Below are 72,089 nucleotides of genomic sequence, written 5' to 3'. Positions count from 1 at the left end.
AGAATCTGCCTGCCAATGCAGGAGATGCATATTTGGTCTCTGGGTCAGGAAGATCCCCAGGAGTAGGAAATGGCAACCCACTGCAGTATTCTTGCTTAGGAAATCCCATGGACAGAGGAGCCTGGTGGGCTACAGTCCAAGGTGTTGCAAAAGAGCCAGACAGGACTTAGAGACTAAATAACAACAAAACCTTATAGCTAATAGTGAGTCACCACGATTTAAGTGACTTTATCCAGAAGCAAGTTACACTTTTTATATAATGGATTCCATTGAGTGAAAATTGAATTCATCTTGCCATCTTGAAGAAAATTGAGAACTTCAGCACAGTGTAAGGCAAGCAGCAAAATGAGGCCAGCCATAGGCCTCAGTAAAGAAAGAGACCAAGGGAGTCTTAGACTTATGTGGTATGCCCCAGACAGTCTTGGTCAAATGATGGGGGCTTTGAAATTCATGTTCTGCCAGTTTGACTTTAAACTGTATAAACACTCCCTGAAGCATATGTTTGGGGCCTCATGTGATCTTCAGGAGATGTATGAGTATTGTAGGTACATTAGAAAACAGAGGAAGCTGAATCAAGATTCAACTAACAGTTGAAAAATCTTTCCAGATATCAACATTTTAGACAAAGATTACTGGGTTCTGTTTTGATGATTTTTTTTCCATCTAAGCCTGTAAAGAAGTACATTATATGTATCTGTACTTCAAAGTACTAGTGTGTTTGTTCTAAATCTAAAGTGTTAGTGCCAAGTGCATGGAGGCTAAAGTACCACATTAGCTCCCACAAGTTATTTTCTATATTTGAAGCTAGAAAGAAAATTGCTGTAGTGGTAAACTTGAATTTGTGTGGTTGATCCATAGAGTGAATTGCCACTTTCTTGCCAAATGATCTTGATATGATTCTATTTGTTAACTTCTCAAATCTTAATTATTATTTTAGATAGCAGAACCCCAAGTTGTGACTTGTACCACCTACAGAATAGTGTTAAAGTTTATTAGAAAACCAATAAAGAGATTATTAAGAGAATATGTCATCTTCAGTTCAATTCATTTCAGTCACTCAGTCGTGTCCGACTCTTTGCGACCCCATGATTCGCAGCACGCCAGGCATCCCTATCCATCAACAACTCCCGGAGTTTACTCAAACTCATGCCCATCGAGTGGGTGATGCCATTCAGCCATCTCATCATCTGTCGTCCCCTTCTCCTCCTGCTCCCAATCCCTCCCAGCATCAGGGTATTTTCCAAAGAGTCAACTCTTTGCATGAGGTGGGCAGAGTATTGGAGTTTCAGCTTCAGCATCAGTCCTTCCAATGAACACTGATCTCCGTCAGGATGGACTGGTTGGATCTCCTTGCAGTCCAAGGGACTCTCAAGAGTGTTCTCCAACACCACAGTCCAAAAGCATCAATTTTTTGGCACTCAGCTTTCTTCATAGTCCAACTCTCACATCCATACATGATCACTGGAAAAACCATAGCCTTGACTAGATGGACCTTTGTTGGCAAAGTAATGTCTCTGCTTTTTAGTATGCTATCTAGGTTGGTCATAACTTTCCTTCAAAGGAGTAAGCATCTTTTAATTTCATGGCTGCAATCACCATCTGCAGTGATTTTGGAGCCCCCCAAAATAAAGTCTGACACTGTTTCCACTGTTTCCCCATCTATTTCCCATGAAGTGATGGGACCAGATGCCATGACCTATTTTCTGAATGTTGAGCTTTAAGCCAACTTTTTCACTCTCCTCTTTCACTTTCATCAAGAGACTTTTTAGTTCCTCTTCACTTTCTCTTCACTTTTCTGCATATCTGAGGTTATTGATATTTCTCCTGGCAATCTTGATTCCAGCTTGTGCTTCTTCCAGCCCAGCATTTTTCATAATGTACTCTGCATATGAGTTAAATTATCAGGGTGACAATATACAACCTTGACACACTCCTTTTCATATTTGGAACCAGTCTGTTCCATGTCCATTTCTAACTGTTGCTTCCTGACCTGCATATAGGTTTCTCAAGAGGCAGGTTAGGTGGTCTGGTATTCCCATCTCTTTCAGAATTTTCCACAGTTTATTGTGAGTTTGAAGTAAAGAGATAAGTTAATGAAGTGATCAAAAGCTCAAATGTAAAAGAGCAATTTAAAAACTCTACTCCTGGATTTTTGTCTATAAGAGTCAGAGGTGTTTAAGAAATCAAGAAGGATCTATAGTGATTTGAAAAGTATGTTTTAATGTTAATATCAGAATAAGATCAGTAAAGGAATGAAAGTGAAAGATTTACTTGGCTGACAAGTAAAGCTGTTAGGCATAAAAGACCCTATTTATGTGAAAAGAAAAATGAAGTATCAAAGGCCAGGATAGAATGATATAAAAGGCAAATGATTTTTCCATACCTAACTTCTATGAAAGGATATTATTAAATTAGGAAACATCCACATTTTAAATAGGGCAGAAAGAATGAATAGAGCCCAATGAAATGTAACAGAGGAAGAGATGAAAGCTCTCAGACAACAACCAGATCTCATTCCCCAGTAGGGTCCAAGATCCAGGGGATTATTGGGCAATTGCGGAAAAAGAATTCAGGGGAAAAAAGAACAATTGGGGAACACAAGTTATAATTAAGTACAGCTATGCTAAATGATTACAGAAAATCTAAATAGATTTTTATGGAATAAAATAGAAAGAAGAGTGTAAAATAGTATAAAGGAATTATTGAATTTGAAGGCTGCACATTTATTTCAGGTGGGAATTTAGTCATAACCTGTGCCCTAAGGGAACAAGTTTGAGAAATTTAATGAATTAGGACTTAAAAAATGTACATCAAAAATGAGACATTAAAGGGGAGTGAGACAGGACAATGATAGATCAGGTTCAGAGTTCGGTTAGTCATTGTTATAATGGAAGACTATCTCTTAAGTACTATCATCCAACTCTAGAAGGTGAAGGTGAAAATGATTTGTTAGAAGAGAGGATAGTTTTAATAAGCCTAACTTTTATTGATTTCGTATCTCTCACTCTATGAAACCCAACAAGATGAAATCTAGAAGAATATGTTAGCAAAACAAATATCTGAGTCAGAAATCTGAAGGAAGACAACAAGAAAACATCCCAATCCAGTAAAGTGCCATCCTCACATATGTCAGAGATGAAAAGTTGCCAACTAAAGAAGTAGGTTAAACTGAGTCTTCTTGAAAGACATAAGGAAACAACAGAAAGGAATAAAATAACCCTTGAAAGTAAAAAATAAATAAAAAATAAAAGAAAGAGATATAAAAGTGACTTGTACCTTGGGAGTTTCAAAGGCATAGGAAAGGCATTGGCTTAAGGAGTGTATGAGACTGTTATCATTCAATTCTAGGTCTCTTAAGGGATAAACTTCAGGAGTGTCAAAATCAGTACCAGTTTAGAAACCTGTAGATGGTGATACTTCAACAGCAATAAATGTTGGGATAAGCATGAACCTTTCTTTAAGATAAATATTTCACAAGCCTAGGTACTTCCTTAAGATGATACAGTGGGACAAACTATTGTGGTGTAGAATTGAAAATGCTGGTTTTGAAGAGATAGTGAAGGCTCTGTCACTAGGCTAAGACCACCCTCAGTGGAACACTGGAGCATCAGAGACCTGGAATCAAAGCAAAAATGAAAATTAAGAAGCCTGAAATCTATAAAAGGGAATATTGAGTTAAAATAAGACTAGGTAACTGGAGCTGTCACCATTTCAAATATATGAACTTTGCCAGAGGTCAAAAATACCTTGAATAACACTCCAAGAGTAAACAATATACTGAGATTAATATTCTCCTACTGATAAAGTCAATGCATTGTTCCAAACTTGCTTCTGTGTGAAATTTCTCCTCACTGTTTTGAGTTCCACTGGTCATAGATTCTGATAAACTAGAATCCTGGCATTCTGACTAGATGGCATCCTGGAAAAGTTTAAACCAAAATTATTTTTCTTGGTCATTGTTCTGTTCCCTCAGATACCACAGAACCTCAGCTATGGTGAATCTGTATTCTTAATAAAAGGCAGTACATTATGAAGTTGGCAATATCAACTCTGAGTCTTGAGGGACCTACATTCATCCCATTTAGAGAATTCCAGAACCCCATACTGTGTTTACTTCCTGTGAACCAAATGTGTTCTCAAAGAGCAAGCTATCTGCTATACTACCCTATGCCCTAAATGTAAAAAGGCTTATTCCTGCAGGAAAAGGAAGTTTATATGTCATAGTCTGAACTATCAGCTTAATCGGTAACAGGGACTATATTTTGATTTCTCTCTTTTTTCACTCCTTAGTTATCTCTTAATTGAGTTTATAGTTTTGCAGGGAGATGACTGCTATATTTAGAACTCTCTTAAACCACAGCAATAGGTAAATTTTCATGGCATTTGGTAGCAAAAATATAGTTAACAATTCAGAGGATAATTTTTTTCTTAATTTCTTTAGTTCGAAAAGAATATACAAATACTTCTTTTAAATATTATATTCAAAGTGTTTCTGTAGAGTTTTGAGGTTGTAGGTAATATTAAAAGATGCTTATTTGAAATCATACTGAATTAGAAGTCAGAAAGCCTGGCTTTCATTTCCATAGCTGTTACTGACTTTCATAAATCAGCTAACATCTATAGGCTTGAATTTCTACAACTTTAAAATGAGAGTTTTAGATTAAATGATTCCCATGATTTATCTGTAGCAGATAACTCATAATAGCCTAAAATTGGAAGGTATACAAATGTCTATTAAGAGTAGAATGGATAAATAGATATTGGTACATGACTTCTGGTGAAAGTAAGGATGCATTTCTGTTGGTTATATATCTTAGAGTGAAATTGATGAGTCACAATGTATGAATATATTCATCTTAGTAGATATTGTCAAAAAAAATTTTAACTACTTGACTATACCAATATATTCTCTTACCAGTACTAATATGTCAGGATAACAGTTATTAATATCTTGGCAACATTTGGTGTTTTCTTTTTATTTTAACCATTGAGGTGACATGTAATGCTATTTCAATGTGATATTTATTTGCATTTCCCTGTTTATTGATAAAGTTGAACACTTTAAAAATATATCTATCGGCCATAAAACCTTTCTTTTTAAAACCTCATTGCTTGGCTTAAGAATCTAGAAAAGGCACAAAGACAGAAATATAGATCAATGGAACAAAATAGAAAGCCCAGAGATAAATCCACGCACTTATGGACACCTTATATTCAACAAAGGAGTCAATAATATACAATGGATAGACGCCTTCATTATACAGAGTGAAATAAGCCAGAAGGATAAAGACCAATACAGTATACTAATGCATATATATGGAATTTAAAAAGATGGTAATGATAACCCTATACGCAAAACAGAAAAAGAGACACAGATGTACAGAAAAGACTTTTGGACTATGTGGGAGAAGGCGAAGGTGGGATGTTTTGAGACAACAGCATCAAAATATGTATATTATCAAGGGTGAAACAGATCACCAGCCCAGGCTGGATGCATGAGACAAGTGCTCAGGGCTGGTGCACTGGGAAGACCCAGAGGGATCAGGTGGAGAGGGAGGTGGGAGGGGGGATCGGGATGGGGAATACATGTAAATCCATGGCTGATTCATGTCAATATATGGCAAAACCCACTACAATATTGTAAAGTAATTAGCCTCAAACAAATAAAAATAAATAAAAAAAAAAAGAATATACAATGGAAAAAAGACAACCTCTCTAACAAGCAGTGCTGGGAAAACTGATCAACCACTTGTAAAAGAATGAAACTAGAACACTTTCTAACACCATACACAAAAATAAACTCAAAATGGATTAAAGATCTAAATGTAAGACCAGAAACTATAAAACTCCTAGAGGAGAGCATAGGCAAAACACTCTCCGACATAAATCACAGCGGGATCCTCTATGACCCACGTCCAAAATTATTGGAAATTAAAGCAAAAATCAACAAATGGGACCTAATTAAACTTAAAAGCTTTTGCACAACAAAGGAAACTATAAGCAAGGTGAAAAGACAGCCTTCAGAATGGGAGAAAAGAAGAGCAAATGAAAAAACAGACAAAGAATTAATCTCAAAAGTATACAAGCAACTTCTGCAGCTCAATTCCAGAAAAATAAATGACCCAATAAAAAAATGGATCAAGGATCTAAACAGATATTTCTCCAAAGAAGACATACAGATGGCTAACAAACACATGAAAAGATGCTCGACATCACTCATTATCAGAGAAATGCAAATCAAAACCACAATGAGGTACCATTATACGCCATTCAGAATGGCTGCTCTCCAAAAGTCTACAAGCAATAAATTCTGGAGAGGGTGTGGAGAAAAAGGAACCCTCTTACACTGTTGGTGGGAATGCAAACTAGTACAGCCACTATGGAGAACAGTATGGAGATTCCTTAAAAAACTGGACATAGAACTGCCATATGACTCAGCAATCCCACTTCTGGGCATACACACTGAATAATCCAGTTCTGAAAGAGACACGTGTACCCCGATGTTCATCGCAGCACTGTTTATAATTGCCAGGACATGGAAGCAATCTAGATGCCCATCAGCAGACGAATGGATAAGAAAGTTGTGGTACATATATACAATGGAATATTACTCAACCACAAAAAGAATTCATTTGACTCAGTTCTAATGAGGTGGATGAAACTGGAGCCCATTATACAGAGTGAAGTAAGCCAGAAAGAAAAACAGCAATACAGTATACTAACACATATATAAGGAATTTTGAAAGATAGTAATGATAACCCTATATGCAAGACAGAAAAAGAGACACAGATGTATAGAACAGACTTTTGTACTCTATGGGAGAAGGCAAGGGTGGGGTGATCTGAGAGAACAGCATCAAAACATGTATATTATCAAGTGTGAAACAGATCGCCAGTCCAGGTTTGATGCATGAGACAAGTGTTCAGGGCTGGTGCACTGGGATGACCCAGAGGGATGGGATGGGATCGGGAGGGAGGTGGGAGGGGGGTTCAGGATGGGGAAAACATGTAAATCCATGGCTTATTTATGTCAATGTATGGCAAAAACCAAAAAAAAAAAAATAATAGTAAGAATAAATTCCAAAAAAAAAAAAAAAAGAATCTAGAATAGTAGACTCAGCTACTTGGAAACTTTATCAGGTAAAAATACATAGGCAGTCTCAAAAAGAGCAAAGGAATAATAATGTACCTACTGAAATATGTAGCTGAAGGCAAAAGGAGTTAAGAAACATCATCAAGTGTTATAAGGAAAGAGAAAAAAATTAAAATCAGAATGGTAATCTCATGAAGTTGCTATAGTAATGTATATATAGTAATGGGTATACACATTGATCTAAGTAATAGAATTCAGAGCCTGAAATATTAGGGTCTTAGGTTTTATATTGTGTATGGACAAAAAAATAACTCTTAACTCTCTGTAAGCTGAGAGGCTGGATCTGATACCACAGCACAAAACTGAAAATCTTGAAGTATTGCACTCTCAGTGAAATCGGACTTAGAAAATTCTTCCCACTGATGAAGGAGAATGCAAAAATACTTGCTTTACCTAATATTTTGGGTGGGAAGATGCACTCTCCCCTGAGAAATTAAAACCACAAAATGAAGTAAACACAGGATTAGACACTAAATTTGCACTTTTAACAAGGTTCAATTCAGTTCAGTTGCTCAGTCGTGTCCAACTCTTTGTGACCCCATGAATCGCAGCACGCCAGGCCTCCCTGTCCATCACCAACTCCTGGAGTTTACCCAAACTCATGTCCATTGAGTTGGTGATGCCATCCAACCATCTCATCCTCTGTTGTCTCCTTCTCCTCCCCCATCACGGTCTTTTCAAGTGAATCAGCTCTTCGCATCAGGTGGCCAAACTATTGGAGTTTCAGCTTCAAAATCAGTCCTTTCAATGATCATTTTAGGACTGATGTCCTTTAGGATGGACTGGTTGGATCTCCTTGCAGTCCAAGGGACTCTCAAGAGTCTTCTCCAACACCACAGTTCAAAAGCATCAATTCTTCTGCACTCAGCTTTCTTTATAGTCCAACTCTCACATCCATACATGACTACTGGAAAAACCATAGCCTTTACTAGACGGACCTTTGTTGGTAAAGTAATGTTTCTGCTTTTAATATGCTGTCTAGGTTGGTCACAACTTTCCTTCAAAGGAGTAAGCATCTTTTTATTTCATGGCTGCAGTCACCATCTGCAGTGATTTTGGAGCCCCCCAAAATAAAGTCTGACACTGTTTCCACTGTTTCCCCATCTATTTCCCATGAAGTGATGGGACCAGATGCCATGATCTTAGTTTTCTGAATGTTAAGCTTTAAGCCAACTTTTTCACTCTCCTCTTTCACTTTCATCAAGAGGCTCTTAAGTTCTTCAATTCCTACCATAAAATTGGTGTCATCTGCATATTTGAGGTTATTGGTATTTCTCCTGAAAATCTTGATTCCAGCTTATGCTTCCTCCAGCTTAGCATTTCTCATGATATACTCTGCATATAAGTTGAATAAGCACGGTGACAACATACAGCCTTGACATACTCCTTTTCCAATTTGGAACCAGTCTGTTCCATGTCCAGTTCTAACTGTTGCTTCCTGACCTGAATACAGATTTCTCAAGAGGCAGGTTAGGTGTTCTGGTATTCCCATCTCTTTCAGAATTTTCCACAGTTTTTTGTGATCCACATGGTCAAAGGCTTTGGCATAGTCAATAAAGCAGAAGTAGATGCTTTTCTGGAACTCTCTTGCTTTTTCGACGATCCAGCAGATGTTGGCAATTTGATCTGATTCCTCTGCCTTTTCTACAACCATCATGAACATCTGGAAGTTCATGATTCACATATTGTTGAAGCATGGCTTGGAAAATTTTGAGCATTACTTTACTACCATGCGAAATGAGTGCTATTGTGCAGTAGTTTGAATATTCTTTGGCATTTAGCAAGGTTAGGGAATCATAAAAATTAAAAAAAAAAAGTAGATATAACTCCCAGACCAAATTTACCCCTAGTTTGTGCAGAAGAAGCAATACTCAATCCAATTAGATTTCTACAAGAATAATATCCCTGGTAAAAGAGCTCAAAACAACAGAAATTTACAAACACATATATATCAGTGATTATCTTCAGGAGATTCTATAGTCACAACAAAGAATATAAATCTAAGGACATGAGAAGAGACACAGGTCCCTCTGGAAGAAACTACTAATACTTTAATAATGAAGCAAGTTTTTAGATAGTAGAAATTACATAGGGTACTTATGAAAAAAGAGCCATCGTACTTGAAGAAATACTACATAACACATTTAACTCTGAAACTCACTGCTCAGGCTAAATGGCAAACTAGACAAAGCTGAACGGAGAATTATTGAACCAGGAGGTAGATAAGAGGAAACTACTAAGAACACGTCATAGTGTGATAAAAACACTAGAAACATGACAGAGGTTTAGAGAAATGAAGGGTGGATTGGGAAACGATGCTGAAACTAATAGTTTCAGGAGAGATAAGCTACAATGGGTGAAAGATAGGAGGATGTGTATCAGAGGCAGTTTTAAAAGGTATATATTATATTGGTTGAACTTAAAAGTACAGTTTATCTTTAATTTTTAAGGTAAAGCATGAATTTTTAAAATTTGTGGTTAATCAGAAAAAGATTCAGAAATTTATTAATCACATTATACAGAGAAAGGAGGGAAAAGACCCTGAATAAAACTTGATCAGTAATATAGAAGTCATGGAAAAGGAAAAATAATAAAAATAATAGCATAGAAAAAAAAAGAAAAACTCAGACTGTAAAAGTAAATAAAAATATATCATTAACAAATGCATATAAATGGATTTATACAAGCAGATAAGAGAGATTCTCAGATGAATAAAGAAATGATATCCAGCTATGTTTTTGCTGTTGCTCAGTCACTTAGCTTTACAATCTTACAATCTTACAATCTTTACTTACCACTCTTTACAATCTCATGGATCATAAGTTACCAGGCTCCTCTGTCCTCCACTATCTCCCAGAATTTGCTCAAATTCATATCCATTGTATTAATGATGCTATTTAACCATCTTATCTTCTCCCACTGCCTTCTCCTTTTGCCTTAAATCTTTGCCATTATCAGGATCTTTTTCAATGAGTTGGCTCTGCATTAGGTGGCCAAAGTACTGGAGCTTCAGCTTCAGCATCAGTCCTTCCAATGAATATTCGGGATTGATTTCCTTTAGGATTGACTGGTTTGTTTTCCTTGCTATCCAAGGTACTCTCAAGAGTCTTCTCCAGCACCACAGTTCAAATGTATCACTTCTTTGTCACTCGGTCTTCTTTAAGGTCCAACTCTTATACCCATACATGACTACTGGGAAAACCATAGCTTTGACTAAATGGACCTTTGTCAGCAAAATGATGTCTTTGCTTTTTAATATGCTGTTTAAGTTTGTCATAGCTTTCCTTCAGAGGAGCGAATGTTTTTGCTTTTGTTTTTAATTTCACGGCTGCAGTCACCATTTACAGTGATTTTGGAGCCCAAGAGAATAGAATCTATCACTGCTTCCGTTTTTCCCCCATCTATTTGCCATAAAGTGATGGGACTTGATGCCATGATCTTAGTTTTTTGAATGTTGAGTTTTAAGCCAGCATTTTCACTCTCCTCTTTCACCTTCATCAAGAGGCTCCTTCGTTCCTCTTTGTTTTCTGCCGTTAGGGTGGTGTCATTTGCATATCCGAAGTTATTGATATTTTTCCTGGCAATCTTGATTCCAGCTTGTGATTCATCCAGCCCAGCATTTTGCAAGATGTACTCTGCATAGAAGTTAAATTAGGAGGGTGAAAATATACAGGCTTGTCTTGTACTCCTTTCCCAATTTTGAACCAGTCTGTTGTTCCATGTCTTGTTCTAACTGTTTCCTCCTTACTGGCATGCAGTTTTCTCAGGAGATGGGTAAGGTGGTCTGGTACTCCCATCTCTTTAAGAATTTTCACAGTTTTGGTGATGCACAAAGTCAAAGGCTTTAGTATAGTCAATGAAGCAAAAGTATATATTTTTTTTCTGGAATTCCCTTTCTTTTTTTATGATCCAATGAGTGTTGGCAATTTGATCTCTGATTTCTCTGCCTTTTCTAAATGCAGCTTGTACATCTGGAAGTTTCTCCTCTTGGCATCACTTAAGTTGGATGCTTGCCATCAAACTAACAAAAACAACAGCAACAACAACAACAACCACAACAACAAACAGGGGAATTTTCTCTGTTCTTCAGATTTAAGAAACAAATGAACAAACTGTTCAGTCAGATAAGCATGTGAAAAAAGATTATCAGTCAATATAAATTTTAATTGACCAAATATTCAGATTTTAACAAGAAATATTCAGTAAAGGGGCAACAAGGATTAGTAATAAATAATATACAGTTTTATAGTAAAAAAATGTGCTCATAAAACGTTTTACACTTTATTGACATGTTAATAGAGAATTTCACACTTTATTGAAAATACATTAAGGCAATTACCAAGTAATTAGTGTAAATTTTAAATCTAAATCTACACTTTGAAATCCTGTTCTCTAGGGTTTTATTTCTTTATTTTTTTTCTGATAGACAATTTGGCTCTTAACATGTGCTGAGTCAGGATGAAATCTGACTCAGGTAGATTTTCTTTTCTTCCCACCTAGCAGGTAACCTTCAGAGACTACTGAGGGAGTTGTTACTGAGGGTTGTTCAGGAAATCCAAGGAAATTTATTTAACTGTTTATGGCCTGACGTTTCATTCAAGTTTCCTAAAAGGAAGTCTTCATAATCTGTTACACTGGATTTTAGCCTAGTAAGACTATTGAATGACCATTTATATTTTTTTAAGATATCAATTATTCTTATAAATGTGTTAAATTATAAGAAAAATAGTTTATAGTTTAATTGCCTATAAAACTCTTGTTAATGTTTCTTAAAGGCAGTACAAACACTTTTATTACAAACTTCTATCAGGTTTCTGTGTTTAATAGTTTTTAACATTTTACAAAATTACATATCATTTATGAACTGTTTTGCCCATTACACAAGATGTCATAAGTATCTTGGAAATTGTTCCATATCAGTACATACAAATATTTGTGTTTAGTAGCAGCTTATCATTTTACTTCATGATTAAATAATACCATAATTTGCTGAATGATTTTACTGCTGATGAATCTTTATTTGACTTCTATTCTTATACCATTATGAACAATGCTTCAATGAATTTTCCTATTCATGCATATTTCTATGCAATTTTGTGAGTATACACATATATTTTCAGATTTTATATGTCCTGTAGGCAAAATAGATACCAATAAATATTGTAATGTGTATGAGGGAGTATATTTGAAGTATATAAGGCTGACATTATTTATAGTGAAAAGATGTATACACATTCAGGTCACAAAATGTTAAGACAGATTTTCTGTGGTATTTGTGTGTCATCTTTGTGAGTTTACTCAGTGTTGTGAGAGAGGTGGGACTTTTTATGGTATTTTTCTACTTAAATACAAAACCCACCCAAGAAAAACTATAGTATTTGCTAATCTATATGATAATGAGTTTTGTATTTTCAAAAGATTTTCTTTGTATTTTTAAAGACTATATCCAGCAGTGGCATAGTAAGAATAAATAGTGCATGTGCGAAATTAAATACATTTCCACTAACTTTCCCTTACTGAATGCTTCCCAAATGTCAGAATTTACAAAGAGTAAAAATATCTTTAGGTGATCTTATAGACATATGTCAAGTGAAGTTAGTCCTTCTCTAGCCCTCTATTAATTCTTATCACATTTCTAAAGATTACTATTTGGAAAATCATGGAAAGAGGTGAGACTGGGGTTTGTTGATGTTAGAGTTCTAGCCAACTGTGACAGTATATCCAAAATTAATAGTCAGAACTGTGTTGAATATTTAAAAATTACATCATTTGAATGATCAGAACAGATACTGTGAGTGTGTAGCCTATTTTTTGAGGGATTACCTTCTTTTTAAGTAAAGGCTTTTGGGGAAGAAGTAGTTCAGAAAATTGTTAAAACACATATCACAACCTCCCAAATATACTCTCAGGATCCAAAGTACCAACTATTCATTTCCCTACTTAAAAGTTGGGTTACATTTTTCACACACAACCTTCATTTATTTTCAGTTGCTTATGTATATACTTATGTACCCATAAGTGTATATGTAGTATCAATATAAAAAAAAATTGGGTTACTTTAGTAGTGAGAAATAAGTTCAAAGACCATTCTGTCAGCCATTAGGACAATGAGGTTAGAAATGAAAGACCAGTATTTGGATATCTACAACTTGTCTCAGTTTCGTCTATAACTGAATGAGGATAGACCTCACTTAGGAGAGAACATATTAGCTCTGGCAGAAGGCCCCAGGACTCCTGGTTTATGACAGTCTCCTCCAGTCACTCACTGAAATGAACATGACCTTGCTTGTTGATCCAGAACATAGCCAGCCCTATATGACCTCAATAGTTACAATAGGCTGCCCACAATTTAACATCTAGTGGCTCATGCAAAAGCCTGCTGCTGTTAGGAAAAACTTGCTCAACCTTGCAAAACATAGGAAAAATCTGGTGATACAGTGCTCCTCAAAATTCTGTAGAGGAATTTTCCTGAGTAGAGGATATTACGCCTTTTACATCCTTTGTGGCTATAGTACAATTCCTGATATTTTTCTTCTGACATTATTATAGATGTGTGCAAGAGGTTGTTGTAAGTGAGCTAAAGAGGGCAAAACCATGAATGTATATCATCTTATACTTTGCCTGTTATTGGTCTAAATTAAGAAACACTTATGTTCCTTTTGCTTTTTCCAAAAGCATTTTCCAGTTTATCTCTCTGGATGATGAACATATGAATCTTTGGCACTCTATGGCACTAATATGTAGATGAGTTTCTCATACAGCTTCTGTTCTTAGTGATTCTTGGTAAGTATTGCCATCAACTTCCTTTAATGTAAATAAGATTAGTTTCCCATGCTGAATTATTGGAAGGAACCCACATTCTACACCTCCTATGTGTTTTCTTTCATTTTAAGTCATGTAAAACAAACCTTCTCTGTTAATGAAAAACTTGCCAAGAAACTATTACTGAAACATGATTGTCTGACCACCTGTGACCTAAGAAAGATTATTCTTCTGTAAAGATTGCCATTTTACACTACTTGAAGAAGAGGCTGAATGAAAATAAATCCTGCATCTTGTGAGAGTGTTATAACAAAATAAGTTTTTTCTCCAAGTGTCTGATGCTAAACCAGTTCCTACTAAGGGACAATGCAAGAATTAATCACTAACAGGGGTTTTGTCTATACGGGACAATTGGTTATTAACAGCTCTTAGTCATACTTTGCAGAACATAGGAGTCTAAGAACTAATCATATGAAAGAAGAAAGTTCTTTCGTTTTTGGATAAATAACATGCCCATATAGCTTAATTAAAATTCTTTGAATTTCTTATTAATTAACATTCTATTTGATTTTTTATAATTTTACCTACATATCATTACTTAAGTAATTTTAAAATCAATTAGGCACTTGTGCCTCAGGATATAAACAGAGAACTCAGCAGAATTAAACACAGCCCACTCAATAAAAACCTACTGAAATCTGTAAGTATGTATCGTAATTCCATATGCAACCCATGTTGTTCTCAGCAGTGAGGTAGAGGAAAAATGTTTGCATGAGACATGGTTCTTGAGCAGATATTTTCCCCAAGAAGGCACACTAATGGTCAACAGGTATATGAAAAGGTATTCAACATCACTAATCATCAGAGAAGTGCAAATCAAAATAACAATGAGATATCACTTCACACCCGTTAGAATGGCTATTATCAAGAAGACAAGAAATAACAATAATTGGTGAGAATGAAGAGAAAAGTGAATTCTAATGCACTGTTGGTGAGATTGTAAATTGGTACAACTGCAATGGAAAACCATATTGAAGTTCCTCAAAAAATTAAAAATAGAACTACCACATGATCCAGCAATTCCACTTTTCATTACTTATCTGAAGAATACGAAATTAATGAAAGTACACGAAATTACTATCACAACAGATATCTGCACATCAATCTTTATTGCAGCACTATGTACAATAGTCAAGACTTGGAAGTAACCTAAATGTCCACTGTTGGATGAATGAATAAGTAAATGGTTATATATATATATATATATATAAACATATACATAAATATATGTATATATACATATAATATATATATATATATATATATATATATATATATATATATATATATATATATATATTCTGCCATTTGCAATGACTTGAATGGACCTTGAGTACATTTGCCTGCATACATGCATGCTCAGTCATGTCTGACCCTTTACAACCCTATGGACTGTAGCCTGCCAGACTTCTGTCCGTGGGATTTTTCAGGCAAGAATACTGGAGTAGGTTGCCATTTCCTTCTCCCAGGTGATCTTCCCAACCCAGGGATCGAACCCCTGTCTCCTGTGTCCCTTGCATTGGCAGGCACATTCTTTAACATTGAACCACCTGGGAAGCCTAAGTGAAATAAGTCTGACAGATGAAGATCAATACTGTATAGTCTCACTTATATGTCGAATCTAAAAGAAGAAGAAAAATTGAAATAAGAAAGGGAGAGGCAGAGATGGGGAAGAGGAGAGAGAGAAGGAAAAGAAAAGAATAAATTCATAGAAAAAGAGATCAGGCTTGCAGTTACTGGAAATCAGGGTAGTAGAGTAGAGGACTTGGACGAAGGTGGTAAAAAACTACAAAATTCCAGTTATTATAAATGAACCCTTAGGATGTAATACACAGCATGGTGACTATAGTTAAGAATACTGTAATGTATATCTGAAAGTTGCTAAGAGAGTAGACCTTAAATATTCACATCACAAGGAAAAAACAATTTGTGACCATGTGTGGTGATGAATGTTAACTAAACTTATGGTAACCAGTTTGAGATGTATATAATTATTAGGTTGTACACCTAAAACTAATACAATGTTATATATTGACTATATGTCTCAAACATGAGCTTCCCCGGTGGCGCTAGTGGTAAAGAACCCATCTGCCAATTCAGGAGACATCAGAGATATGGGTTTGATCCCTGGGTTAGGAAGATCCCCTGGAGGAGGATATGGCAACCCACTCTGGTATTTTTGCCTGGAGAATCCTGTGGACAGAGGAGCCTGACGGGCTACAGTCCATAGGGTCACAACAAATTGGACATGACTGAAGAGACTGAGCATGCACATATCTCAAACATAAAAAATATCAACAGTGACTGAAAAGCTTTTTACAGTTTATGAAGTGCTTTATCTTATTTTTTATTCTTTATCCACATGTAGACTCTAAAAATGTTTTATCTTGTCATCCCATTGAGGAATAGATGTCAAGTGTTCAGGCCTGGTGCACTGGGAAGACCCAGAGGGATCGGGTGGAGAGGGAGGTGGGAGGGGGGACTGGGATGGGGAATACATGTAAATCCATGGCTAATTCATTTCAATGTATAACAAAAACTACTGTAATGATGTAAAGTAATTAGCCTCCAACTAATAAAAAAAAATTTAAAAAAATAAAATTAAATTAAAACACAAATTTTTTTTACTATGTTATGAAATTAGTAAAATGTCACATTAGCCCAGGAGGTGTAATGTGGCTACTCGGTGGAAATTCATCAGCTGCTCCATTCTTGAGATGTAGACCTGGGGCATCTTAACCAAATTATAAAATACATGAGAAAAAAATGCTGTTTTATTATCCTAGTGAAAATTATTTTAAAATATTTTTATATCTCTTTCTATGTATGCTCACTCAGTCATGTCCATCTCTTTGTGATCCCATGGACTATACAGTCCATGTGATTCTCCAGGCCAGAATACTGGAGTAGGTAGCTTTTCTCCTCTTCAGGGGATCTACCCAACCCAGGTCTCCTGCACTGAAGGCATATTCTTTACCAACTAAACCACAAGGGAAGCCTACTTTATATCTAATTCCAGATAAACCTAGTTAGATTTAGAACTTACTAGGACATAAGTATATCAGACATATTTTTATCTCTATAAACATTCAGATTGCTTCAACTTGATCCACTGGGGCTCAGGGGTCTGATATGTGTTGCAGAACTGGCTGTGATTTAAAACTGTGGTCCCAATTACAAGTAGTGACTTTTGTCTTTCAGCCATCAAAGACAAAAGATTTCTCACTTTATTTTTCTAAATTCATTATTTCTAGATTCATATTTTTTAAAAAGCATCCTTTAAAAAAGAAAGTAGGACTTATGTTGGATTTTGGTTTAAAGTAAATGTGTGCTCCTTGGTTGTGTATTTTAAACAAAATATTGCTTGTAAATTTGATATGATATCAGTATTATGCTAATTCAGATCATCCTGCTAGCAACTGGAGTAACTTTTATCCTTTCGTAACTATGAGTTCTGATGAGATGTTAATAGATGTTTCTTTGTTGTAAAGCTCTTATTCAGAAATACATACTCAAAATCCAATTTGTTTCCCTAGGGTTTATATGTTGGGAAGGAATAAAAGATACCAAGGATTGAAAAAGATATTAGAAGAAATATATTAGAGCTGTTTGGCATAGGCTATGGTACTGTTACCTGGGAGGCTTATGTGCAATCTGTGATTCAAAAAATTTAAAAAGTGATTGGGTGCTTGAGAAACAATGCCTATCTCTTTATATGTGGACACACTGTTCAGGCAAATCCTCCTTGTAGGATGGCTATGTACTTTCTTCAGTTGTTACATATATCTGTGGTTAAGGTCTTGTAGCCCTTCCTCTGTATTTTATAGCCCTCTCTAGTCCAGCTCATCATCAGCACCATTTTACTACCCTACAAATTCTTCTTTCTTCCCTCATCATTTATGAAACTGGAACACGGAGGGAGTTCATAATGGCAGAGGAGACAGAAAGACACTTGCCAATTTTCCCATTATTATTTTTACTCAGATTCTGTTTAAGACTACTATATTTTAATTATCCACTCTTCTGGAATCTTATTAAATGAGTACCAATGATTGAATGAATATGTTAATCTATTTGCCTAACACCCAACAAGTAAGCAGCTAGAATTAGTTCATTTATGCAAGTTCACATATTCCAAACACCTTACCTCTTTGCTAATAGCTATATATGTAAGAGATTTAATTTCTACTCAATTACCTAAATTTCTTCTATTCATTTTCCCATTTGAATACTTAATACTTAAGAAAATGAATTAAATTGTATTCTAGTTTTATTCATCATTTATTTCAAATGTCTTCATTTACTGATAGATTTTTTTCATATATATATGTATACACACATACTCACACACAAAAGACTTTCCTGGTGGTTCAGATAGTAAAAAATCTGCCTGCAATGCACGATACCTGGGTTTGATCCCTGGATAAGGAAGATCCCTTGGAGAAGGAAACGGCAACCCACTCCAGTGTTCTTGTCTAGAGAATTCCATGGACAGAGGAGCCTGGTGGACTACAGTACATGGACTCGCAGAGTCGGGCACAACTTAGCACAGACGCACATATATCCTTAGTCTCAGTTGTTGTAGTAGTGTTATTCTTCAACATTTGTTAAGGAATCTCTATTATACTGTGTACAATACAAACACAAATATAAGAACACATTGTTGACTTTATGGTCATTTCCTTTTATGAAACAAATTGATAGGATGGTAGAGAAAATTGGTATAAGTTGCTTTAGCACCTAATTGCAGTGAATGAAAAGATCCATAAGTGATCTTTCCAATAATTTTATGCAATTCTCTTTGTCACACATTTAAAGCCCCTTTGTTTAACTAGATTCTCTTCTCTTTTGTTGTTTGATGTTAACTAATACAATATATGCATATCACTGTTTTAAGATGTTCCTAGAGATGTGATAGTGAAATATTAAGAGCATGAGCTTTGGTAGCAGACAAACCTGCATTCAAATTCTGGCTCTGTTGCTTATTGACTGTGAATTTGTGTAGTTAATTAATGTACATAAGTCCTATTTTCTTTATCTATAAAATAGGTATATAGTATTATATCTATCTCGGAGAAGGCAATGGCAACCCACTCCAGTACTCTTGCCTGGAAAATCCCATGGACAGAGGAGCCTGGTAAGCTGCAGTCCATTGGGTCGCAAAGAGTCAAACACGACTGAGTGACTTCACTTTCACTTTTCACTTTCACTTTTCATTTTCATGCATTGGAGAAGGAAATGGCAATCCACTCCAGTGTTCTTGCCTGGGGAATCCCAGGGACAGCAGAGCCTGGTGGGCTGCCGCCTATGGGGTTGCACAGAGTCAACAGAGTCAGACACGACTGAAGTGACAGCAGCAGCAGCAGCATTATATGTATCTTGCAGGGCTACTGTGGGCATATAATAGAATAATGGGCTTCCCAGGTGGCTCAGGGCTCAAGATTTCACTTGTCAGTGCAGGAGATGCAGGAGAAATGGGGTTTTATCCCTGGGTTGGAAAGATCCCATAGAGGAGGAAATGACAATCCACTCCAGTATTATTGCCTGAAAAGTGCCATGGACAGAGGAGTCTGGTGGGCTACAGCCCATGGTATCACAAAGAGTCAGACATGACTGAGCAACTGAGAACATACACAGCTTTCTTTATGATCCAACTCTCATATCCATACATGACTACTGGAAAAACCATAGCTTTGACTATACGGACCTTTATTGGCAAAGTAAAGTTTCTGCTTTTTAATATGCTGTCACCAATGCAATGGACATGAGTTTGAGCAAACATTGGTAGATAGTGAAGGACAGGGAAGCCTGGTGTGCTGCAGTCCATGGGGTCACAAAGAATCGGACATGACTTGGTGACTAAACAACAACAGCAACAAGGGAATGTTATGAAAATTTCATAGCATTAACACAGTATGGAATCTTAGTCAAGAAGAAAAATGACATAAAAAAAACAAGCAGTCCTTTAATTTATTAAAAAGTAATTCAACAGTTAAGAAACTGTGGAAATAGTCTTGAACAGAAATGATGGGGACTTTACTGACAAAGGTCCATCTAGTCAAAGCTATGGTTTTTCCTGTAGCCATGTATGGATGAGAGTTGGACCATAAAGAAAGCTGAACACTGAGGCATTGATGCTTTTGAACTGTATTGTTGGAGGACGACTTAGCAGAGTTCTTTGAGACTCTTGAGAGTTCCTTGGACAGCAAGGAAATCAAATCAGTCAATCCTAAAGGAAATCAACCCCAAATATTCATTGGAAAGATTGATATTGAAGCTGAAACCACAATACTTTGGTCACCTGATGAGAAGAACTGACTCATTGGAAAAAATCCTGATGCTTGGAGAGATTGAAGGCAGGAGGGTAAGGGTATGACAGAGGATAAAATGGTTGGATGGCATCACTGACTTGATCGACATGAGTTTGAGCAAGCTCTGGGAGTTGGTGATGGACAGGGAAACCTGGCATGCTGCAGTCCACAGGGTTGCAAAGAGTTAGACACGACTGAGTGACTGAACTGTACTGAATTTACATGTAATTTAATCAAGCAATTTTAAGTGTACAGTTTCATGAAATTTTATTATTATATCCAATCATGTAATGAGTTACATATCATCACATTTCCATCAAGCCTAAGTTTCTTTTGTGCTCACTCTTTTGCTGTCAATTTCTTCACTCAAAACTCATGCCTTGTTAACTACAGATTTTTGTTTTATTACTATATCTTTAGTTTTTCCAGAATTTCATTTAAGAGAATTTACATTTTATAGAGACTTTTATGTCTGATTTGTTCACACCATAGTGCTACTGAGATTAATCCATGCTGTATGTGTCAGCAGTCTCTTTCTAGTTGCTGAATACTACTTCACTATAGAGATATAGCACAATTCATTTATTTGTTTACCCATTGATGGTTATTTTGTTTATTTAAAATCTTTGTCTTCTATGACTAAAACCATTATAAACATTAGTTTACAAGTCCTTTTGAGGACATATGTTTTCATTTATCTTGATTAAGTTAGGGGAATATGATCAATAATAATTGTATGTTTAACTATATAAGGAACTGTGAAACTCTCAATATACCATTTTATATTCCCAGCGCATTCTCATAGAAGTATATGAGAGTCCCAGTTCCTCCACATCATCTCCAAACTTGGTAATATTAATCTTTTACATTTTAGGGTTTTCTAGTACATGCAGAGAGTATCTCCTGTGGTTTTGTTTTGCCTTTCCTTAATAACTGGTGATGCTGAGCATATTTCATGTGCTTATTTGCCAGTCATTTATATTTATTTAGTTTGTTCTACTATGTCCATTTCACTATTGCATTGCTTACCTTCTTATAATTGATTAATTAAGACTTCTGTTATAATGTTAAATAGAGGTGATGACAGAGGACATTCTTGTTTTCAAAATTAGGGGAAAAGAAGGCATTCGTTCAGCATGAATATATTAGCATATATATTAGCCTTTCATTAATATTCCTTAACAGGGTAAGGAATTTCCCTCTCTTTTTAGTTTGTTGATTGTTTTCTTTTTTATTGTTAATGGTAATAAATCTTTTCATATGACCTTTTATACTGAAATGATCATAAAGTTTTTCTTTTTATTTTCTTCCCTTTTTTAAAAGTTACATCAATTGATTTGTGTATGTTGAGACAAATTGCATTCCTATGGACATAGTTTGTTCATGATGTATTATTATTACATGTAGCTTGACTCAATTTGTTTGCCAAGCCTTTGTTGTGGATTCAGTATCTTTTATTGAGAGATGTTTGTCTATAGTTTTCTTGATTCATAATATCTTTTTTCTAGTTTTAGTATCAGAAAAATGAGTCTTAACTCTTCTAACTTTCAGAAATATTTGTATAGAACTGTATAATTTCCTCCTCAAATATTTGGTACAATTTACTAATGAAGCCATCCTGGCCTGAAGTGTTCTTTGTGTGAAGATTTTTAACTGTTCAATTACTTTTTGATAAATTAAAGGACTGTTTGATTTATTGATGTTATACACTGTCTTCTTGACAGATTCCATAGTGTGTTAATGCTATAAGATTTTCATAACATTCCCTTGTTGTTGTTGTTACTCAGTTGCCCAGTCGTGTCTGACTCTGTGACCCCATGGACTACAGCACACCAGGCTTCCCTGTCCTTCACTATCTCCCAATGTTTGCTCAAACTCATGTCCATTGAATCGGTGGTGCCATCTTATACTCTGTTGCCTCTTTCTTCTCTTGCCTTCAATCTATCCCAGGATCAGGGCCATTTTCAATGAGTCATTTCTTCGCATCTGGTGGCCAAAGTATTGGAGCATCAGTCTTTTCAACGAATATTCAGGGTTGATTTCCTTGAAGATTGACTGGTCCTGTCCTTGCTGTCCAAGGGACTCTCAAGAGTCTTCTCCAGCACCCAATTTAAAAAAACAAAAAACAAAAAACACATCAATTCTTCAGTGCTCAGCCTTCATTACATTATGGTCTAACTCTCACATCTGTACATGATTACTAGAAAAACCATAGATTTAAATGGACCTTTGTCAGCAAAGTGATGTCTCTGCTTTATATATATATATATATATATATATATATATATATATATAGTTTTCTCCCATTTATTTTTATTAGTTGGAGGCTAGTTACTTTACAATATTGTAGTGTTTTTTGTCACACATTGACGTGAATCAGCCATGGATTTACATGTATTCCCCATCCCGATCCCCCCCCCCACCTCCCTCTCCACCCGATTCCTCTATATGCAAAACAGAAAAAGAGACACAGATGTACAGAACAGACTTTTGGACTCTGTGGGAGAAGGTGAGGGTGGGATGTTTTCTAGAGAACAGCATTGAAACATGTATATTATCTAGGGTGAAACAGATCACCAGCCCAGGTTGGCATGAGACAAGTGCTCAGGCCTGTCTCTGCTTTTTGATACACTGCCTAGGTTTGTCATAGTTTTTCTTCCAAGGGGTGTCTTTTAATTTCATGGCTGCATTCACCATCCATATTGATTTTGTAGCCCAAGAAAATAAAGTCTGCCACTGTTTCCATTTTTTCCCCCATCTATTTGCCATGAAGTGCTGGGACTGGATACCAAGATCTTAGTTTTTTGAATGTTGAATCTTAAGCCAGCTTTTTCACTCATTTCCTTAATCACCTTTTAACGCCTATAAGACCTGTAGTGATGTCCACTTTTTTCCTGAAAATGGTTTATCACTTTTACTATTTACAAAATAGTTTTGTTTCTGTTGTTTTGTCTATTGTTTTTTATTTGTTTTATTGGTTTGTATTCTTTATTATTAATTTCCTTCTTGCTTGGATTTTGTTTGATTTTCTATTCTTAAGGTGCCAGATGCTAAATATTTCTATTCCAATTTTCCATTCTGGAACTGGGGAAATAATCACAGAATGAGTTCTGAGACCAACTGCAAAATTCACCTGAGCTATAAAATCCATTAATCAAATGGCATCCATAAGCCTCTTGTCTGACTGAAATATCACAGTGACACTTTGACTCTCTTGGAATCAAGGTCTGTTCAAATTCAGTAACCAATAGTCCTCAAAAGGTCTGATTATTTCATCTTCCCCAGTGTATAGTCACCTTGGTAAAATGCCATAGGTCCATTTTGGAAAGTCTAGGATAAAGATTAACAGTATAAATTTTCTGTAGTGTACCAAGATTTTTTTCATGGGAAACTCAACCTCCCCTTCATTCTGGGGATCTGAACCTGTAAACTGGTTCAAATCTGGCAATTGATTGAGAGGTTGTGACTTTGTATTTTTATAATTCCAATTAGACATCCATTCACTTGACCTAGAACATTTTTGCTTATACAGACCAAATAAGAACTTAGTAAACTTCTTATTTATTTCACTTCTAGGTACCCAATGATTAACTAGCCAATGCCAGAGGTCTGCAAGAATCAGATTATTTGAATCACTGCTTTGGCTCTACTGTTCATTATAGTAACCACATTCACCTTGTTTTTGGAGGCTGAGTCCTTGCTGTTTGGCAATTACTCCCATTACATTTAAGTTTTCCAATTGAATGTCTGGCATTTCTTCTCTATGGTCTGATCTACACAAAAGAACAATCACAGAGCTCATCAAGGATGCTGGGTCTTCCCTCACAACTTTTTTTATCTCAAAATATTAGTGAGAAATATGTCTTCTGGGTCCTCCCAGTGTGGGTGATTAGGTTTTGAACAATGAGTCCATCATAACATTCCAGTGTTCCTAAGCCTTTGAATCGCTTCCTCTATATTAAACCAAGGGAGATCTGGCTTTTCCAATTCACTCACAGTGGGTCATCTTTTGGCCCCTGTTTCAACCAAACAACCAAAGAAACTATTAGAGCACTTTCTAACTTCTAAAGCTGTCTATATCAATAAATTAATCATAATCCAAATTTATATTCCTTCCACCATTATCCTACACCTTTAATACCCATTCCAACACATGTTCACCATATTTTTACTTATATAAATTAGAAAACTCAAATAGTTCTTTTGAAGTGTAGTACATCTCTTCATTAGTCATAGTTTGCATCTCACCTTTAGGGTCCTGCTGGTGCTTATGTCATAGGTCAAGAAACAAGAGGGGTAATTAGAGTGGATCCTGAGGAAAATCAACACTGTCTTGGATTTTAACCACTTCAGGGGACACAATACTATTTCCTCAGACAATGCAGAGTTGATCCCCTCATATCAAGGTAGAATACCTGATATCACTGTGAGTGAGAGGGAGGTACCACTGTCCACTGGACAGGGAGACCTCTTTCACTAGTAAAGAAGACTTATTGCAATTTTAGGGCTCATTGTCCTCAATGTCATCAGGGCCTTCCCATATTCCCCATCCCAACTTATTGGATTCTCTTCTTTCCTAATCAATGTCCTCACTTTAACAGTAGACACTGTATGAGACTGAGAATTCAATTGGTGTTATAATTTAGCCAATTGTATAATGAGGTTGTATGTTAGATTTCAGTCCTATGTCTACAGGAGATAAGACTTTCTATCAGGGTGCACACAGAAACACTTAGATGATTTGTAGTGTTCCTGACCTGAGAATTTGAATCCCTGAGCTCATCTTCTATTTCACCACTTTATCCAGAAATTTTAAGAGTAACCAATGTTATTATATTCCTTATCTTTCAAAAAATGCTCAAAAGTGTTGTAATCACAGTCATTTAGCTCCTTGCTTCTTATAAATGGTTGATTAGGATTATCCAATGCTGATATCCAATGCTGTATGTCTATGTAAATAGTTCATACCATACACTATCCATGTAATTTTTGCTACTGGAAATAAAGTTACATAATCAGATTACAGAGTTCATTCCAGAAACTGTAGAATTATTTCAGAAAATAAATCTTAAAATTTTTTTCATTTAGAACCACTCTTTGTACCCAAATTTTTATCAGAGTTTTCCAGATAAACAAAACAATAAGATATATTTATATTTATATACAAATATGGAGGTCAAGAAATCCCACAGCCTGCTGGCTAGAATCTGGAGAACCAGAAAAACAGGTGGTATAATTCAATCTGAATCTGAGTTTTGAGAACCTGAGTAGTCAATGTGTATAAGTTCCAGTCTGAGTTCAAAGGTCCAAGAACCAGAGACCAATGGTGTTGTCATATCTGAGTCCAGTAGCCTAAGAATCAGTAGAACTTATTACTGTCTGAGGGTAGAAGAAGTTGGGTGTCTCAGCTCAAGAAAAAAATCAAATTTTCCTTTCTTCTGCACTTTTGGTCTCTATAGACCCTGAGTGGACTGGATCATGGCCACCCACATTAGTGAGGACAAACTTTTATACTCAATGTACTGATTGAAATGCTAATTTCTCCCAGAAACACCCTCACAAAACACACTCAGAAATAATGTTTTACTAGGTAGTTGGACATCCTTTAGCCTGGTCATGTTGACATAAAATTAAAAATCATGTTAGACTATATGGCAATTATAAATATATATATAATTTATATTATATTTATTATATTACATATTATATAATTATATAATTATTTATATTCTTATTAATTATATTCTTAATTTTATAATTATGTATATTATTATAATTATAATTATAATATATTTAAAATATTTAAATATATAAATATATTTAGAAGATATACTATACTTTATATTATGTATTGATTATTATTAATAATTATCTATTAATAAGTGATGTATATTATATAATATATAATATATATTATGTTTATATTATTTATATCATATTATATATATATATGTTTTCCCCTACCACTGTATAGTTTTGGTTGTTTATTATTGTTATTATTTTTTGTTGTTGGTTGTTATTAGATATATGTCATTTGGAAATATACTCCTTGGCAAGGGTTACCTTTTACTTTGCTGTTGTTATCTTTTAATGCACAAAACTTTCTAGTTTTGATGAGGTCCAAGGTATCTTTTTTCTTGTGTTACCTTTGCTTTAGATGTCATATCCAAGAAATAATTTCCAAATCCAATGCTATGAAACTTTTCCTCTATATTTGCTTCCAAGAGTTAATATTCAGTTTTTATGATTAATTCTTTGATCCATATTTTTTTATTTTTGTATATGGTGTAAGATAAGCATTCAACTGTATTGTTTTGAATGTAGGCATCCTATTTTCCCAGAACCATTTGTTGAAAATAGTTTCTTTATCCAATGAACAGTCTTGTAATACTTGTTGAAAATCAACTGGCCATATATTTGAAGGATTCTTTCTGGACCCTTCATTCTATTCCATTGGTTGATATTTCTATCTTTGTGTTACTCCCACACTCTTTTTTGATTACTGTAGTTTGTAGTAAGATTTGAAATGAGAAAGAGTGAGTCTTCCAACTTTTTTCCATTTACCATAATATTTTTGATTTCCATATGAATTTTAGGATGGATTTTTCTTTTTGCAAAACAGTTATTAGGATTTTGATATGAATTTCATTGAATCTGAAAATTATTTTGGGTGTTATTAACATATTTGCAACCTTAAGTATTTCAATCCATGAACATGAAATATCTTTCCAGTTATTTTTGTTTTCTTTAATTCCTTTAAATAGTGTTTTCTACATGACAGTGTTTAAGTCATTTTCTTGGTTAAGTGTTTTCCTAAGTATTTTTCTTTTTGATGTTATTTTAAGTGGAATTGTTTTCTTTATTTAACTTTTGGAAGGGTCATTGCTTATGTCTAGAGAAGCAAGCTCTGCTGAATTTGTTTATTAGTTATAAAGTTTTAATGGAATGTTTAGTGTTTTATACATATAGGATATATCTCTGCTATCAGATAAAATTTCACATCTTTATTTCTTTTTCGTGACTAACTACTCTGTCTAGAATTACAACATTGTGTTGAATAGAAGTGGCAAAAATGAACATCTATGCCTTGTTACTGATCTAAAAGGAAAAGTTTTCACCATTTAACCATTCAGTATTATGTTAACTGTGGGGAATTTCATATATGGCCTTTATTATGTTGAGGTGGCTTCTTTCAATTTCTAGTATACTGAGCATTTTTGTCATGAAAAGTTGTTAAATTTTGCAAAATATTTTTTTTACTTAAGATAATCATGATTTTTTTCCCTCCATTCTGTTAATACCTTGTATTGCAGAGGTTTATTATCTTGTGTTCCCTTGGTATCTCTAATTTTATTGAAGAGATCTCTAGTCTTTCCCATGCTATTGTTTTCCTCTATTTCTTTGCTTTCATGGCTGAGAAAGGCTTTCTTATCTCTCCTTGCTATTCTTTGGAACTCTGCATTCAAATGGGTATATCTTTCCTTTTCTCCTTTTCTTTTCACTTCTTTTCCTTTCACAGCTATTTGTAAGGCCTCCTCAGACAGCCATTTTGCTGTTTTGCATTTCTTTTTCTTGGGGATGGTCTTGATTCCTGTCTTCTATACAATGTCATGAACCTCTGTCCATAGTTCATCAGGCACTCTATCAGATCTAGTCCCTTAAATCTATTTCTCACTTCCACTGTATAGTCATAAGGGATTTGATTTAGGTCATACCTGAATGGTCTAGTGGTTCTCCCCACTTTCTTCAATTTAAATCTGAATTTGGCAATAAGGAGTTCATACGCTGAGCCACAGTCCACTCCCAGTCTTGTTTTTGCTGACTGCGCATAGCTTCTCCATCCTGGCTGCAAAGGATATAATCAATCTGATTTCAGTGTTGACCATCTGGTCATGTCCATGTGTAGAGTCTTCCCCTGTGTTGCTGGAAGAGGGTGTTTACTATGACAAGTGTGTCCTCTTGGCAAAACTCTACTAGTCTTTGCCCTGCTTCATTCTGTACCAAGGCCAAATTTGCCTGTTACTCCAGGTGTTTCTTGACTTCCTACTTGTGCATTCCAGTCCGCTATAATGAAAAGGACAACTTTTTTGGGTGTTAGTTCTAAAAGGTCTTGTAGGTCTTCATAGAATCATTGAACTTCAGCTTCTTCAGCATTGCTGTTCGGGGCATACACTTGGATTACCGTGTTATTGAATGGTTTGCCTTGGAAACGAACAGAGATCATTCTGTCATTTTTGAGATTGCATCCAACTACTGCATTTTGGAATCTTTTTTGACTATGATGGCTACTCCATTTCTTCTAAGGGATTCCTGCCCACAGTAGTAGATATAATGGTCGTCTGAGTTAAATTCACCCATTCCAGTCCATCTTAGTATGCTGATTCCTAGAATGTCGATGTTCACTCTTGTCATCTCCTGTTTGACCATTTCAATTTGCCTTGATTCATGGACATATCATTCCAGGTTCCTATGCAATATTGCAAAGGAATACAGCAATCAATGTAAAGAAATAGAGGAAAACAGTAGAATGGGAAAGACTAGAGATCTCTTCAAGAAAATTATAGATACCAAGGGAACATTTCATGCAAAGATGGACTCAATAAAGGACAGACATGGTATGGACTTAACAGAAGCAGAAGATATTAAGAAGAGGTGGCAAGAATACACAGAAGAAGTTTACAAAAAAGATCTTCACAACCCAGATAATCATGAAGGCGTGATCACTCACACTCACCTAGTGCTGGACATCCTGGAATGTGAAGTCAGGTGGGCCTTAGAACACTATGAACAAAGCTAGTGGAGGTGATGGAATTCCAATTGAGCAATTCAAGTCTTGAAAGAGGATGCTGTGGAGGTGCTGCACTCGATATGCCGGCAAATTTGGAAAACTCAGCAGTGGCCACAGAACTGGAAAAGTCAGTTTTCATTCTAATCCCAAAGAAGGGCAATGCCAAAGAATGCTCTAACTACTGCACAATTGCACTCATCTCACACGCTAGTAAAGTAATGCTCAAAATTCTCCAAGCCAGACTTCAGCAATACGTGAACCATGAACTTCCAGATGTTCAAGATGGCTTTAGAAAAGGCAGAGGAACCAGAGATCAAATCACCAACATCTGTTGGATCATCAAAAAAGCAAGAGAGTTCCAGAAAAACATCTATTTCTGCTTTATTGACTATGCCAAAGCCTTTGACTGTGTGGATCACCAAAAAAAAAACCTTGGAAAATTCTGAAAGAGATGGAAAGACCAGACAACTTGACCTGCCCCTTGAGAAACCTGTATACAGGTCAGGAAGAAACACTTAGAACCAGACATGGAACAGCAGACTGGTTCCAAATAGGAAAAGGAATACGTCAAGGTTGTATATTGTCACCCTGTTTATTTAACGTATATGCAGAGTACATCATGAGAAAGGCTGGGCTGGAGGAAGCACAAGCTGGAATCAAGATTGCCAGGAGAAATATCAATAACCTCAGATATGCAGATGATACCACCCTTATGGCAGAAAGTGCAGAGGAACTAAAGAGACTCTTGATGAAAGTGAAAGAAGAGAGTGAAAAAGTTGGCTTAAAGCTCAACATTCAGAAAACTAAGATCATGGCATCTGGTCCCATCACCTCATGGGAAGATAGACGGGGAAACAGTGTCAGACTTTATTTTTTGGGGCTCCAAAATCACTGTGGATGGTGATTGCAGCCATGAAATTAAAGGACACTTACTCCTTGGAAGGAAATTTATTACCAACCTAGACAACATATTAAAAAGAAGAGACATTAGTTTGCCAACAAAGCCCATCTAGTGAAGGCTATGGTTTTTCCCATAGTCATGTATGGATGTGAGATTTGGACGGTGAAGAAATCTGAGCACCAAAGAATTGAAGCTTTTGGACTGTGGTGTTGGAGAAGACTCTTGAGAGTCACTTGGACTGCACAGAGATCCAACCAGTCCATCCTAAATGAAATCAGTCCTGGGTGTTCATTGGAAGGACTGATGTTGAAGCTGAAACTCCAATACTTTGGCCACCTTATGTGAAGAGTTGACTCATTGTAAAAGACCCTGATGCTGGGAAAGATCAATGGCAGGTGGAGAAAGGGATGACAGAGGATGAGATAGCTGGATGGCATCACCGACTCAATGGACATGGGTTTGGGTAGACTCCGAGAGCTGGTGGTGGACAGGGAGGCCTGTTGTGCTGCAGTTCATGGGGTCTCAAAGAGTTGGACATGACTGAGTGACTGAACTGAATTGAATTGAATTTCCTTATAAAGGCACAAATCAGATTGAATTTGCGTCTGTCCTAATGACTTCTTTTTAGATGAATTGTGTATTTAAAGGCCATATCTACAAGTACAGTCACATTCTAAGGTACTGGGGATTCAGACTTCAACATATAAATTGACCGGGACACAGTTGAGTAAATAATAATACTTCACCTCTGGGCACCTCAAATTTATGTCCTCAGATTCACTCCCACCTCCAATGTTCCAAAGTCTTAACCCATTCTAGTATCAGCTCCCAAATCCCCATTTTCTACTAAATATCATCTAAGTCAAGTATGAGAGACCTGAAATATAATTCACCTGAGACAAAATTTCTCAGCAACAGTTAATTTGTCAAACCAGGAGAGTTTTCTGCTACCAAAATACAATGGTGAAACAGGCATAATATAAACATCTCTATAACAAAATGCAAAAATCAGGAAAAAAAATGGAGTCTTGGGTTCTAACCAAGCACAAAACTAAGCAGGGCAAATTCCATTAGATTTTAAGACTCAAGAATTATACATTGTCTCAATGCTCTGTCCTCTGTGCCAATGTGGGTGATCTCACCCACTAGGTCCACTGAGGTGGCTGCCCACGCTTTGTAGCCCTTTCTGGTGGCATTATTCTTGAGGTTCTAGGCAGCAGCAGCCTGGTTTTCTGAAACAGAAGAAGACAGCATTGACTCCCCTAACCTGTGCCTTCTGGACCTGTGGAGTGAGTAGCAACCCTGTTAATCTCTGAATCACCTTTGGGATAATTATTTCCTTTTATTGAAGGGTAATGCAAACTAGCAGCTGGATAGTGATGTTATCCTGCCTTGTACAGTCCTAGCCATCCAGAAGCTTTCCTTAATTTAGTTCTATCTCTGTCCTCTTTAGTCCTAGCTGGCAGTGTTTATGCTGGAATAACCTCATCTCTATTCCTGCCTTCTGCTGAGATGGTTGGTTAGATCCATGACTTATACCCATAATCTCTTTATTAGTGATTATTGAGCTGAATACTAAGGTTTGTCTCCAGAATTTGCTTTCTTACCTTTTGCAGTGTAGATAGGCTTAGAGTTGTCCACACACTGAAATTCCAGTTCCTTTGTGCTTGACATCCCCTCCTCAATTTCTCTTTCCTCTTGTACTTTACTACAAGTAGCAAGGACAAACCAGGTTGTGCTTCAAGATTTTGCTTAGAAAATCCCTCAGCTAAGTACTTGAGTTCACAACTCACAAGTTCTACCTTATATAAAGTGTTAGAGCACATTTAAGTCAAGTTCCTTGCTACTTTATAGCAATGTTAATTTCTCCTCCAATGCCCAATAATAGATTCTTTGTTTCCATGTGAATCTTCACCAGGATGACTTTTAAGATTCATATTTACCCTAACAATAGCTTTAAGTGAATCGAGGCTTTTTAACATCATCCTCAAAATTCTTCCATGTTCTATTCATTACTCATTTACAAAGTCACTTCCACATTATCGGTTTTTTTCCATACATCAGGACTACTTCATAGAAGCAAAATCTGTGTACTCCATAAAACAGAATTAAGAATATCTATCTATTGATCTATTTACCTAACCATGATTATATATCTGTATAGATAGATAGACATAGATATAGATGAGAGAGAATTTAATGAATTGGTTCATACACTTGTTAAGATTTTGCAAGACCAAAGCATTCAAGGTATTCCAGCAGACTGGGAAACCAAAGGAAGTGCTATAGTTTGAGTTTATAACACTGACCTGACAGTGGTATCAGTATTAGGGTAATAGAGGTTTCATACTGAGTTCCTCCATTTAATTTTTTGTAAGATTTTGAGAAGTATTTGTGTTAAATCTTCTTTATCCATTTCCAGCTTTATTGAGATATAATTGACACAACATTATGTAAGTTAAAGGTGTACAGTGTAGTTGATCTGATACATTTATACATTTCTATATGAATACTACCATGTATACATTTGTGCCAAGTCGCTTCAGTCATGTCCAGCTCTTTGTGACCCTATGGACTATAGCCTGTCAGGCTCCTCTGTCCTTGGGATTCTCCAAGCAAGAATACTGGAGTGGATTGGCATGCCCTCCTCCAGGGGATCTTCCCGACCCAGGAAACGAACCTGAGTCTCTTAGGTCCCCTGCATAAGCAGACAGGTTCTTTACCACTAGCATCACCTGGGAAGCCCAAGTACTACTATAGCATTAGCTAACACCTTCATCACATCACATAATTACAGTTTTTGTGTGTGTAGTGAGAAAATTTAAGATCAAATCTTTAGACTTTCAAGTATATAATGAAGTATCATTAACTATAATCACTATGCTTAAACATGTTATAAGTGAAAGTTTGTACTCTAACATCATTTTCTACCCCCAGACTCTAGTAATTAACACTTTGTTCTTGTTTTTATGATTTCAGTGTTTTTTGAATTCTGCATAAAGTGATATCATATGTTTATCTTCTAATATATGTGAATTAATATCTCTCTGTGGTTTTGTTATGCATTTCCCTGATGATTAGTAATGTCAAGAACCTTTTCATGTAGCTGGTGGATATTTGAAAGTCTTCATTAGAAGAATATCTATTCCTTACCTCTGTCCATTTTTAATCAAATTTTCATTCTACTATTGATTTGTATGAGTTCTTCACACATTTTGGATATTAACTACTTATCAGATATAGGATTTGAAAACATTTATCCAATTCCATGTCTTAACTTTAATTTTGTTGAATATTTCTTTTGCTATGCAGAAGTTTTTAGTTTGATGTAGTCCCACTAGTTCATATTTGCTTTTGTTACTTGCACTTTTGGTATTATAGTCAAGCAATCATTGCTAAGACTGATAAGGGCTTTTCTTTGCTTTATTCTAGGAGTTTTATGCTTTAAGGACTTATGTTTGTGTTTTTTAAAGCATTTTAAACTAATTTTTATGAATTATACAGGATTCGGTTTCATTCTTCTGAATGTAGTTATCCAGTTTCCCCCGCACCATTTGTTGAAGAGACAATTCTTTTTCCATGGAGAGTTTTTTGTTCCTCTGTCGAGTGCTAGTTGACCATATATGTGAAGGCTTATTTGTGGGCTTTCTTTCTGTTCCGTTGATCTCAGTATCTTTTTTTTTTTTTGCCAGTGCTAAACTGTTTTGATTTCTATAGCTTTGGAGTATACTTTGAAATCAGTACGTGCAATGTTCTAGCTTTGTTCTTCTTTCTTAGAATGGCTTCAGCTATTTTGGGTCTTTTGTATATCTTTACAAATTGTAGGATAGTTTTTTTTTTCTGTTTCTTTGAAAACTGGTATTGGAATATTGATAACAATTTTGTCTATAAATTGCTTTTGGTAATAAAGGCATTTTAACACCATTATTTCTTCTGATCCTCAAATAGTATCTTTCCATTTGTGTATTCTTCAGCTTCTTTCATCAAAGTCTTGTAATTAAAGTGTAGATATTTTTCATACCTTTGGTTAAATTTACTCCTAATTATTCTATTATTTTTGATTCTATTGTGGATGACATTTTAAAACTTTACTTTGTGGAAGTTTTGTTTTTAGTCTATAGAAATTCAACTGTTTTGGCTTTTTTTTTTTTTTTTTATCTTGCAGCATAACTGAATTTGCTAATTGTCTGCAACAGATTTTTGTGGTGTCTTTGGGATTTTACATATGAGATGATTCCTGTAAACAAAATTAACCTTTTCCATTTTTTAATTTCTTCTATTTCTTTATCTTGCTCTATTGTTCTGACTGTACTTCCAGTACTATACTAAATAGGAGTGGTGAGAGTGATAATCCTTGTTCCTGATCTTAGAGGGAAAACTTTCAATCTTTTACCATTGTACTGAGCTATTAATATGTTTCTCTTACAACAGTGTGCTAAGCATTTCTATTATTAAAGGAGAATGTATTTTGTCTAGTGCTTTTTAAGCATATCTTTAGATGACAATATGAATCTTATTATTCTACTTATATAGTATATCATATTAATTATTTTGCCTATATAAAACTATTCTTGCATCCCAGGGATAAATCTCACTTGTTCATGGTATATGATCCTTTTCATGTGTTGTTGAATTCAGTTTGCATCTGTATTCATTATGGATTTTTTCTGTAGTTTTATTTTCTTACAGCAGTGCCCTTCTCTAGATTGTGCTGGGGTAATACTTGTCTTGTAAAATGAGTTTAGGTGTGTTTCCTCCTCTTCAATTTTTGTAAACGTTTGAGGATATTTTCTAATCCTTCTTTAAGTATATGTTAGAATTTTCCAATGAAACCACCTGATCGCTGGCTTTTCTATTCTGGAGGTATTTAGATTATTAATTCAATCTCTTGTTATTGGTCTCTGATTTGATTTTTCCTTCATGATTCAGTCCTGGAAGGTTGTATTTCAAGGAATTCAATTCAATTCAATTCAAGGTATTCAATTCATTGATAGTGTCTCATGAACATTTGTATTAATATTTCTGTACTCTCCATTGCAAGGTCTCTTCCATTTCTGAATTTCTTGATTTGAGTCCTCTCTTTTTTGTCCTTAGCCTAGTTAATATTTGTCAAATTTGCTTATCTTAAAAAAAAAACTAGCTCTTAGTTTTATCTTTGCTACTGATTTTCTTGTCTCTGTTTCATTTATTTCTGCTCTTATCATTGCTATTTCCTTCTTGCTGTTTACTTTGGAAATAGTTTATAAACTCCATAATTTCTGGATTGATTTCATTTTTTTGCTATAAAATAAGTCTTTGTTGGCTATCCATTTTAAATATAGCAGTGTGTACATGACCTTCCCAGAGTCTCTAACTCCCTTCCACCTGGCAACTGTAAGTTCATTTTCTAAGTCTGTGAGTCTCTTTCTGTTTTGTAAGTAAGTTCATTTGTGTAATTTCATTTTCATTTTAGATTACATGTGAGGGATGTCATATGATATTTCTTCTTTTCTGTCTGATACTCCACTCTCTATGACACTCTCTAGGTTCATCCATGTTGCTGCAAATGGCATTATTTCATTCTTTTTAATGTATGAGTAGTACTCTATTGTATATATGTACCACATCTTCTTTAACCATTCCTTTGTTGAAAGACATTTAGGTTGTTTCCATGTAATGGCTATTGTAAACAGTGCTACAATAAACACTGTGGTGCATGTATCTTTTGGATCATGTTTTTCTCCAGTGGGAATGTAAATGGGTACAGCCATTATGGAGAACATTATGGAGGTTCCTTAAAAACCTAAAAATAGAGCTACCATATGACTCTGCAATCCCACTCCTAAGTATATATCCAGAGAAAAACTGGATTGGTTTCTTTTGATTGATTATTCTCCTAATTATGGGTTACACTTTCTTGTTTCTTTGTATGATTTTTATCTTTTAATTGGATGAGGACCATTATAAACTTTGCATTACTGGATGATGGATTTTGTAGTGTCCTTTTAATTACTGCTAGACATTCTTTTGATATGTAGCTGCCTGCAATTCGGGAGACCCAGGTTTGATCCCTGGGTTGGGAGGATCCTCTGGATAAGGAAATGGCAACCCACTCCAGTATTCATACCTGGAGAATTCCATGGACAGAAGAACCTGGCGGGCTACAGTCCATGGGGTCACAAAGAGTCGGACACGATTGAGCCACTAACACTTTCACATTCACTTTAAAATAGTTAAGGTTACCTTAACCCTTTGGACGTTAGCTTTTTATATTTGTTAATTAAATAATTTGAATCTTTTAATCTAGATATAAATTTTCACCTATACTAAGACTTTACATTCCCAAAAACTGTACTTGATGGGGCATGTATTGGAAGTTCCTTTCGATCTGTATGGTCAAAGCAAATTATTCCCAGTCTTTTTGTGAGCCCTGAGCATGGTTCAGCCTAATGCTTTAAGATGAGTCTTCTTATGGCTTGAAATAAGTTGTTCTCATGCATGCATTGAGCACTACCCAGCCGAAGACCCATATGAACACTTTGCAGGTTTTCAACATTCTGTCTGCCAGTTCCTTTTTCTCGAGTACATTGTCTCCAAAATTTTAGTCATTTTGGTTCTGGAAACTAGTCAGTTTTTTTCAGCTTGCTTAGATTTCTGTGTTATGTAGATTTCCACTCCTTGTGCTACTATATGTAAATTTCATTCAAGCAATCACAAGGCTGACTTTATGTATTTCACTTCTTTCAGGGATCACTTTCCTATGTTGCCTGCTGCCTATTAAAACAATTGTTCATACTTTTTTTCATGTTTTGTTGTTGGTTAAGTCAGAGGGAAAATCCACTAGGTCCTCAGTTATATATGTTTTAAAAATATATTTGCTCTATCCATTTCTTGAAATAATTAAAATGATCTTATTTACTTTTGCATTTACAAGCATCTAGAACAACAGTTGGTATTAAATAAATATTTTCTGAAGGAATAAATGAGTAGGCAGATATTTATTAATATCTGTATTATTTGCATTCATAGTTTTTTTTTCTTTCTTCTTCTTCCCTAACTTACAGTTGAGCAATGAATCATCTCAGATCACTACAAAGCACTAGAGGATTCAGACTGACATTTATTTCTGCTTGCATTATCTTTGATTAATCTTTATATCTACTGAAAGTATTTGTAAAAGGAATTTCTTAACTTCAACCTTTTCCTCAAATAATATTTTTAATTAAAGCAAGTGCCATTTTCTGCCATTATACACTAAACCTTATACTCTAGGGGCAATATTTTTTCTCTCTAGATCTTGGTTTAAATTTTATATAAGATTTCACGTGTATTATATAATATATATCTAAGCAATGTACACATTGCTTAGCAATGTGTATAAGCTAAGCAATGTACACATAATATGATCCTAAATTGGTAGACATGGGAATTAGAAAGAAACTACATATCTGAGAAAGCCTTCCTTCTTTCTTCTGTCCTTTCTTTCTTTCTTTTTTTCCTTCCCTTATTTTATGCCTACTAATCCCCAAACTCTAGATGCACAACTAAGAATAAGAAACACTCTTCTCTTTGGAGAATTTCACATTTTATGGGGGGGAGGATACATATAAATACAAATAATTTCAATGCATTCTTATGTGTTTTTCTATGGAATTATAAAAGATGGAGTGATTATTCTGCCTAAGGCAGTAGCAGAAATGCTCACAGAGGAAATAAATTTGGGCTAATACTTAAAAATTACACAGATATTTAAGATTTATTGGAAAGGTGGACAAGAAGAAGGGCTTTATGTTAGGAGAACAGTGAGTAATTCAGTATTACTAGGTTAGAATTGCATTGGAGGCAATGGTGAGATATGATGGTGGAGAGGGAGTTAGGGGCCTTGTGAAGCAATTTGGATCTTAGAGATAAAGATTAATTAATTGTGATTTGATGGAATTTGAACAGAAAAGATGATAAAGTAAAATTTCTGCTTTAGGAATGTAATTCTGGAGAAAATATGGAAGGTAAACTAAAGGGTCCAAAAGATAAATTAAAATGCAAGTTGTAACTATTGACGTTAGGGATTAATTTAGTCCTCAACTTAGACACAGTGTTAGTGATAGTGAATTGTAACTGAATACCAGCCAGACACATTGCTGATGCAAATTCAAAAATTATGGACTCTGGGAGAAGGCGAGGGTGGGATGTTTCAAGAGAACAGCATTGAAACATGTATATTATCTAGGGTGAAACAGATCACCAGCCCAGGTTGGGTGCATGAGACAAGTGCTCGGGCCTGGTGCACTGGGAAGACCCAGAAGGATCGGGTGGAGAGGGAGGTGGGAGGGGGGACTGGGATGGGGAGTACATGTAAATCCATGGCTAATTCATTTCAATGTATGACAGGAGCTACTGTAATGATGTAAAGTAATTAGCCTCCAACTAATAAAAATAAATGGAAAAAAAATTACTATGACCTATTATAAATGACTTATACAAAGAAAAGAATGAGAGGAGAAATAATAGGGTTAAAGACTTGGTAGAATACTAGTCAATTAATTGAGTTAGGAAGAGAAGGAAAAGTTTGGTGTAGGAAATTTAGGGTGCTTCTATAAGTCAACTTTATAAGTCAGTAAGAGGTCTCTTTTGGAGGAAGATTTGGAATCATAAGAATATAAGCTTTTTGAAGTTTATGTTCTTGCATAAGTTTATTAAATGAGAGAGCTTTAAAAAAAGACTAAGAACAAGGACACAAAGAATATTGAGCATTTAGGAGACTAACAAAAGCAGAGACATCTAGAAAGCCAATTGAGAAAAATTAATGTGAGAGGAATGAGGAGAACCAATAGAAATGTTGTGAAATCCCCAGTGAATCTAAGGGTGAAGAATATGAAAGACATTTTATTGAGGATTGATAAAGGGTTAAGATGGGGGAAATCCAAGAGACTTACAGTTTGTGAAACTCATATGCTGGAGTAATTGTGTAAACACTGACCAGAATGGAAAAATTAGAAAGGAGAAAAGGTCTTGAGAAAAAGTTTTCATCTAGTTCGTGATGTTTTACATAAAGAGAATTGAAGTGACATACAATCTATTCTGATTGGCAGTGATAGATGCATGACAGACCAGAAAAGAACCTATTACTTGAGGAGTTCTGGGGATGGGTGCTAGTGCTAATTTGATTAAATAATGAGTCTTGTTACATCTGATTTAAGCTTAAGGACATAGTCAAGGATGGTAATTAGGCTTCTTGTGAATAACCTCTATTACTGTGTTTTGACACTTTCTGATTCAGCTTATGGGTAAAACTCTGAAGTGTGGAAATACAAAAATGAAAATAAGTGTGTGTAGGTGTGTGTGTTATAGAAAAATTGAATTTATAGCTGAGTATATAATTATCACTGTGTATATGCCAAGTAATAAATTATAAATATATGCATATCTAGTTGCATATGGAAGTGAAAGTGCTAGTCGCTTAGTTGTGTCCGACTCTTTGCAACCTGGTGGACTATAGATCACTAGGCTCTTCTGTTCATGGGATTTTCCAGGCAAGAATATTTGAGTGGGTAGCCATTGCCTTCTCCCGGGGATCTTTCTGATCCAGGGATCAAACCCAGGTCTCCTGTATTTTAGACGGATTCTTTACTGTCTGAGCCACCAGAGAAGACCTAGGTGCATATATAAGTGAGTTTTGAAAATATTGAAATATTGGGACTTCCTGGCAGTCCAGTGATTAAGACTTTCTGCTTCCACTGTAGGGCATGGGTTCAATCCCTGGTTGAGGAACTAAAGTCCCACATGCCTTGCAATGTGGCCAAAAAAAAAGAAAGAAAAAAAGAAAGAAAAGAAAATAGTGCAATAATAATTTGTAATTATTTGAGACTTTGAGAATATTTTCTCTGAACTTGTTCATTCACACAAAGGTACCCTTGATCTTAAAGGTAACTACAGAGCCATGTGATGTAGAGATCAATAGTTCTTCAGTTGGAGATACAAGGATATTTGCAAACAAACTGTCCTATATCTGCAATGTTCATGACCCAAACTGTCAACTTTTGTATTACGTTTTATGTCACAAATCAACTAAACTCAACTTCCCTCACATTTCTTGTTACCCAGGAGACTTAAAGGTCCTTAAAGCTGTTTGGGGAATCATAAAGTTCTCTTCTAAAAAAGCACATATTTTATATGTCAAGTTTCTATCTACTATACCCATAAACTTTAGAATGTGAGAACATTCTAAATAAGACACTTGTGTGTGTGTGTGTGTGTGTGTGTGTGTGTGTGTGTGTGTTGAGGAGTGATGTGGAATGAGGGGGGTATTTCTCTTCTTCCTTATCAATATATATATATATATATATATATATATATATATATATATATAATTTCTTAACAATATCCAAGTTGAATTTCATTTAATTTCTGCTTCAGCCCTCAAAAAGGTACCCTTAGGGGTCTCCTATAGAATATATTAGCTGGACAATATAGTTTAACTTTTGATCTTATTTTGGCATTATGATTTATTTTACTTGTATTTTTTGTCTTCTCAATGAAGATCATATCATTTTTATGTAAAAGACATGTAATTAGCTTTTTCATCTCTTCTATAAACATATTTTAATGAATATCTTAGATGACAGATTAATATGTAAACAAGTAATCTGTTCAGTTGCTCACTTTGTCTTCTTTTTATTGAAATGTAGCTGGTTTACACTGTTATATTAGTTTTAGGAGTACAGCATAGTGATACAATATTTTTTTTCAGATTATAATATATGATAAGCTATTAGAAGATAATATCTATAATTCCCTGTACCATAAAATAGATCTTTGTTGCTTTTCTATTTCACCACATAGTAGCCTGTATCTGTTAATCCCATATCCCCAATTTGTCACTCCCACCATTTTTTTCTCATTTGGTAACTACAGGTTTGTTTTCTATGTCTGTAAATCTGTTTCAGTTTTGCATGCACATTCATTTGCATCATGTTTAGATTCCACATGTAAATGAAACCATAGAATATTTGTCATTGTCTCTCTAACTTATTTCACTAAGTATAATATTCTCTTAGGTCCATCCATGTTGTTACAAATGGTAGAATTACATTTGTTTTTGGCTGAGTAATACTCCATTATATATATAAACCACATCTTCTTTAACCATTTGTCTGTTGATGGGCACTTGAGTTGCTTCCTTGTCTCAGATATTGAAAATAATGCTCCTATGAACATTATGATACATATATCTTTTCAAACTAGTGTTTTCATTTTTTCCAGCTATATTCCCTGGAGTGGAATTGCTGGATCATGCAGTAGTTCTATTTTTGAGGAACCTCCATACATTTTTCTATTGTGACTACACTAACTTACATTACCACCAGCAGTGTACAAGAGTTGTCTTTTCGCCACATCCTCCTCAAAATTTGTTATTTCTAGGCCTTTTGATGACAACCATCTGACAATTGTGATGTTATATCTGATTTTTGTTTTGATTTATGTTTTTCTAACAGTTAACAATGTTGAGAATCTTTTCATATGTTTGTTAACCATCTGTGTGCCTTCTTTGGAAAAATGCCTATTCAAGTCTTCTGTATGTTTTGTAATTGAGTTATTTGATTTTTTTTTTAAAGAAAATTTCTTACTTTATGGTCGCAACACATTTTCATTTTTCTGTTATGCACCCTTAACATAGTAACAGTAAAAGCAACAGAATATCAGATTAAACAACTCTTATTACATGTAAACTCATACTCAGAAAACCAGTATTAAGTCAAAACCAATCAGAGTCACGAGAAAGCACATGAGTGCTGTCCAAATAGGCCCGCTGACTTCTCTGAAGTAGAAGGAAGGCATCAGTTGTGATGCTTCCCGATGACTCTGAGGTATTTGATTTTTGATATTGAATTTTAAGAGCTGTTTATATGATTTTGACATTAACTACTTTTTGGTAACATCATATGCAAATATTTTCTACCATTATGTAAATTGTCTTGTTTTGTCTGTGCTGTGCATTTCTTTCTGATGCAAATGCTTCAAGTTTAATTAAACCCCATTAGCTTATTTTGCTTTTATTTCTTTTACCTTAAGAGATAGATCCAAACAATATTGCTACAATTTATATCAAGTATTGTAATGTCTGTGTTTCCTTCTAGGAATTTTTTATGGTTCCAGGGCTTGCACTAAGGTCTTGAATCATTTTGAGTTTATTTTTGTATATGATGTGAAAGGATGTTCTAATCTCATTATTTTATGTGTAGCTTTCCAGTTTTTCCAGCACCACTTGTTGAAGATATCACCATTTCTCAACTGTATATTCTTGTGTACTTTGCCATAGATTAACTAATCAAATCTATATAAGATTATTTCTGAGCTCACTACTCTTTTGCATAATCTTTTTTTTTTGAGTAGCATAATATTTTGACTACTGTAGCTTTTTAGTATAGTCTGAAGATGGAGAGTTTTATACTTCTAGTTTTGCTATTTTTCCCACAGTATTACTTTTCCATTGTGGGATCTTTGGAGTTCCATATGAATTTTATGAATATTTTTCTACTTATGTGAAAAGTGTCATTGGCATTTTGATAGATGCTGCTTTAGATCTATATAGAATGCTTTGGGTAGTATAGACACTTAAAACATTCATTCTTTCAGATCAGAAACAGAAATTCAAAGTGCAATTCCATTTACCATTACATCCAAAAGAATAAAGCACTTAGGGATAAACCTGCCTAAGGAGACAAAATACCTATACTTTGAAAACTATAAAACGCTGAGGAAGGAAACCAAAGACATAAACAAATATAAAGATATATCATGTTTTTTAATTGGAAGCATCAATATTGTCAAAATGACTATACTCTCCAAGGCAGTCTACAGATTCAGTGCAATCCTTGTCAAATTACCAATGGCATTTTTCACAGAACTGGAACAAAAAATCTCAAAGTTTGTATGGAGACACAAAAGATCCCGAATAGCCAAAGCAATCTTGAAAGAGAAAAACGGAGCTGGAAGAATCAACCTCCCTGACCTCAGACTATATTACAAAGCTACAGTCATCAAAACAGTATGATACTGACACAAAAATAGAAATATAGATCAATAAAACAGGATAGAAAACCCAGAAATAAGCCCATGCACCTATGATCAATCAATCTATGACAAAGGAGACAAGATTACACAATGTTGGAAAGACAGTCTCTTCAATAAATGACATGGGGAAAACTGAACAGTGACATGTAAAAAAATAAAATTAGATCATTCTTTAGCTCCATGCACAAAATAGGCCCAAAATCGATTAAAGACTTACATGTGAGACAAGGTATTATAAGACTCTTAGAGGTAAATATAGGCAAAAACACCATCTGATATAAATCACAGCAGCATCTTTTACAATCCATCTCCCAGAATAGTGGAAATAAAAACAAACACAAATGGGATTTACTGAAACTCAAAAGCTTTTGCACAGCAAAAGAAATAATAAACAAAATGAAAAGACAATCCACAGATTGGGAGAAAATATTTGCAAATGATGTGACAGATATGGGATTAGTCTCCAAAATTTAAAAACAGCCTATGATGCATCAAAACAAACAGCCCACTCAAAAAATAAACAGAAGACCTGAACGGACATTTCTCCAAAGAGGACATACAGATGGCCAAAAGGCATGAGAAAAGTTGTTCACCATCGCTAGTTATTAGAGAAATGCAAATCAAAACTACAATGAGGTATCACTTCACACTAGTCAGAAAGATTATCATAAAAAATCCACAAAGAACAAATGCTGGAGAGGGTATGGAGAGAGGGGAACCTCTTACACTGTTGGTGGGAATGTAAATTGGTACAGCCACTATGGAGATTCCTTAAAAAACTAAAACTAGAGCTACCATATGACTCTGCAGTGTCACTCTTGGTCATATATCCAGAGCAAAACATGATCCAAAAGTATACAAGTGCCTTGATATTCATTGCAGCACTGTTTACCATAACTAGGTCTTGGAAGCAACCTAAAAGTCCATCGACAGAGGAATGGATAAAGAAGATATGGTACATATATATAATGGAATATTACTCATCCATTAAAAAGAGTGAAACAATGCCATTTGCAACAATATGGATGGACAGAGAGAGCATCATCCTGAGTGAAGTAAGTCAGACAGAGAAGGAGAAATATTGTATGACATCCCTTACATGTGGCATGTAAAATTAAATGATACAAGTGAACTTACTTACAAAACAGAAAAAGCCTCATAGGCAGAAAATGAATTTATGGTTTCCGGGGAAAAGGGACAGTTAGGGAATTTGAGAAGTTCATGTACACATTGCTATATTCAAAATGGATAACTGTAAGGAACTATTGTATAGCACATGGATTTCTACTCAAAGCTATGTTCCTGTCTGGATGGGAGGGGAGTTTGGGAGATAATGGATTCATGTATATGTATGACTGAGACCCTTTGCTGTTCACCTGAAATGACCACAACCTTGTTAATTGGTTCTATGCCTATACAAAATAAAAAGTTTAAAATTTGAAAAAATAAAATAACAGATATTCATTCTTTCAATCCAAAAGCAGTTATCTTTCTGTTACTTTGTATCAGATTTAATTTCCCTCATCAATGCTTTATACTTTTCAGAGCTTAAGTCTTTCACCTCCTTGGTTAAATTTATTCCAAGCTGCTAATTTTACTCTTTTGATGTGATTTTGAATGGGATTTTTTTAAGTATTCTCTTTGTGATGGTTCATTATTCATGCACAGAAAAACAGACTTCTGTATATTTATCTTATATCCTGCAACTTTACTGAATTCATTTTAGCTCCAAGAGTTTAGGGAGACTTTAAGGTTTTCTATAAAAAGTATTTTATTTGCCCGTAGCAACAGTTTTACTCCTTCACTTGTAATTTGGATGCCTTCCCTTTGTATTTATTTATGTTTTTTGGGGGGTGCGGGGGGAGTCTCACTGCTGTGGCTAGGTCTTCCAAAGCTGTGTTAAATAGAAGTGGTGAGAGGGGACATCCTTATTTCTGAATTAGAAGAAAATCTTTCAGCTTTTTATCAGTGAGCATGATGTTAGCTGGTTTTTTTTTTTCTTTCATAAATGACCTTTATTATGTTGAGATATATTCCCTCTATATCCTCTAAGAGTTTTTATCATGAATTGTTGAATTTTGTCAAATGCATTTTCTGTATCTATTTAGATGATCATGTGGCTTTTATTCTTATTTTTGTTAATGTGGTGTGTCACATTGAATTTTTGGTGAATGTTGTACCATCCTTGGGGCTCTGAAATAAATCCAACCTGATAATGGCGTGTGATTCCTTTTATATATTATTGGATTTGGTTTGCACATATTTTGTCAAGGAGGTTTCCATCTATGTTAATTAGTGATATTGGCCTGTGATTTTCCTTTCTATGGTCTTTCTTGAGTTTTGGTGTCAGTGTGAGGCTGTCCTTGTAGGATGATTTCAGATATGTTCCTTCCTCTGCAATTTTTTGGAGTAGTCTGAGAAAGACTAGTATTTAACTTTTGTTTACATTTTTGGTAGAATTCACTCATGAAGTTATTGGGTCCTGGACTTTTGTTCATTGGGAGTTTTCTTTTATGATGTTTGTTGTAGTTTTTGACTGATTCGGCTTCATTAGAGTTAGCTGGTCATTTCATATTTTCTCCTTCTTGGGTCATTTTTGAAAATAGTCCATTTCTAGGAAGTTGTCCATTTCTTGTGGACTGTCCATTTCATTGGTGTATAATTGTTCATAGTAATTTCTTATGATCATTTGTATTTCTGTGGTGTTATTTGTAACTTTTTTGCATTTCTAATTTTATTGATTTGAGCCCTCTTTTTTTTTTATTTATGAGTCTGGCTGTTTATCAATAGTGTTTAGTTTTTCAAAGAATAAACTCAATTTCACTGATATTTTTCTATTAATTTTTTAGTCTCCATTTCATTTATATATACTTTTTATGACTTATTTTCTTCTATTAACTTTGGGACTTTTTTTTTCTTCTTTTCTAGTTCTTCTAGGTTTAAAGTTAGGTTATTTATTTGGTATTTCTTGTTTGCCAAGTTAAGCTTGCATCACTTGCCTCTTAGAACTACTTTTGCTTCATCTCATAGATTTTGGATTGGTGTGTGTGTGTGTGTGTGTGTGTGTGTGTGTGTGTGTGTGTGTGTCTCCAGGTATTTTTAAAATTTCTTCTTTGATTTCTCAGTAATCATTGGTTATTCAGTAGCTTAAGTATTAGCCTTTACATCCTTGTGTTTTTAGCAGTTTTTCTCTTATAATTGATTTCTAGTCTCATAGCACTGTAGTAGGAAAACATGATATGGTTTCAGTTTTCTTAAATTAATTGAGGCTTGTTTTGTGGCTGAGCAGATAAACTATCTTGGAGAATGTTCCCTGTGAGCCTGAATCGAATGTGTATTCTTCTACTTTTGAGTGGAATATTATATATACATATATCTATTAAGTTCATCAGGTGTAATGTGTCTTTCAAGGCTAGTGTTTCTTTTTTCATTATCTGCCTAGATGATACATCCACTGGTATAAGTGGGATGTTAGAGTCCAGTGCTATTATTGTGTTACTGTCAATTTCTCCCTTTATATCTGCTAATATATATATATATATATATATATATATATATATATATACACACACACACACACACACACACATACAGGGGTATCTTTGTTGGACATGTGCATATTTGCAATTTTATCTTTTTTTTAGATTGATCTCTTGAGCATTATTTAATATCTTTATTTGTTTATTGCTATATATTGCTTTAAGTCTATTTTATCTGATGTAAACATTGCTACTGCAATGTTCTTTTGGCTTCTATTTGCATAGAATATCTTTTTCCATCCCCCTACATCCAACCTGTTTGTATCTTTACCTCTGAATTGACTCTTTTTTTGTGTGGCATATAGATGGACCATGTTTTTGTACATATTCAGACACTCTTTTTTTTCCCTCATTTATTTTTATTAGTTGGAGGCTAATTACTTTACAATATTGTAGTGTTTTTTTGCCATACATTGACATGAATCAGCCATGTATTTACATGTATTCCCCATCCCGATCCCCTCTCCCACTTCCCTCTCCACCTGATCCCTCTGGGTCTTCCCAGTGCACCAGCCCTGAGCACTTGTCTCATGCATCCAGCCTGGGCTGGTGGTCTGTTTCACCCTTGATAATATACATGTTTCGATGCTGTTCTCTCAAAACATCCTACCCTCGCCTTCTTGCAGCACTGTTTATATTAGCCAGTACATGGAAGCAACTAGATGTCCATCAGCAGATGAATGGATAACGAAGCTGTGGTACATATACACCATGGAATATTACTCAGCCATTAAAAAGAATTCATTTGAATTAGTTCTAATGAGATGGATGAAACTGGAGCCCATTATACAGAGTGAAGTAAGCCAGAAAGATAAAGACCAATACAGTATACTAACACATATATATGGAATTTAGAAAGATGGATAACCCTATATGCAAAACAGAAAAAGAGACACAGATGTACATAACAGACACTCTGTCTTTTGATTGCAGCATTTACTTCATTTCTATTTAAAGTAATTATCAATAGTTGGGTACTTATTGTCATTTTGTTAATTGGCTTTGGGTTATTTTGTAATCCTTTTTTATTCCTTAGTCCTTTTGTTCTCTTCCCTTATGATTTGTTGTCTATCTGTTTTGTTATTTTGAATTACTCAGTCTTTTTTTTTTTTCCAGTGTGAATCTATTATAGGTTTTTGGTTTTTGGTTACCGTAAGCTTTATATATAGCTATCTATCTGTCTGGCTATTTTAAGGTACTAATCTCTTAATTTCAAGTACATTTTAGCAAACTTGTATTTTTACTCCCTTCCCCCTTGTGTGCGTTAGTCACTCAATCACATCTGACTCGTTGCAACCCCATGGACTGTAGCCCACTGGACTCTCTACCCATGAAATTATCCAGGCAAGAATACTGAAGTGGGTTTTGTTGCCATTGCCATCTCCAGGGGATATTCCTGACCCAGGGATCAAACCTGGCTCTCCTGCATTGCAGTCAAATTCTTTACTGTCTGAGCCATCAGGGAAGCTCTCTTCCCCCTTACAATTACTGTTTTTGACATCATAATTCATATCTTTTTGTTTTGTGTATCACTTTATTAATTGTGGATACAGATGATTTTGCTACTTTTGTGTTTTAACTTTCTTACTAGCTTTCTGTGTGGGTGACTTATCATCTTACTGCATCTTTGCCTTTACTAATGAGTTTTTTTTCCTTCAGTAACTTTTATATTTCTAATAGTAGACTTTTTTCTCTTGATGATGTCCCTTTATTATTTGTTGCAAAGCAGTTTCGGTGGTGTTTAACTATTTTGGCTTTTTGTTGTCTGTAAAAGTTTTGATCTCTTCATCAAACTTGCATGAAAGTATTAATGGGTTGAATATTCTTTGCTTTATGTTTTCCCCTTTCATCAATTTAGATATATCACACCACTCCCTTCTGGCCTGCAGAATTTCTGTTGAAAAGCCAGTTAATAGCCTTATGAGAGCTTCCTTTTATGTAATTTGTTGTCTATCCCATAGTGCTTTTAAAATTCTTTGATGTTTTCCATTCAAATTACAATGCATCTTGGCATGATTATCTTTGAGTTGATCCTGTTTGGGACTTTCTAGGATTCCTGGACCATGATTTCTGTTTCCTTTCCCAAGTTAGGAAAATTTTCCGGTATTATGTCTTCAAATATGTTTTCTGAACCCCCTCCTCTTTTTGGAACACTTATAATGTTATATTAGAATACTTGATGTTGTCTCAGAGATCCTTTAAGGTATACTCATTTATTTTCATTCATTTTTCTTTTTTCTGTTCAGCTTCAATGTTTTCCATTACTTTGTCTTTTAACTCCCTGATCCATTCCTCTGTATCATTTAATCATCTGTTGATTCTTTCTAGTGTATTTTTTAAATTTCATTTCATTGTATGCCTCATCTCTGTTTCTTTATATTTTCTAATTTTTGTTAAAAAACTTCTAACTTCTCACTCTTTTAATCCATTCTTCTGAGATATTTGCTCATTTTTATGATCATTACCTTAAGCTGTTTATTGTATAAATTTCCTATCTCCACTTCATTTAGTTTTTCTGGGGATTTATCTTGTTCCTTCATTTGGAAAATGTTCATTTGTATCCTACTTTGCTGTTTTTATTTCTTTGTATCTCATAGATTGGTTATGTTTATTGAGCTTGGAGAAGTGGCCTTTTATAGGAAACATCTTACACATCCTATCAGTGCACTCCCCTCTGGTAACCAGAGATATATGTTCTAGTGATGCCCTCTATGTATGGTCATGGGTCCTTCTGCTGTGGTAACTTGACTACTGTGGTTGGTCTGAAAGGCCTGACTGGTCCATGCCCTGGCATGTTGCCAAGCTCTACCTTGTGAAAATAGCTACTATCTGCTAATTTCAGGTGGAACTCAGTAATCATGAGACTGGCTGCAGAACAACTTGTGTTCTGGACCTAGTTCTGATCAATTAGCAAACAGAGTTGGGTTCTAGTGTGGGTGATTATGGGGCCAGTGGTCTTGGATATAGTGTTGTTCGGTTGATGGTTGGGTTTTTGGGTGTTCTAAAGCTGGTTGTGGCATTTTGATGAGTGGGGCTAGATCCTGGGACAGTCAGCTGAGGGGTACAAAGGATCTGAGTTGACGTATGTCTGCTAGTGGGTAGATCTGGAGCCCAGGTGGTCCCAGGGCTGATGCTGGATTTCTACTTGGTGAACTGGGTACTGCTTTAGTAAGCTGCAGTGGCCCTAGAGCTTGTGCCTGTCCACTGGTGTGTGAGAATGGCCCTGGGAGTTGTGTTAGCCTTCTGCTGGGTAAAGTGAGGCCCTGGGGTCTCTTCCACCAAGACCCAGAGTTTTGGGATTTGGTGTTGGTCATCTAGTGGGTGGAATGTAGCTTAGGTTCTCCTGGGGTTAGTGCTGCATCATAGGAGAGCAGAGTTTGGTCTCAGAGTCCTGGTGTTAGTGTGTCAGCCTGTTGGTTGGTGGGGCTTGGGCCCAGATCATCCTGGAGCTGATGACTGCTCACACATGGGTGAGACTGGTTCTTAAGTTAGCACTGGCTCACTAGAGCCCATGGAGTCCTGGGGCTTGTTTCTGCATACTAGTGGGTAAAGCTGGATCCTCAGGCTTCTGAGTGCATGGCCCTTTGCGTCCTGGTATTAGTGTCTGCACACTAGTGTGTGGGACCAGGTCCCAGGCCCTCTGGTGGACATTGCCATGCCCATGGATGGGTTTGCTCTCAGGGAATCTTAAGGCAGCTTACTTGCTGGTGGGTGGAGCTGTGTCTCCACCTGGCTAGTTGCTTGGCCTGAGGTATATGTCCCAGGACTTATATTAAAAGGATGTTGGGAATAGTCAGGTTCCAGTTTCAATAATCTAGAAGAGGGTTTCAAAATGATGCTTGTTAGCACCAGTGTCCAGGTAGTAGAATGAGATTACAGAAAGTTTCCACAAATATATTTGCTCCCAGGTTGAGCTCCATATTCCTCTTGCTTCTTTGGGAGGCTCTCCAACATCCACAAATGGGTCTGACCAGACTCTTTTCAAATGACTTCTTCTACCTTGGATCACAGAACATGTGAGCTTTTGTGTATGCCTGTCAAGAATGGAGTCTCATAGAAGTAGAGAATGGATTTGTGGACTCACCAGGGGAAGGAGAGAATGGTATGAACTAATAGAGTAGCATTGAAATATATGTATACAGTTATATATATATACACATACATAGTTTTATATATATATATATATATGTGTATAACTGTGTATTTTATATATGTACATACACATACATATACATATACATATATATACATATACACGTATACATCTACATATACACATACACATCTACATATACACATACACACATACACATACTATACATATATACATATATATACATATATGCATGTATATACACACATATATGCACACACATATACATGCATGCATATATAAACATATGTACACACATATGCATATATGTATATGTACATGTGTATATGCATGTGTATGCATATGTATAACATACACAGTTATATATATAATTGTGCTGTATTCCAGAAACATTGTAAATCTGCTGTACTACAAATAAAAATAAATAGAAATAAAACAAAACTAGTTTATTTTTATTTTTATTTTAAATAATTATCCATATCCATAATGAGGTTCCAGACAATTTAGAAAGTTTTGTGGATATTTGATGGAGCTAATTTATGTCCATTGAATCAATAATGTAAAAAATATGAACATGTGTTTTGTATATCTTTATTATTTCTATTTCATTTTCCTAATTATTTTTATTGTACATCACAAAATGATCTGGAACAAATTGATGATTTAGAAAATTAATTGCTCTTGTACTGCAGGTAGTTTGAGAAATGCTGGTTTAGATGATGTTTACAAACTGCTCTAGCTGTCTTCATATTTTTTATCTGAGTTTCTTATAAAATTCCCATTTCCTTTACTCTCCCAGAGATGCATATTCAAAGAAACAAAAGTTATAAGTAATTTTTTTTCTGATCATGTTAATTTATTAGTGGATCCTCACTTTTGACAAGATTTAATGTTTAAAGTTTCTGTGACGTTGCTATTTCAGTTTTATTTAACATCAGGTCCCCTTAAATTTGAAACACTCTGTATGACAAAAATATTTTAAGATAATTATAATTTTTAATTGCAGAATGATGATCCAACTTAAACATCAATCTGTTTAAAAGTGGCATAAATTCTCAAAGTGCTTGACAGTCATGTTAGCTCTATGATATTTAAGTACAAGTGATTTCCCTCATTTGTACCAGCTTACTTTTCAAAACACCTAAAAGTAGTTTTAACTTTCCTTCTATTGTTTGCAATGAAATGCCTGAATGCCTTACTTTAATCTTTCTTCTTTATTACTTTCTTATAGTCTATACAGTTACTGTTATTGTTGTTTTAATATCAAGCTTTTCCATGTATTTTTTTTTTTTTTTTTGTAGCTTGACAAGAGTAAGGCTTTATTGTATGTATTTATGGTCCTTTTCCCTCTGTTTCCATAAACAGGCACTTTGGAACAATTGGATAACTTGTTCTGTGTTAAAAGCTGAGCGTATGAATGAGTTTTGGGTGGTTTTTTGCCATTTTAATGGTGTTCATTTTAAAGTATGAATGACAGTTTGACACTAAGCTTGCTCTTATAATAAAAACAAGTTTTAGGTAGTAGCTCTTGACAAAAGATCTCAAGTTTTGATAGAGAATTAAATGTTAATTGTCCAGCACTGATGTAATAGTTGAGGTTTATTATGGCCATGTGTGCACTACTACTCAATGGCAGAGCTGCCAAAACAATCCTGGGGTCTTCATTTCCAGGCTAAATACCAAGCACTGTTTTCTTCAGGGATTCATTTTATCCTTTCAAACATAAATCTAGACTTTGATTTTAAATTATTTCATGACTTAGGAAGTTAAAACTTAGTAGGTATTTATTGAATATTGTTTATATTGCAGTCATTGTAATAGGTATGGTGTGATAGGGGAAAATTCAAATCTGAATAAGTTACTTTGCCAAGGTACTCACTTTTAATGCTCAGGAAAAACAACCCATAACATGTCAAAAATTGACCACGTTTTTATTTGTAAACCAAACGCTGAGCCTATTTCAAAACTTTTGGTCATAATTTAAATTTAGTTAGATATAGAAAAATAAACTCTAAAAATCTAAAGATTACATGTTGTCATTCCTGAGCATTGTAATTGGCAGAATTTATTGGGAGAAATGAACTGACTCACGCAGTGTGAAGTGAAATAAAGAGGTAAGAAATCTGTTCTTATTACCAGGAAATTATATATGGAAACAATGTAAGAGGTAGGATGCTAGTTTCTATATTTTGTTGTATTGAATGACATTTTAAATATAATATTTGGGAAAAGAAAGAAAAAAGTAAGATTGGTAAGAAGTTTGCAGAACTATGGATAATAGAGAACAGCGATTAGAGCAATATTTTTCAAAATATTTTTGAAATAAGTAAGTTTATCTGCAACAAAGTGTTGTAGATAGAAATTAGATAAATATTAATTTTAGTCATGAAAGCTGTGTTAAATGCTAGTGCAGTCTAAAATTTATTTGTTTTCAAAATTCCCAATTAGGTATTTTATGTTTCAATGATGACTATTTAAAAATGAGCATTAAGGGCTTTTCTGGTGGCTCAGTGGTAAAGAATGTGCCTGCCAATGCAGAAGACATGTGTTCAATCCCTGGTCTGAGAAGATCCCACATGCCTTGGAGAAACTAACCCATGCACCACAACTACTGAGCCTGTTCTCTGGAGCCAGGGAGCTCCAACTACTGAGCCCATATGTCACAATTACTGAAGCCCCTAAAGCCCATGCTCAACAATAAGAGAATCTACTACAATAAGAAGCCCATGTACTGCAGCTAGAGAGCAGCCCCCGCTTGCCACAACTAGAGAAAAGCACATACAGCAACAAAGACCCAGAACAGCCAAATATCAACAAATAAGTTATTGTAAAAAATGAGCACTTAAATATATATTATGGTTAATTATAATTACAAGGAATATAAAAGTGTTTTGTAAACTATGTTTCTGCTGCTGCTAAGTCGCTTCAGTCGTGTCCAACTCTGTGCAACCCCATAGACAGCAGCCCACCAGGCTGTGTCGTCCCTGGGATTCTCCAGGCAAGAACACTGGAGTGGGTTGCCATTTCCTTCTCCAATGCATGAAAGTGAAAAGTGAAAGTGAAGTCTCTCAGTTGTGTCCGACTCTTAGCGACCCCATGGACTGCAGTCTACCAGGCTCCTCGGTCCATGGGATTTTCCAGGCAAGAGTACTGGAGTGGGATGCCTTTGCCTTCTCCGTTGCAAACTATAAGGTACTATATAAATATGTGACATTTTATATATTAAGTCACATAAATTTATGAAAGGTATATTATTGGAGAGGAATTTCAACAAAATCAAAGATAAATAATGAGAGAGAACGATTTGTAACCACTAGCATGATTTTTGTAGGCTAATAAAGATGAATAATACATCTTTATGAAAATAATAAAGTGGCAAAAATATTATTTTCTGTAATTGCTAGGTATTAGTAAAATCTTACTGAGCCAGGGTCACTAGGTTTACATCAGATTAAACACTTGCGTTCAATTGATCATTTTTTATTTTGAATCTGTAGAATTACACAATCTATATTTTATAATGGCAATAAAATATATTTTCATTCTTCATTATTTTAAGATTTTCTTTCAGGAGAAATGGCTGTGCCTGAAAAAAGAGAATTTCATTTTTTTTTCTTTTTTTTTTCCATTTATTTTTATTAGTTGGAGGTTAATTACTTTACAACATTGCAGTGGTTTTTGTCATACATTGAAATGAATTAGCCATGGATTTACATGTTAAAAAATAGAATTTCAATGCTTTAGAAATTCTGTATAGCAATGGTTCAAGGATGTTTTTGTTGTTCAGTTCTTCAGTTGTGTCTGACTCTTTACAACCCATGGGCTGCTGTACAGCAGGCTTCAATGTCCTTCACTATTTTCCAGAGTTTGCTCAAACTCATGTCTATTGAGATGATGATGCCATCCAACCATCTCATTCTGTGTTACCTCCTTCTCCACCTGCCCTCACTCTTTCCCAGGATCAGGGTCTTTTCCAATGAGTCAGCTCTTTGCATGAGGTGGCCAAAGTATTGGAGCTTCAGCTTCATCATCAGTCCTTTCAATGACTATTCAGGGTTGATTTCCTTGAGGATTGGCTGGTATGATCTCCTTGCAGTCCAAGGGACTCTCAAGAGTCTTCTTCAACACCACAGTTCAAAAGCATCAATTATTTGGTGCTCAGTCTTCATGGTCCAACTCTCACATCCATACATGACCACGGGAAAAACCATAACTTTGACTAAACAAATCTTTATCGGAAAAGTGATGTCTCTGCTTTTTAATATGCTGCCTGAGTTGGTCATAGTTTTTCTTCCAAGAAGCAAGGATCTTTTAATTTCATGGCTGCAGTCACCATCCACAGTGATTTTGGAGATCAAGAAAATAAAGTCTGTCACTGTTTCCATCGTTTCCCATCTATTTGTCATGAAGTGATGGGACAGGATGCCATCTTAGTTTTTTAAATGTTGAGTTTTAAGCCAACTTTTTCACTCTTTTCTTTCACCTTCATCAAAAGGCTCTTTAGTTTCTCTTCACTCTCTGCCATTAGGGTACTGCCATCTGCATATCTGAGGTTATTGATATTTCTCAAAAATGTTAATTCTACATTTAGGGTTTGAATAGTACAGGAAAAGTAAATTTTATTTTTTTTACTCCTATTTTCCTTGGATCATATTATCCATTTTATATTGACAGAATGTTACCAAAATGAATATTCTCATTTCATTGGGCATGTATCTAGTGTCTGTGGGTTACATTAAACCAATTCAATGGCTTCAAAGGAAGAGAAAGGATTAGAATCACTAATTCTCTGGCCTTCAGACTTCTCCATTATAACCTGCTTTATCTTTGAAAATTTAGAAGCAGGAAGAGGACAGAAGTCTTTTTCCTTAGGAATAAATGATGACTGACTTCTCTACATGATATATAATAAAACTCCGGGAGGATAAAAGCATTTTCCACACACAGATATTAAAATTAGATTCTGTTACACTTAGGGCTGATCAATATGATTTTGTTTGTTTTCAGCCATGCTTCATATGAACATTTGTGACTTAGAGTTTGATGTTTACTAGTTTATTATGTGTATCATGAAGCATGATAAACATTATAGAAAATTATAGCTCTCTAAGCTGTTAGAATCAATATAAATAATGATGCCTTACCGTCATATTGTGCTTTTATTTTTCATTTATTTTTATTAGTTGGAGGCTAATTACTTTACAATATTGTGCTTTAGAGTATGCAGAGAAGTTTCTTATAATGATTATTTCCAGAATCTTCACAAAAATAATGGGAGGCATAGTACAGTCACATAGTATTAATAGTCCTTTGAAATCATAGATCTAGTAATGAATATTTGTTCTACTACTTACTTGTTTTAGGTTTGAGCAAGTTACTTTATCTCTTTGAAACCTAGTTTCTTTTATTTTGTAAAAATGGGAATGATATTTAAAAAATCCATCTAGCACAATTTTTATGAGGAACCCATGATCACATATGGTTATAGAAGTTGATTCCAAGGAGTTAATATGTATTGTTGTGTAACCAGAGTGAATTTTATTTCATTTCCATCTACAAACGAAGCACTGGAGGTTCTCAGTGTTTAATGTTCAACCAGGACTTGAAATTATATTTGTATTTAATTCCAAAGGTTTACACTATATCATCCTCCCTGTATAGAGTCTCTACAGTTGAGAATATAGCTCAATATAGTCAATATAGCCCAATATAGTCAATGAAACATTGAAATTAGTTCATTTAATGTGATTTGCATTTTTAATACTATATTGCATGGTTAAAGTCAGCTGCCCATGAGGTTTTTCTTATACTTTGAGTATCATGGTGGAATATCTTACAGTTCTAAACAACCAGTAGAATGTGCTGGAAGTGGTACCATCTGCCTCCTGAGCATGGGTGGTAAAAGGCAACGAGGTTTTAGCTTTATTTGCTAGAACACTTGTACTTAGAGCCCGCAGCTTCTATCTAAGATATTTGGTTAGTCTCATATCCCATGTTGTGTGGCTTATGCCACATACAAATGTATGTGGTAGTTTGGTTGAAAGCTACTGTTGAGCCCAACTTTTCAGCCATTTCTGCCAAGGTACCAAACATGTTAGAGAAGCCATCTTGAAGCCTCCAGGCCAGACCATCTGCCCTCTGGAGTGCAAGTGAACATCTATGGTTGAGGCCAAAAAAGGGCAGAAAAATTGTTCAACTGGACCTTTCCAGAATTCCTGACTTAGAATATCTGCGAGATATAATAAAATGTTTGTTGTTTAAGCCACTTAATTTACGGGTAGTTAGTTACATAACAATAGATCACTGGAGCAGCCTGTTTACATAAGCAAGTTTATCTTCATGGAACACTTTTCCTGTCTTTCTGTTACTTTGACCACTTTCCTTTTGTCTCTTTGACAGTGATAAAAGATAAGTTCATAGTCAAATACTTATTATCTTAAAGGAAAACCAAACATGTGAAGAAATGTCTTAATCAGAAGTGCAAAGGAATGGGGATATTGTTGTATGACATGACAGATACTATAAATGTTGTATTGTATAATAGGAGGAAATAAAATATGACAAGTAAAGAAGAGGTTTGAATTACAAAATTAATTGAAAGCAATACTTGGATAAAAATTGGAAACGACACATTAAAATAGTAGGTTAAGTAAAACTCTATTTTATTTATTTTTTAATTATATGGTTGGAATAGTGAGCATTTTGGCTGATGCTTGGTTCTGTGGTAGTGATATAGTTCTTCCAAGGCACAATTAGATAACTTCTGTTGAGCATTAACAAACAATGGTGACTAATATTCATTGAGGATATCTAATGCACTTAATTTTCATGCAAAGCCTGAAAGATAGATATACTGTTGCTTCTATCCTCAAATTAAATACAAGGAACGTAAAATTCAAGTAGATTAAGGGACATAGCTAAAGTTTCAAGGCTGACTCCCAAAGCTTTAGCCTTTTCCACTCAAGCTTCCAACTGCCACAGCTATCTATTAAGCCAGTTATCATTATTTTTCTTTTCTCATATTGACACAGGTAGTAACACTAAGGTACAGAGACAATTTTCATTATCATGTTCATATCACCAAGAATCAGAGAAAGAAATAAAGAGAACAGCTGAGAGAATGTGAGTAGCTGAATGCAAACTTAACCACACTACTATAAATAAGAATCATAAATATTTATTTTTCTACTCCAGAACTATAAAAAGTATCCTCTAAGATTCTATTAACATAATTAAGCTCTCAATGCTTTTGAAAATTAAAGCTCCTTAGAATGCTACATAAAAGGAAAAAAAAAGGACTGTTTACTTCTAGGGAATTGCTGTTGTGATTTGCAGTCTGAGGTCTATAAGTTTTCTGTGCTGATGTTTTTAATTTGTTGTCTATACATTTGAAAGTTTCTGTTGGAGATGTTTGCATTTATAGTCTACTAGATAGCAGGATGTAGGCTGAAGTCTAAGTTTCCCATGTGTATGTTTCCAAATAGTGTGCATTTGCAAATTTACTAGTTTGCTGGATCAAAGTCTATAACTATAGTTAACTTGCACACTGAAGGAGGAGTTTACTAATGGAGGAGTTTGAAATTAGGGATTGATGAAAATGTGGTATGTAGCACACTTCTTTTGAAAGCCCACTGCTTGAATCTTCAGTCATATTTGTTTTTTTAATAAAAATGTGAGCAACAGGGAAGAGAACTGCCTCCAAATGAAATGCCATATCTTTAGTAGCAGCAAAGTTTTTATTTTTATAGCAGAGGCCACAAAAACATTTAGTTTAGTTGGCCAAAACAGTCATCCTTTTAGTATAGTGGTTTTTCAAGCCTTTTAAATCGTGAACCATATTAAGGAATGAATTTAGCTCATGACTCAGTACACACATGCATATATAACCAAAAAAATGAAGAACTGAAATTATGGGGAATAATAATTACCTACCGACATGTTTTGTTCTCTTCTGTTCTACTCTATGCTACATTCTATTCTTCTAGTCTAGTCTAGTCTAGTCTAGTCTAGTTTGTTTCATTTCAAAAGTAAAGTGTGACACAATCCACCAAAATAATTAGATGATCTTAATTTATGAGCTTCCCTCTGCCAATAGTCCTAGAATACAATGATTTGTTGATGAAGAGCCCAGGCTCCAGATTCTGAGTTATAGTAGAAGATGGGCCACAAAAAGATGTGAGCAGTAGAAGGACATACATAAATTCTCTCTTTCAAATGAGAAAAGAAGAGGAGATATTCAACAGAGATGACTAATAGTTTGCCACTATTTGTAACACAGTAATATGTAGAAGAAATCATTTGTGGATTTTATAAATTTTTACCTTGGAGTAGGTTAAAAAACATTGGAATACATATAATAAAGTTATAACTCTGAGATTTCAGATGACCATGATAGGGAACATAGAGCATTAAAATTAGTCAAACTTTGTTTTTTCCAGTGCATTTAAAAGTTATATGTAACTATACAGTGGTTTATTAGTTGTGCAATAGCATTATGTCTAAAAGAAACAATATACATACCTTAACCAAAAAAAAAATACTTTGTTGCTAAAAAATGCTAACCATCAATTGAGCCCTCAGTGAGTTGTAATCTTTTATTCTGGTGCAGAGTCTCACCTTGATGTTGATGGCTGCTGAATGATCAGACTGATGATTGATGAAGGTTGGAGTGGCTGTGGCAATTTCTTAAAATTTAAGACAACAATGAAGTTTGCTTCACTGATTGGGTTTTCCTTTTACTAATTATTTATCTATAGCATACAATGATGTTTTTTTTTCCATTTATTTGTATTAGTTGGAGGCTAATTACTTTACATCATTGCAGTGGTTTTTGTCATACATTGAAATGAATTAGCCATGGATTTACATGTATTCCCCATCCCGGTCCCCCCTCCCACCTCCCTCTCCACCCAATCCCTCTGGGTCTTCCCAGTGCACCAGGCCCGAGCACTTGTCTCATGCACCCAACCTGGGCTGGTTATCTGTTTCACCCTAGATAATATACATGTTTCGATGCTGTTCTCTTGAAACATCCCACCCTTGCCTTCTCCCAGAGTCCACAAGTCTGTTCTATACATCTGAGTCTCTTTTTCTGTTTTGCATATAGGGTTATCGTTACCATCTTTCTAAAGTCCATATATATGTGTTAGTATACTGTAATGGTCTTTATCTTTCTGGCTTACTTTGCTCTGTACAATGCTGTTTGATATAATTTTATCAACATTAGAAAATTCAAAGCTTGAGTCAGTTCTCTCAAGCACTGCTGCTCCTGTACAAGCAAAGTTTATGCAGTATTCTAAATCCTTTGTTGGCATTTCAGCAATTTTCACAGCATCTTCCTCAGAAGTAGAGTCCATCTCAGGCAACTACTTTTTTAACTCATTCATAAGAGGCAACTCCTCATCTGTTAGTTTTATCTTGAGATTGGAAAAATTCAGAAATTCACATCTTCAAGTTCCGTATCTAATTTGATTTCTGACTATTTCTCCCACATCTGCAGTGACTTCCTCCACGGAAACCTTGAACTCCTTGAAGTCATCCATGAGACTTGGAATAAACTTCCAAATTCCTGTGAATGTTGATATTTTTAATTCTTCCCATGGGTCAATAATGTTCTTAATGGTATCTAGGATGGTGAATCCTTTCCAGAGGGTTTTCAACTTACATTTCAACAATGTACAGATCCATCAGAAGAACCACTCTCCATGGCAGCTACAAACATTGCAAAATTTATTTCTTAAGTAGCAAGACTTGAAAGGAAAATTTACTCCTTTTTCCATGGATGAATTAATGGACATTGTGTTAGCAGGCATGAAAGCATTAATCTCATTGTCCATGTCCATTTGAGCTCTTGACTGATGTGGTGCATTATAAAGGAGCAGTAACATTTTGAAAGGAATATTTTTTTTTTCCTGAATAATTTTCTCAGCAGTGGCTTAAACTCTTCAATACACCATATTGTAAACAGATGTGCTGTTATCTAGGCTTTGTTGTTCCATTTGTAGAGCACAAGCAAAGTAGATTTAACATAATTTTCAAGGACCCTAAGGTTTTTGGAATGGTACATGAGCATTTCTTCAACTTAAAGTCACCATCTGTATTAGTCCCTAACAAGAATGTCATCCTATCCTTTGACACTTGGAAGCCAGGCATTGACTTCTTTCTAGCTGTGAAAGTCTTAGATGGCACCTTCTACCACTCTAAGGCTGTCTTGCCTACATTGAAAATCTATTGTTTAATGTAGCTACTTTCATAATTATCTTAGCTAGGTCTTCTGGATAACTTGCTGCAGCTTCTACATGAGTCTTGCTGCCTCATCTTACACTCTTATGTTGTAGAAACAGCTTATAGAGGCAAAGTTTTCTTCTGATGCTGCCTAATCTCTCTCAGTTTTTATAGGATTGAAATGAGTTTGGTGGGCCTTGCTCTGAAATAGGTCCTGGCTTAAGATAATGCTGTGGCTAGTTCAATCTTCTACCCAGACCACCACATCTTTTTTAAAAACTTTTATAAAATAAAAACAAGCAATACAAAGTAAGACCATTAAATCTTTCTCCATATAAGCAAGGCTGTTTCACTTTTTTATCATTCATATGTTCACTGGAGAAACACTTTTAATTTCCCTCAATTACCTTCCCTTTTAATATAAAAGTTGGCTAATTATTTGGCACAAGAGGTCTAGATTTTGGCTTATTTCAGCTGTTTATGCGACTTCTTCACTAAACTTTATCAGTTCCAGCTTTTGATTTAAGTGAGAGATGAGGGGCTCTTTCTTTCTCTTGAACATTTAAAAGACATTACATAGTTATTAACTGAACTAATTTCAATATTGTTGGGTCTCACAGAATAGGGGTTCCATCCAAGGAGAGGGATAGAGATGGGGTAAAGGCCAGTCCATAGAACAGTCAGAACATACACATTTGATTAAGCTTGCCATCTTATATGTGCATGATTTCTGACCCTTAAAAACAGTTACAATGGTAACATCAAACATTAGTGATCCCAGATCTCCATAACAAATACAATAATAATGAAAAAGCTTTAAAAATTTTAAGAATTATAAAATTGTGGCAGAGACATGAATTAGGCAAATGCTGCTGGAAAAATGAAGCCAAATTACTTGCTTGATGTGGGGTTGCCACAAACTTTCAACTTGTAAAAAAAAAAAAAAATGCAGTATCTGAAAAGTACAATAAAACATAGTGCAATAAAACAAATCATGCTTATTTACCTTTAAAAAAATTAGGATCACAGTTATCATGTGGACACTTAACTTTATTTAAATTTTAAAAGCAATATGTACTCGTTTACACATATTTAGCAAAAAAAAGCACAAATGCTATGAGTAAATAAAAAATACCCATAATTCAAAAACCTATTAGTAATATTTAATCATATTTTCATATAACTTTTATTCTTCTCATTCTTTATCTTTATATGCATATTTTTCTTCAACAAAAACCAATGTCATACCATATATATTCTACTTTTTTACTTAAAATGATAAGTATTTCTTTGATATTACATACTGTTTGAAAAATAATTTCATGTGAACATTATATTAAAGATGTATACTATGACCTATGTGTCTGCTTTTTTGTTGTTAGACATGTAATTTGTTTTTATTTGCTCACTGAAATTTATAGCAAATTATAAATAATATTGCACTGAACATAATTGTACATATATCATAGTTGAATTTGAACATCATAGTTTATTTTATAGGATGTGGATTTAATGGATCAAGAAGTACAATTATGTGTGCCTACATAAGTATGTCGCCAAACTTCTTTCCAGGAAGACTATAACAATTTGTTTCCAGAAACAGTCTATGAGACTGCATTTGACATTGATCTTTTAAAAAAATAAAACATTGCTATTATCTTAAGAAAACTGGTGATTTAATACATATTACTTTTATTTGTATTTTATATAATTTGCAATTATATTTGTAACTATTATTTTCTACAACTATAAAATTTGAGTACAATACATTTTTCTCCTTACCTAATTTGAAATGATTAAGCATCTTTTACAACATCCTTTCAACAATTCCCAATGTGTGCCAATACAGTTTAGAATTATAGACCTGTATTATTATTATTATATAATTATTTCATTATTGCAACATTCTTTTATATATTGCTTTTTCTCTTATGATCATTCTCTTTAAAATGATTATATAAACATGCCTCCATTTGTTTAGTTGCTCTAAATTATCATCATAAACCTACTCTTGTGTTCTTATTTTCAGTTTTTGTGAATTTTTAAAAAATATCTGAGGGCTAACACATTAGAAAATTTAAGACACTTTTGGTTACTGATCATTCCATTTCACCTCATGCAATGATGCATCACTAAGAACTATAATTTTCTTAAGGTATTTAGCAATAAATACTGAAGAGCTCCAGGTGGGGATGACTACCTGTGACTTTAACAGTTTTTTCAAATGGTAAATGAACGACCAATAATTTTTTTGTTTGTATCCCCATCCTTGAGCCATTAATTTGGCAATATAAAGTGAAAACACTAAAAGTCTTCTCTTATATATATTTTATTTTCTGTATCACTTTTACAGATGTTAAGCACAAGTTGGTCTTTGCCTCATAGAACTGCTCCTCTACTAAAAGCAACTCATGGTTTCCATGGCTACTTAAATTCTATACCTTCTCATAGGTATTTAAATGGAAGGTGGATTAATGTGAATCAGACATCATCATCTCAAATTGGAATGGCCATTTATTTGTTTTGACTAACGATTCTAATTGACTTGAAAGACTATCCTACAGCATTAGAAGGCTTAATATGTCTGTGATGTGTTTTGAGTATACATGTTGTATATGTGTGAATATTTTATACCTACAGCATGAAAGCCAATAGAATTTTTTAATGAACTCTATTAAATAAGTGTTTATAAATTATTTATTATTTTAAAAATTAGTGGGAACTGTTTCAACTTTTTAATAATTTTGTTCAAACCTTCTATGGACTACAACAATGCATACTGGAAAATTTGGTAATATCAATAACTGTCTTGTTTCCACTGCATGCATATCTACTATGCTTCCCCTTGCCTAAATGCAGTATTAACATGAAATCTAAGTTGCACCAATGTCTTTAAATCAATGCTGAGCTTGCAAAACAGATTTTTTTGTAAAAAAAAAAAAAAAAACTGTGGTTTGCCTTAATAGAATTGCTACTCAATTTCTGTCTTAAGGTATTTCATAAGAATTTACATCTTTAAGTTATTTCTGAAGAATCAATGAGGTTCAAGTGATTTTGAACATAGATGACATGAATGAGTAAAATAAACCACTGTCTTTCCTTCATTATACACAAGGTGTAACATGCAGTGTGAGTGAGTGTCTCTCAGTTGTGTCTGAATCTTTGCAGCCTTATATATATAGTCTATCGAATTCTCCAGGCCAGAATACTGGAGTGGGTAGCCTTTCCCTTCTCCAGGGGATATTCTCGATCCAGGGATCGAACCCAGGTGTCCTGCTTTGCAGTCAGATTCTTTACCAGCTGAACCATAAGGGAAGCCCAAATAATAACCTCAGATACGCAGATGATATCACCCTTATGGCAGAAAGTGAAGAGGAACTAAAGAGCCTCTTGATGAAAGTGAAAGAGGAGAGTGAAAAAGCTGGCTTAAAACTCAATATTCAAACACTAAGATCATGGCATCCAGTCCTATCACTTCATGGCAAGTAGATGGTGAAACAATGGAAACAGTGACAGATTTTATTTTCTTGGGCTCAAAATCACTGCAGATGGTAATTGGAGCTATGAAATTAAAAGTCTCTTGCTCCTTGGGAGGAGGGGGGGAATGCTATGACCAACATAGACAGTATATTAAAAAGCAAAGACATTACTTTGCTGACAAAGGTCCACTAGTCAAAGCTATGGTTTATCCAGTAGTCATGTATGGATGTGAGAGTTGGACTATAAAGTCAAATGCCGAAGAATTGATGCTTTTGAACTGTGATGTTGGAGAAGACTCTTGAGAGTCCCTTGGAAAGCAAGGAGATAAAACCAGTCAATCCTAAATGAAATCAGTCCTGAATATTCATTGCATGAACTGATGCTGAAGCTGAAACTCCAATATTTTGACCTCCTGATGAGAAGAACTGACTCACCAGAAAAGACCATGATGATGGGAAAGACTGAAGACAGGAGGAGAAGGGGATGACAGAGGATGAGATGGTTGGATGGCATTACCAACTCAATGGGCACGAGTTTGAACAAGCTCTGGGAGTTGGCAATGGACAGGGAGGCCTGGTGTGCTGCAGTACATGGGACCTCAAAGAGTCAGACACGACTGAGCAACTGAATTGAACTGAGAAAATTTGCATGGGCTAAATAAGCTTAGATATTAAGTTCAAAAGAAAGCAAACTTTCTAACAGTGATACCTGGCCAACTTTCATCAAATTTGCAAACGCTGGGTTTTAGGCATCACAATGGAAACTGTTTCTATGAAGTACTATAATTTGCAGAAAATAACTTTAAAAAAATTAAACCAAACTCGACAATTAGTGCAAAACTTTCTAAATTCTAGTCAACAGTTTACCTGTCTTTTATTTTAACACCTCATTAAAAATAGCAATGAGAGAAAGCTAAATGGGAAATAAATCAATAATGAAAAGGGAATGGAAAGAATATAACAACAGAAAAAAAATTTTGAAACTAGAAGTCATACCATTTAGCAAACAAGGGAAAGCTGAAACCTAAGCCAGGAAGTAATAGGGTGCGTGGAAACAATCCAGGTGGTCTTTTTAGAAATCTACCAGAGCTTGTGCTGCTCCTCCAAAATGAAAAAACAATCTAAGAAAGAGTAAAATGTAAGATACAGGAAACAAGGAAGAGAGAACAAGATGGCGGAGGAGTACGTGGAGGTGGAGTACATCTCTCTCCATTGATACATTGGGAACACCTTCAGACACAGAAGTACATGCAGAACACCAGCTGAGAGTGGACAGGAGTACCTGACCAGAGGAAAAGAATATACAGAACCATGCAAAACTCGGTAGGGCAAAGGAACTAGGGAGAAAAACAGGAGTGTTAGTAGGACTGGACCTGCCCCGGGTGGATGGAGGAACTGAAGCAAGGATCTGATCCCTACATGGAGCAATTGTCTGAGTCAGAGGAGAAACATTTAAGGCTGAGAGTGAAGCAGCTGATCTGTGCCACCTAAATGAAATGTGAATCAGACAGTCCTTGCCACAGCCATACGTAGCCTGGGCAGGGATGAGGGTCCCCTGCAAGGTGCAGCAGCTGGGAGCTGGAGTTTGGGGAACATGGAGCTATCCCAGGGCATGGAGTGCTGTTGACTGTGGAGAGACAGATCGAGAAAGGAGACTGTGATAGGAAATGCCTGTGGAGGAAAGCCAGGCAGCCATGGAAGCAAGGCGATACTGCTGAGTCACGCATAGGGGGTGGAGCCATCACCATAGCCTCTCTCTCCCCACAGGCCAGCATCAGCAGCTGAACAATAGAGAGGCTAGCCCATCAAATGTCTGACACACTGAACTACAGAGCAGGACCCCACCCAGGGTGTCCCTTTAAGTGCCTGATGTGCCAATCTACAGAGTAGGACCCCAGCCAGGGGGGGCCCTCTATGTGCCTGATGTGCTGAACAACAGAGAAGGACCCCAGGCAAGGGAGCCCTCTAAGTGCCTGAATGGGCAGAGCTAAGGAGAAAGACTGGCCAAAGAGGCCTTCAGATCGTCAGCTACAAGAGGCTTGAACACTCTTATAGGGCCGTAACTCCTTCAGTGGAGTCAGTCTGTGTCCCTGCACACTTGGCGTCGCCAGGGTCCCCACAAGCCAAGCCGGTGCACCACCTTCACGCTCAACTCTCACTGGGGAAGAGCTGGTACAGGCAAAAAAAGTTTTGTGTCTATGTGCACGAGGTCATTTTGGTCATGTCTGGCTCTGTGACCCTGCAGACTGTGGCCTTTCAGCCTTATCTGTCAGGGAAGGGGAGTTCTCCATGCAAGAATACTAGAGTGTACTGGCCAATATTGGTTGCCATACCCTTCTAGAGCACTATATTTCCTGCTGCCCTAGCTGCCAACTCCTCTGAGTACCTGGTGCTGCCAGAACCCCGTGACCCAAGCAACAGCACTACCTCTACATTTGGCCCTCACAGGGGCAAACCCAAGTCCTCCAGGGCAACCTTAGGAGCAAACTTCAGAGGATGATCCACATGCAGAGGTGGAAATAAAACCACAGGGACAGTGTGGCTAAGAAAGAAGACCCAAAACCTTTTCACCAGCTGTACAAGCTGCAGAATAAATCCACACCATTAACTAGGCAGACTCTGTGTCAATTAAATATATAAAAGATTATTGAGAGCTACCACAAAAGAAAACACACTAGTTCTAATAGCTGTGAACATTGGAGGTAAGTACACACAGGAGTAGAACCAGATTAGAATATGAGCTGCCCCCACAGCAGGTCCTGAGACCAGCACAGTGTTGGAGGGCATCCTAGGGAGGTGAGGTGGACTATGACTCCCAGCAAGGGAATGGACTCTGACAGCAGTGACCCTAGAAAAACACTTATAATTCTTATGTTTTGACTTGTTCTGTAGGTTCTTTTGGGTTTCTTTTTTTTCCTTTTATTTCTCCACCTGTCGTAGTTGTCAATTTTATTGGCCCTATGAAATCTAATTATGCTTCTGAGTTTTTATTTTTTCCCTCAGTCACAATTTTTATTGTTGTTATAAACCTCTACATTGGGCTTTTGCAGTTCTGTGTAGTTTTTCTTTTTTATTTCTTTTTTTATAATTTTAATTTTTAAGCATATTATTATTTTTTTCTACATTGATTCCCTTGTTTGCTTTTCCTACTGTTCTTTTTCCCTTGCAATTAATCTTTAATGTAAATAAATCTTCTCTATCTACCTCTATTTAATTTTGCATATTTATTCTTACTTTTCTTTGTTTCCTTTCTTCTCACATATTTGTTAGTTTTATTTTCATTGCTTTATACCCCAATTGGCACCTTGCTTTAATTTTTTTTTTCCAGTTTGTGCTTTAGCTAGTTTTGATCTGGTAGATATAATTTTTGGGTTCTTTTGTTTGCTGGGTCAATATATTGTACTTTGTTTTTGTTGGACTGTTTTGATTTTGCTTATCAGTATATATGTATATGTGTATATTCAGTCACACTTTTTATTGTTGTTATAAACCTCTGCCTCTACGTTGAGCTTTTGCAGTTCTGTTGAGCTTTCCTCTTTTTTCCCCTTTTTTCTTTCTTCTTCCATTATTTTTTCTTTTCTCTTTTTTGTAATTTTAATTTTTTAAAACCTATTATATTTTTTCTATGTTTACTCACTTGTTTGCTTTTCTTAATATTTCCACTTGAAGTTAATCTTTAATGTATATAAATCTTCTTCATCTACCTCTATTTAATATTACATATCTATTCTTTCTTTCTTTTCTTTCTTTACTTTCCTCTCAAAATATTTGTCAGCGTTGTTTCCATTGCTTTATTCCCCACTTGGCCTCTTGTCTTAGTTTTGTTTTCCAGTTTGTGCTTTAGTCAGTTTTGTTCTTAACTGGTAAATATAATTTTTGATCTCATCTGTTTACCGGGTCATCGAGTGTACTTTGTTTCTGTTGGACTGTTTTCACTTTGCTCATGGATGTATATGCATATATTTCATTATTTTAATTAATATTTGTCTGATTTTGTAACTGCCATTTGTCTGGGGTCCATCTTTGGTTTCTAGTTTTGGATATTTGTTTTAATCTCACTTAATGCCATAGCAAACCACTTGTGGAGTCCTGGTTCCTGACCAGAGATCAAGCCCTGAGACTTTGGAATGGGAGCACTGACTCCAAGACCTTAAACTACCAGAGAACTAACACTAGGGAGTATCAAATAGTGAGAATTCACACAAAGGAAACTGCTTGAATACAAAATCCAGCATCACCTGACCAACAGTAGCACCCTGTGCAGGATAACTCATCTAAACAGCAAACAAAGCAAAAATACAAACCCAATCATCAGCAGACAGGATTACCACATCACTCAGCCTTACTAATCAGAGGAAAAACAAACCAACCAACCAACAAACAAAACAAAACAAACAAACAAACAAACAAAAAACAGCACAAATCTCACCCTATATGAAGCTTACACAAGCCACTGGACCAACCTCAGGAGGGCAGAAAACAAAAGGAAGAAAGAATTCAACCTTGAAGCCTGGGAAAAGGTGACCTCAAACACAATAAGTTAAAAAAAATAATGAAAATGTAGAGAAATACTACACAAATGAAGGAACAATCTAGAAACACAGAAGTCCAAATAAATGCAGAGAAAATAGACAAACTCCCTGAAGAACAATTCAGAATAATGATAATAAAGATGATCAAAATCCTTGAATACAAAATGGAGAAAATGCAAGAATCAATTAACAAAGACCTAGAAGAATTAAAGAATAGGAATACAGAGACAAGCGAGACAATTACTAAAACAAAAAACTAATAAACAAAAAACAAACTCTAGAAGGAATCAATAGCAGAATATCTGAAGCAGAAGAACTAATAAGTGAGCTGGAAGATAAAATGGTGAAAATGATTTCTGTAGTGCAGAATAAAGTAAAAAAAAAAAAGAACTGAGAATAGTCTCAGAGACCTCTGGGACGATATCAAAATCATCAACATTTGAATTATAGGGGTCCCAGAAGAAGATGAGAAAAAGAAAGGGTATGAGATAACTTTTCAAGAGATTATAGTTGAAAATTAGCCCAACATGCAAAAGGAAATAATCAATCAAGTCTAAGAGGCACAAAGAGTCCCATACAGGATGAACCCAAGGAGAAACATGCAAGAAACATACTAACAAAGTCTAAATGCTAAGAAAGAATATTAAAAAGCAGCAAGGGAGAAGCAAGAAGTAACATACAAGGGAAACCCCATGCTTAACAGCTGATTTTTCAGCAGAAACTCTGCAGGCAAGAAGGGAATGGCAGGGTATATTTAACGTCCTGAAAGGGAAAAATATACAGCCAAGATTAATATACCTGGCAAAGGCCTCATTCAAAATTGATGAAGGAAGTAAAAAGCTTTTAGACAAGCAAAAGTTAAGAGTATCCAGTACCAACAAACCAGTTTTACAACAAATGTTAAGGTGGCATATAGACAATAAATGCAAGAGAAGAAAAAAGATCTACAAAATCAACCCCAAACAATTGAGAAAACAGCAATAGCAACATATATATCAATAAATACGTTAAATGTAAATGGGTTAAATGGTCCAATCAATTTATACTGGCTGAAAGGATACAAAAACAAGATACATATATATGCTTTCTGCAAGAAACTGACTTCAGACCTAAAGACACATATAGAATTAAAGTGAGAGGATGGAAAAATATATTCCATGTAAATTGGTGCAAAAGAAAGCTGGCATAGCAAACCTCATATCAGTCAAAATAGACCTTAAAATAAAGAAGATTACAAGAGACAAGGAAGGACACTACATAATGATCAAGGGGCCAATCCAAGAGGAAAACATAACAATTGTAAATGTGTATGCACCCAACATAGGAGCACCTCAATATATGACAAACTCTAACAGACATAAAAGGGGAAATTGACAGTAACACAATAATAGTAGGAGATTTTAACACCCCACTCACACCAATGGGCAGACCATCAAAACAGAAAATTAATAAGGAAACACAAGTCTTAAATTGCACATTAGATAAGATGGATCTCATTGATATCTTCAGGACATTCCATCCAAATGCAGAAGAATACACCTTCTTCTCAAGTGAACATGGAACATTCTCCAGGATAGACCACATCTTGGGTCACAAATTAAACCTCAGTATATGTAAGAAAATTGAAATCATATCAAGCATATCCTCTGATGACAACACTATGAGACTAGATATCAATTACAAGAAAGAAACTGCAAGAAACACAAACACATGGAGATCAAACAACATGTTTCTAAATAATCACAGGTTACAGAAAAAATCAAGAGGGAAATAAAAACATTTCTAGAAAAAAGTGACAATGAAAACACGAAAACCCAAAACCTACAGGATGCAGTAAAAGCAGTTCTAAAAGGGAAGTTTTTAGCAATACAATCCTACCTGAAGAAACAAGAAAAACATCAAATGGACAATGTAACTTTGAACAACTGGAAAAAATAGAACACCCCCATCCCTGAATTAGTACAAGGAAAGAAGTCATGAAGATCTGAGCAGAAATAAATGAAAAAGAAATGAAAGACTCAATAGAAAGATTAATAAAACTAAAAGCTGTTTCTTTGAGAAGATAAGCAAAATTGACAATCCTTTATCCAGACTCATCAAGGAAAAAAAAAAAAGGGCAAGAAGAATAAAATCAACAAAATTAGAAATGAAAAGGAAGTTACAACAGATAATGAAGAAATGCAAAAGATTGTAAGAGATTATTATGAACAACTATATGGCAATAAAATGGATAACCTGAAAGAAGTGGACCGATTCTTAGAAAAGTTGAGTCGTCCAAGACTGAAACAGGTAAAAGTAGGAATTATGAACAACCCAATTACAAGCACTGAATGTGAAGCTGTGATCAAAAATCTCCCAAAAAACAAAAGCCCAGGACCAGATGGCTTCACAGGTGAATTCTATCAAACATATAGAGAGAAGTTAATGCCTATACTTCTAAAATTCTTTCAGAAAACGGCAGGGGAAGGAACACTTCCAAATTCATTCTATGAGGCCACCATCACCCTGATACCAAAACCAGACCAAAAAAATACACAAAAAGAAAACTGTAGGCCAATATCACTGATGAACATAAATGCAAAAATCCTCAACAAAATTTTAGCACACAGAATTCAGCAACACATCTAAAACCTCATACACCATGAACAAGTTGGGTTTATTTCAGAGATGCAATGATTCTTCAATATACGCAAATCAATCAATGTGATACAGCATATTAGCAAATTGAAAGATAAAAGCCATGTGATAATCTCAAAAGATGCAGAAAAAGACTTTGAAAATTCATTGCCAATTTATGATTAAAACTCTTCAAAGAAATGGACATAGAAGGAACCTACCTCAACATAGTAAAGACTATATATGATAAGTCCACAGCAAAAATTATTCTCAATGGTAAAAACCTGAAAGCATTCCACCTCAGATCAGGAACAAAACAAGGGTGTTCACTTTCACCACTATTATTCAACATAGTTCTGGAAATCCTAGCTACAGTAATCAGAGAAGAGAAAAAGAAATAAAAGAAATACAGATCAGAAAAGAAGTAAAGCTCTCACTGTTTGCAGATGACATGACAGTCTATATAGAAAACAAACCCTAAAGATAGTATCAGAAAATAACCAGAGCTGATTAGTGAATTTAGCAAAGTTGCAGGATACAGAATCAATACGCAGATATCA

This window comes from Odocoileus virginianus, chromosome X (genome assembly GCF_023699985.2).
Source record: "Odocoileus virginianus isolate 20LAN1187 ecotype Illinois chromosome X, Ovbor_1.2, whole genome shotgun sequence".
Taxonomy (NCBI): domain Eukaryota; kingdom Metazoa; phylum Chordata; class Mammalia; order Artiodactyla; family Cervidae; genus Odocoileus; species Odocoileus virginianus.
Note: the sequence above shows the minus strand (reverse complement) of the source record.